General features: G+C 38.8%; 1 long non-coding RNA gene across 1 annotated transcript; it reads right to left on the reverse strand.

Moving 5' to 3' along the window:
• Positions 1–3,980: 3,980 nt before the first annotated feature.
• LOC131253885 (uncharacterized) lies at positions 3,981–58,573 on the reverse strand. Its single transcript, XR_009175330.1, has 2 exons — positions 58,296–58,573; positions 3,981–4,069 (listed from the first exon to the last, which is right to left on the reverse strand). It is a non-coding gene; the product is annotated as an uncharacterized LOC131253885 (long non-coding RNA).
• Between the last annotated feature and the right edge of the window lie 13,516 nt (positions 58,574–72,089).

Consider the following 72,089-nt stretch of genomic DNA (forward strand, 5'->3'; position numbering starts at 1 on the left):
AGCCATTTGGACAGGCCCGTGTTTATGTATTAAACATTGATGGATCAACCCGGATGTGCATTGGAGCTATTCGGATGTTGAACGGGAGTCCTTGGAAGGTGGGAACTGCTGTTATAACCATGATGAAGCTGTCCATTTCCTATGGACAACATTGAAGTAGCCTGGCCATTAGGACAGGCCGTGTTTATGCATTAACCTATAACCTAAACTCAATTCCCTAAAACTTAACCTATAACCTAACCTAAACCTAAACCTATAGCCTACACTTATAACCTAAACCTAAACCTGTAACCTTAACCTATAACCTAAAACCTAAATCTAAACCTAAAACGTAATTGCATTCTCAAATACCCAAACCTAAACCTAAACCTAAACCTAAACCTAAACTTATACCCTACAACATTAACCTAAACCTATAGTTATAACCTAAACCTATTCTCAAATCCCAAAACCTATAACCTAAACCTAAACCTTAACCTAAATCTAAACCCAAAACCTAAACTTAAACCTTAACCTATAACCTAAACCTTAACCTATAACAATAACCTATAACCTAAACCTATAAACTATAACCTAAACTCAATTCCCTAAACCTTAACCTATAACCTAACCTAAACCTAAACCTATAACCTACACTTATAACCTAAACCTAAACCTAAACCAAAACCTATAACCTTAACCTAAATGTAAAACCTAAACCTAAACTTATAACGTAAATGTATTTTCAAATCCCAAAACCTAAACCTAAACCTAAACCTAAACCTAAACCTATAACCTATAACATTAGTATAAACTTATAACCTACAACATTAACCTAAACCTATTCTCAAATCCCAAAACCTATAACCTAAACCTAAACCTAAACCTATAACCTAAACCTAAACCTTAACCTATAACCTAAACCTTAACCTATAACGTATAACCTATAACCTAAATCTATAACCTATAACCTAAACTCAATTCCCTAAACCTAAACCTATAACTTAACCTAAACCTAAACCTAAACCTAAACCTATAACCTACACTTATAACATAAACCTAAACCTATAACCTAAATATAAACCTAAACCTAAAACCTAAACCTAAACCTAAAACCTAAATGTATTCTCAAATCCCTAAACCTAAACCTACACCTAATCCTAATCTCAACTCCCTTACCTAAACCTAAACCTAAACTTGAAAACCCAAACCTAAACCCGATCCCGAATCCGAATCTGAATCCTTAAACTGTTAGCCTAGACTTAAACCTATAACATAAACCTAAACCTAAACCTATAACATAAACCTAAACCTAAACCTATAACCTAAACTTAATTCACTTAACTTAAACCTACACCTTAACCCAAACATATAACCCGAACCCAAACCCGAACCTGAACCCGAATTCCTAAACCTAAACCTAAACCTAAACCTAAATCTATTACCTAAACTTATTCTTAAATCCCTAAACCTATAACCTAAACCTATTCTCAAATCCCTAAACCTATAACCTAAACCTAAACCTAAACCTATAACCTATAATCTAAACCCAAACCTAAACCTATAACCTAAACCTAAACATAAACCTTGACCTATAACCTAAACCTATAACCTATAACCTAAAACTTAAACCCAAACCTAAACCCGATCCCGAACCCAAACCCAATTTTCTAAACCTAAACCTTAACCTATAGTCAATTCCCTAAAGCTATAACTTATAACCTAAACCTAAACCTAAACCTAAACCTATAACCTTAACCTAAACCTAAAACCTAAACCTAAACCTAAAACCTAAATGTATTCTCAAATCCCTAAACCTAAACCTACACCTAATCCTAATCTCAACTCCTTAACCTAAACCTAAACTTGAAAACCCAAACCTGATTTCCTAAACCTATACCTTAACCTATTCTCAATTTCCTAAACCTTAACTTATAACCTAACCTAAACCTAAACCTATAACCTACACTTATAACCTAAACCTAAACCTAAAACTTAAATGTATTCTCAAATCCTTAAACCTAAACCTACACCTAATCCTAATCTCAACTCCTTAACCTAAACCTAAACTTGAAAATCCAAACCTAAACCTGATCCCGAACCCGAACCCGATTTCCTAAACTTAAACCTTAACCTATTCTCAATTCCCTAAAGCTATAACCTATAACCTAAACTTAAACCTATAACCTAAACCTATAACCTTAACCTAAACCTAAAACCTAAATGTATTCTCAAATCCCTAAACCTAAACCTACACCTAATCCTAATCTCAACTCCTTAACATAAACCTAAACTTGAAAACCCAAACCTAAACCCGAACCCGAACCCAATTTCCTAAACCTAAACCTTAACCTATTCTCAATTCCCTAGACCTTAACCTATAACCTAACCTAAACCTAAACCTATAACCTACACTTATAACCTAAACCTAAACCTAAAACATAAACCTATAACCTTAACCTAAACCTAAACCTAAAACCTAAACCTGTAACCTTAACCTAAACCTAAACCTAAAATCTTAATATATTCTCAAATCCCTAAACCTAAACCTAAACCTATAACCTAAATGTATAACCTACAACATTAACATAAACTTATAACCTAGACCTATAACCTGCAACATTAACCTAAACCTATACTTATAACCGAAACCTATTCTCAAATCCCAAAACCTATAACCTAAACCTAAGCCTAAATCTTAACCTATAACCTAAACCTTAACCTGTAACCTATAACCTAAACCTATAACTTATAACCTAAACTCAATTCCCTAAACCTTAACCTATAACCTAACCTAAACCTAAACCTATAACTTATACTTATAACCTAAACCTAAACCTAAAACATAAATGTAATCTCAAATCCCTAAACCTAAACCTACACCTAAACCTATAACCTGCAACATTAGCATAAACTTATAACCAACAACATTAACCTAAACCTATACTTATAACCTAAATCTATTCTCAAATCCCAAAACCTATAACCTTAACCTAAACCTAAACCTAAACCTATAACCTAAACCTAAACCTTAACTTATAACCTAAACCTTAACCTATAACATATAACCTATAACATAAACCTATAACCTATAACCTATAACCTAAACTCAATTCCCTAAACCTTAACCTATAACCTAACCTAAACCTAAACCTATAACCTAAAACTAAACTTAAAACCTAAATGAATTCTCAAATTCCTAAACCTAAACCTACACCTAATCCTAATTTCAACTCCCTAACCTAAACTTAAACCAAAACTTGAAAATCCAAACCTAAACCCAATCCAATCCTGAACCTGAACTCGATTTCCTAAACCTAAACCTTAACATATTCTCAATTCTCCAAAGCTATAACCTATAACCTATTACCTAAAGCTAAACCTTAACCTATAACCTTAACCTAAACCAAAACCTATAACCTAAACCTTAACCTATAACCTATAACCTATAACCTAACCTTAACCTAAACCTATACCTAAAACCTATACCTAAACCTATACCTAAACCTATAACCTATAACCTATAACCTAAACCTAAACCTAAAACTTAAATGTATTCTCAAATCACTAAACTTAAACCTACACCTAATCCTAATCTCAACTCCCTAACCTAAGCCTAAACCTAAACTTGAAAACCCAAACCTAAACCCGATCTCGAACCCGAACCCAATTGATGTAATAATGTAGCCTAATCACATGACAACAAACAAGAAAATCTTACTTTGTTGGCAAGCATACTCGAACTTAAGCATCACAATGCATTTATTTCCATCTCTACTATCTCTTATAGTATAGATTATTTGAGATTTGGATTTATCTCATTTTTAGAGTCATGTCCTAACACAATATGATAATATTAATAGACAAGGTCTATCTGTCACCAACATTATTCCAAGACCCATATAACTTTTCCTTATAGGAAGTTGGGTAGGGCACATGTAGCTTGAATCTGTCAAAGGAGATAAGGATCACCTCTCATATGTTCTCTCTCTTTTCATTTATTTTTTTTCATAGGATTGTTTATTTTGTGGTGTCTGCTCACGTACAACATTTTATCATGTTAATATAATTATAAGTGGCCTAATCTCACCTTTCTAAAAACAACTAATAATAATTTCTACCTGATGAGAAATCACTAAGTACCATTAAACTCAACCCAAAAAGATAAATCAACATTTTCTTTCTTTCTTTCCTTTTCTTTTAACATACACTTACACACCAGAGTCGCTTACGGCCACAATGGGTACTTGAACTCATGACCTTATATTGAAATTATTTTGAATCTTCCATGAAGGGATGAGTAAGGACCTAGGTGTGTGTGCATAGTTGGCGATGTGTTCATCACACTGAATTTTGTGAGCCCCACCAGGAAATAGGCTATGAATAATTTTTTGTATTTTATTTATGATGTTAAACTTATATATACTTATGCGTGGATGAATGTGATGTGGATAAGATTGTTTGTATTTGGATGGATGGAGTTTATATTTGGATGAATGTAGTTTATGTTTGGATGGATTTACATAGTTTGGGTTTAGATGGATGTGAATGTGGTATACTAGGAAGAATATGATGAAATATATTGTGACACGTGTATATCAAGAATTTTGTGCTAGAATATTGAAAAAAAGAGACTTTTACCTACGAAATATTTCATAGGTAAAAGTCTCATCCACTTTTTTTACCTACGAATATTTTCGTAGGTAAAAGACTCATCCACGTTTTTACCTACAAAAATTTTCGTAGGGAAAAGTTTTGTAAATATTTTGATCGACGAAATAATTCGTCGGTAAAAGTTTTGTAAATATTTGTACCAACGAAAATTTTCACAGGTAAAAGTATCGCGAAATATTTTTACCTACGAAGAAAATTGTCGATAAAAGTTCTGTAAATATTTTTACCTATGAAACTTTTCATAGGTAAAAGTATCGTGAAATATTTTTACCCATGAACTAAATTGTCAGTAAAAGTTTTTTTACTTATTTTTTGCCGATGAAAAAATTAATTGGTAAAGGTTTTGTAAATATTTTTACCTACGAAAATAATCATCAGTAAAAGTTTTTTACCGTAGAAAAAATTCGTCGGTAAAAGTCTAATCTTTAGCGACGAATTTTTTTTTCGTCAGTAAAAATCTTTTTCGACATTGTTTTACCGACAAAAATTTTCATCGATAAAACTTTTTACCTACGAAAAAATCACTTTTAGTGACAAAAAATTTCATCGGTAAAAGTGGGTTTTCTTGTAGTGAATCCCCAGTGGAGTCGCCATTCTGTGAATGATGAAAATCGGTACCCACGCTGATTTGCATATTTTTTAATGGTGGGACCCGGTGACTAAGCTGATTTGTGGATGTTAGAGTCGCCACTAGCCAATTGATCTTAGAATCCTGCAGTCAGTTAGAACTCATGAAATACATAAGGTTGGAGAAATTCGAAGACTCTCCTACCTTAGATTGACTCCTGGTCTGCGATCCGGGATTCTGGTTAAGGGACCTTGGTTACAAAGATGGAAGTTATTAGGCACCCTCTCTGCCCGTACAAAGGTACGATCTTTACTTGGTGTGGTAAAACAATCTCAAGGGATGATTGATGCTGGGGTCGAGATGAGACTAGGCACACATGCAAATTTCTGATGTAGCAAGATCCGAGATTTCGGCAAGCCACAGAACATATGTCCAAGGGTGTGTCTAGAAGGTGGATGAAATGATGCTTATGCAAACAAGATAAGAAAAGTGGACTAGACTATTAGGAATTTCTGATATGATAGGATCTGATGTAAGACAAGTCATAAAGCATACATTCACTAGAAATCTAAAAGAGTAGGGGGGTTGAGAAGGGAATAAATGTCATGATGAATGCTTGTATATGAGATGAATGGATCTTTGGCTTAAACTTGAATAAGCTAAAACATGGATCGAACCATGACCAGACTGGACTAGGCTTAGGGGTTGGAAAGGTTAAGAGGAAGGGCTAGGGGGTAGCTAAACAATCAGAACTTGAAGGCTTGGGAGCTCCTTCCCTCCTTCTCTCTCTCTCTCTCCTTCTCTCTCTCTCTCTCCCTCTCTCTCTCTCTCTCCCTCTCTTGGTTGTTGGTGTGTTGTGTTGTTGTTAGAATGAGAATAGGAGATGACTATTTATAGCCTTCTCCAATGGTATTGTCGTAATTTTTGGAGCTGTGAACGGTGAAAGCTGACATGATAGCTTGTGAGTGGTTGAGGAGAGAGAAACGCCACGTGGCATACTCCTATTGGCTCTTAGGGTTAGTAAAAAGGTAAATAATATCGGCTGGAAGGGTAATTTCAGGACAAAGTTGACTTTCAGGCACAGAGATAGTTGTTGCTTGGAGGACACATGTGCCCCATGAGCGGAGGTACGGAAGTAATCGGATTACCTCCCGAGGTAGTCAAACTACCGCCTGGGCTTGGTCCAGGCTGGGGTTTGGTAGTGGGCCTTGTTTGTTGCACTGGCTTGTTCGATAGTCTTCTTTCAGGCTTTTGGGTTCGAATAAGTGGATTTCCATGCCGAATTGTGTGTATATTCTAATTCTGACTAGGTTTAGTTTCGGATTGAAATCTGGGTTAGGCTAGGTTTAGGGTCTAGGCTGAGGTTAAGCTGGGATTTAGAGGTTTGGATTAGGGTTTCACGGTTTGGATTAGGTTTGAGGGTTTAGATTAGGGTTTCGGGATGTGGATTAGGGTTTCGGGTTTGGATTAGGGTTTCAGGGTGTGGATTAAGGTTTCAAGGTTCGAATAGGATTATAGTTCTTGGACTGTCTTAGCCTTCTCAAGATATTAGCCTAGGTGTGGTGTCTACACCACCATTGAAACCTTATTGGCCCCACTGTGATATTTATTTATCATCCAACCTGTTCATAAGATTAAAAAAAAACATGGATGGAAGGGAAAACACAAATATAATATTGATCTAAAACTTCTATGGCCCTCAAGAGTTTTTCAATGGTAGATTTTTAATTTACACTATTTCCTATGGTGTGGTCCATTTAAGCTTTAGATGTGCTTTATTTTTGGGCTTAGGCCCTAAAGTTATCTGGAAAAATGTAAGGAAGGAGTGGATAAAATAGATAAATCATGGTGGACCCCAAAGAGTTTACTCAGTACATGCATATTGAGTTACTATGCAATTACGCAATCCGCTTCCATAATTGATTCGTTTCCTAGATTTCCTGCCAAAGCCTTTCGCATGAAGATCCTTAGTTGGAACCTATGTGGGGTCCACCGTGATGTTTGTGAGAAATTCAACCCATCCATCCGTTTTTGAGATCATGTTAGGACTTGGGGCAAAAAATGAACTAGATCCAGTACTCAAGTGTGCCAAAAATGTGAGCATTGAATGTCCATAGTTTAAATATTCATGGGGCCATAGAAGTTTTGAATTAAGATAATGTTTGTGTTTTTAGTTCATCTCAGCAAGAATGATCTTATGAAAGGTGAGGATGACATGTAAACATTAATGTCGACCTCAGGGAGGTTTTAACGGTAGGAATTTCCCTACCTACCTTTTGCTTTAGTGTGGCCCACTTGGGTCTTGGATCCTTTTTATTTTTGGTAGTAAGTCTCAAAATTATATCACAAAATGGATGGAAGGGAAAGATTTATCCCAAACATTGTGATGGGCCCCACCTTTCCAATGTAGGAACTTCGTGCAAAAGGCTTTCATGGGAAATCTGCTTCCAGCTAAACCGCTCCCTTTTAAGGCGGCAGAATTCGAAAGGACGCAGATTGCATCCTAGCCTACTGTATACAGTTAGCAATGGCACCATATGTTTGAGTTAACACTATGATGTATGGGTTTTATCCACACCGTCCATCCATTTTTTCATATAATTTTAGGGTACAAGACCAAAAATGAGGCAGATCCAAGGCTCAAGTGGACCACACCATTGGAAGCAACGGTGATAACAATTCTCACTGTTAAAACTTTTGTAGAGCCCACCGTCATGTTTCTTTTCTATCCAACATATTCATAAAGATAGATAGAATAGTAAGAAGATAAAATGCAAATATCAGCTCCATCTAAAGCTTCTGTGGGCCCCAAGAAGTTTTCATTAGTAAGAATTTAATCCCAATTGCGTAGTCCACTTGAAGCTTAATCCCGATTGTGTAGTCGACTTAAGCCTTGGATCCGCATCATTTTTAGGCTTATATCCTAAAATGATATGAAAAAAATGGATTGACGGTGTAGATATGACCCACACTTCATGGTGGCCACTCAAAACTCATGCACATTCCTAGCCGCGCGGGTGCCAAAGTCTTCCGCCTCTAAAAAATGAAAACTCATGCACATTCCCTCTCAATTTCCTTTTTCCATCTCCAACTCCGGTTAAAACCAGTTTATGTGTGTGAGAGAGATCAATTTCCATTTTCCCTCTCTAGATCTGATCAAAACCAGTTGCTGTGTGTGTGTGAGAGAGAGAAATAGGTGGATCCTTAATCACAAGATCAAAGTCATCAAGAGGAACATCCAACTTAACCAAACCATCTCCAAGTGAGTACCTTTTCCTTATCTCTTTTGAAATTTAGTTTTATCCTTTAAACATGATCATGATGATGTAAAGGGACCCACTGATGGATAGCCCACATTCCATCCATCCATAGGGTAAATCCACCTTGAATATACACATGACCCATACCCACAAATCTGTTCTCTTTCTTGAATTGTAATAGACTGTATCGGTTGCATTTTTCTCTATCATATGGGTTGTGGCTATCAAAGATATAATATCACCTCCTTATAGGGAAACATTTAATGATGTGTACATTGTTTATGAGCTCATGGACACTGATCTTCACCAAATTATTCATTCCAATCAAGCATTATCAAAGGAGAATTATCGGGTGATATTTAAGATTTTCATTGTAAATAGATTAAGAGCCAATGATAATTGTAAGTAGACTTACAAAAATTATAAATAGAATTGAGCAAGGCTTAATTAGATGATGATGATAAATCTCTACAATCATGAGAAAAGTTTCTGATTTTCAAGTTTCTGGTGGGGAAATATTGGATTTGGTCCTATCTGTGGTGAAAATCTAAACATACATATTTGGCGTTATGCATCTTTATTGGCATTAAACAAAGGTGAGTTGACTTGCACTAAGTTGAGAAGCTTGTATATGGATTTTATTCTTACACTAAATGCAACATTATTAATAGGAGATTATTTTGTGGAAGGTTGTTAAGAAGCCAGCTTTGTTTGAGAACCTTGCTTGTACCAAAGGCGTTGTGTGTTGTTTTTAATACATGAGGTTGGGAATAAGACAAATATTTTGGCTGGTGATTTAGAGTTCTATAATGGATTATGAAAGCTTATATGGAGTTCACTTTGGCTAAAAGTTGATTTGGCTAAACACTTGCCAATAAAAATAGTTTGCCAATATCGTGAAAATAAATTTCCAAAACTTTATAAATGCTTCATGGTTGCAAATTCACGTAAACTATAGAACCCATGAATTTAGTGACCTTTTTTTTTATGCTACTAGATTTTATAATGTCATTATACTAGAAGTTTGTAAACCGTGAAAGCCATCTCATTAAATGAATATTGTTGTTTCTATTTTTTTCAAACCCTCTTTTAATTCATTGATTAGTTTCAATAAGATTGTACATATTTTGTTGCAAAGGAAAAGAAAAGGGCTTGATTAGTTTTTGAGTTCTTCTAAGCTTCCTTATCATCCATGTATGGCAGTGCAAACCTTTACTAAACTATAACTCTAATTCGAACTTTATGTGCAATCTGATTAAGTGCATTAATAGCTAATACTATTTTATTTCTTTGTAGGATAACATTGTTGTATTTATGGGCCCTTGTGCTATGATTCTTGTTCTCATCATCATTAGACTCTCATGTATGGGAATCATGTATCCCTTTAACACATGCCCATTTTTTTACAAAGCTATGATTTTTGTTGTTTCTATTGACTTGAATTGGAATACTTTTTTATATTATTTCCTCGTCCACTTTTATTATTTGCTTGCAATTAGTTTCATTTTAATAATTAGCTTTATTTTTAAAAAGTGTGCTCTTTTCAAAAAAAAAAATGCAAATGAAGTTTCTATTTAAGCTTAACAATTCTTCCTAATTTTGAATTGTAAGGTTTTGTTGGTTGCACATTTTTTTATTAGATGAAAGAAACACAAAGAAAATTATTGCTATTTATTATTATTATTATTATTATTTTGCAAGAAATTTTTTGACAGCTTTAGGCCATCTATAATTTTCTAAAATATTGAAATCCAAGATGCTCCATAACTGTCCTTTTAACGTCCATATTTAATGACGGTCCATGACTGTCCTTCTTTACAGATGGTCCATAATCGTCCTTTTTAAAAGATGTTAAATGCACACTAATGACGGCCACAGACCATCAGTGTTCTAGATAGTTTGTAACCATCTAACATCAGAGACAGTCCATAATAGTCCTTTTATTGTTCATCTTTAATAACGGTCCATGACCGTTCTTCTTTACAGACGGTCCATAGCCGTCCTTTTAACGTCCATCTTTAATGACGGTCCATGACTGTCCTTTAACTAATATGATGCAACAAAATAGGATAGCCCATGCAACGGTTCAAAATCATTATTTATTGAGATTTGAGACAGTTTTCAACTGTCCTTTTTTCACTGTTTTGACATAGTGTGTGAATTACTTATATCGATTTGTGCACTACTACCCAAACACATGGAATACGCATTGACCAAGAGTGTCTTTACTCAGAGCCCATTATGTCGATGATATAATAATTGAATTACTTGTTATGATACATTCAACACCACCTGCATCAAAGAGAATATAAACTGAATCATGGGAGCTTTGAAATTCCAAGACACATGCCCAAGCCTTTACAGTAAATAACACAAAGTTAATAAAATAAGGAGGAGAGTAGCAATGGCTAACTCAACAAAGAGGAGAGTGGCACTGATCAACTCAATAAAGATGAGAGTAGTAATGGATAACTCAATAAAGAGGAGAGTGGCAATGATGAACTTAACAATAAGGAGCGTGGCAATGACCAACTCAATAAAGAGAAGAGTAGCAAGGGCTAACTCAACAAATTGATAAAGGCAAGGGCAATGCTTGTATCCATCGCCCCACATAAATAAAGATACAAACATTTAAGCTTGGGCCTTAACCATCATTCCCAAAGGGTAAATAATCATTGGTAGTAAATAGAAAATTACAAGGGGAGAATCATAATAGCATGATAACAGGGCATATAAAAGGTGGAATAAAATATAGAATGAAAAGAAAAAGTTTTTTAAGGATCTAGTATACCAAGAGACTATGATCTCCCTTATAACATAGACTAGAAGATTTGCGAATGGGAGGGTTCGTCCTTTTAATGAGTTCTTTTTTGTTTTTAATCGAACATACTTTTTCTCAAAATGATAGCAATTATCAATTAATTAACACAGCATGAGAATAATTAAAAAATGAAAAGAAAAAGTTTTTTAAGGATAAACACTGACAAACAAAAGAAAAAAGAGAAAATCCCTAATAAGCGAATATGACATAGATTGTGAGGTTCCAAACTAGGGTCTTCCTTGGTCCAACGACTTGGGCGTAGATGAAGGAATTAGATTACAAGCTAAGCGAAGTCAGTCCCGAGTAGTAACATAGATGAACTAGATTATACTACTCCTAAGCTAAAGTCAGTACAATGTAGCAACATACATAGATCATAATACACTAAGAGCTAAGTTATGGTAGGCTAATAACTAAATTGGGATAAGCAGTATTGTGCTGCAGAGTTATGTCCTATTTAGTGAATGAGGGCACAAAGCTCTTCGATATTCTTATTATTTATAGAAATCTTAAGCGATAGTTGGAGAGAGATCTTCTTAGCCACTTATCACGTTTGCTGATGTGAAAATAATCATATAAGCCCGTAAATAATCGTGGCCTATTCTACAAGGCCACATGTGTTAATTGTTTATCGTGGGTTAGCAATTGGTTGTCTCCATGTCACGAGTCCATTACGTAGGCAAGATTTCTTCATAGGACATCATGTGTAGATGTTCTTTATTCCTTCTTTCGCTCAAATGTGCGTTATGCCTCGTGAAAATTGACCAAATTGGCATTGCCTTCATGTTTCTTCATAGCTCCATGATTGAGATTGAGACCGTAAGGGCTTTTTTATATGACCCTATGGTGCATCAGTGGAGTCTCTCACTAGCCATGAACGTATTTTGGTCGTTACCCGCTATCGGCGATGAGGCTAACAAGGGGAGTAATCGACTTTGTTATGTGAGTAATATATGTGACATGTGTCCTATGACAATAGCAAACATGACTTAACCCTTTAGGCTACTCATTTTTGGATTTTGATCAAATTAAAATGTCAAAGAGGTCAAAAAGATATTCCATTTGCCTCTTATTGAGATCTTGCTACTACGTGGCATCATCTATACTACTAAATTTGACATGGTCAGATTAGATATAAATATATAATGCTCCCACATCTTTGTATTCTCTTCCATAGCCTTTATCTCAAGAATTTCACTAGCAATATTATCTGAATTTAATAAGGATATGATGGAATCACTATACATATCTTCCTATAACCCGAATAGAATCAATATAATTTTCATCTACATGCCTTTTGACTCCTTCTAGCTTCCCTCTCTTCTTAGAGAGAGTTTTCATTCTTGAAATGCTTGGTATTACTTTCATTATTTGATTTCCATTCAACTAGCTCTATGGGTAATGTAAAAACTCCAACATCGGTGGTCAAAATGTCTCCCTCTTTAGTCATTCCTCTAATTGAGCTACTGAAATACCTCTTCTACAACTAGGTGCTTTTCTCTTCTAATACTTCTACATATGGTTCAAATTTAGTTATCGGCTTATCCTTTATTATGACTTATTCCTTAAATCTTTCTGCTCTTTCCCCTTTCCATCTTAAGAAGGGGAAACTTTCCTTTAGGATTCTGGCTAACTCAACTAGTTATTATGGGCATCTAACAAGAAACCTAACACATGGCCTACGCTATATAATAGGTGGTTGAATTGGTATAATTGGATTGAAGCCCAATTTGGGAGCATTTCTAATAAATTTGAAATAACTTGATTGATGATAAAAAGAAAAGAAAAGAAATTCCAACCATTTAAATAATGATCTCAAACCTAGAATGGAGTTTTGGACTCAAACTCGAACTCAAACACCCTAAAAACGTGACTTACTATAAATAGTAAACTTATGATTTATAGACAACCTCCATTCCTACTAGACTTTATGTTTTCAGCTAAAAATAGTAATTGTCCAATTTGGCCCAACCACATTCTTATCTTAACTTTTATACACCCTTTTCATATTAGGCACGACTCCTACAACTCAAAGGATCAAGTATACTCCAAGTACTAAAACTTATTATTTATAGTAAAAATGAAAATAAATGGGACTTTTGATCGACAATATGATGGAATATTGCAAATCTAGCATTGGCAACCAAATATATACTCTTCAAATCATATATAATAATTTGAAAAACTCATCCCAGTTTGTGAGATACGACTGATTTAAGGTCCTGATGGTCTAGATTGTTTCCACCTCCGATCGGGCCTTCTCTGGTACATATTTACCATTAAAGTGTCTGTGACCCGCTCTACATCAGTCCCCTCCACTTTAAAAGAACTTGACCTAAAATTCTCGTTTAGCTTCGGTTCATGATACTTGGTCAGGTCTAAAATGTTGAAAGTATGCAAGATCTCTATTTTATCTGGAAGATCAACAATGTAAGTATTGCCATTGATATTTTGAAGGATCGATACCAGTCCAATCTTCTTGTTCTTCAACTTGTTGTAGGTCTCGGTAAAAAATTTCTCCTTGTGTAGATGTGCCTTAACATGGTCACCCACCTCGAACACCTTTTGCCACTGATGCTTGTCAGCTTGCTCTTCATACTTGTCATTTAAAACTTACAATTTTGCTTGCACATCCACATGAATGCCCATGATTTGGTCCACCATATGTTTTGCTGCAATGCTCATGCCCGAGAACGTGGGCAAAGGGACTAAGTCAAGTGTGTGTCGAGGCACTCGCCATAAACAATCTGGAACGGGAACTTTCCTATCAAGTGGTTCATCATATTGTTGAATGCAAACTCTACTTTTGACAAGAACAAATCTCATTCTTTTGATTTGTCACATGAAATATATCGGAGGAAGTTTCACAATGTGCGATTCACAACTTAAATTTGCCCACGATCTATGGGTGGTAGGAACTACTGAAGTAAAGTTGTGTACCGAAGTAATTCCATAAGGTCCACTAAAAGTAGCTAATGAACTTTGTGTCACAATTAGAAGTAATGGTCTTGGAAACCCCTTGTAGCTGCATGACGTCTCTGAAGAATAGATTCATCATGTGTGTTGCATCGATGGTCTTCTTGCATGGGATAAAGTATGTTATATTTGAGAAATGATCTACCACCATGAACATTGAATTTATGTCGCGCTGTGTTTATGGGAGACCAAGAATGAAATCTATATAAGTCCTCCCAAGGGCCATCAGGCACATGTAACAGAGTGTAGAGGCTTATATTTTGAGATTGCTGATTGCTTGCCTTTAAGTGCAAAGGTTCGTAAGGAATATCCTGTAAATACAGGGTCGATCCCACAGGGAGTTGATTTATGAGAAGGAAAAAAATAAATGCAAAATTAACTAAATAATGGAAACTAAAAAAATGGAATGATTTTGAAGGTTTTGAATGTATGAAATTCAATTAATTTGAAAACAATACCTAAGTTTCAAAGTTCCACACATATGTTAATGTTCCATAAGTCAGGATGACTTTAATAACACAACTAGGATCTGAACACAACAGTCAGCCTAATCGGAAAATAAAATAGTTTAAATATTTCAATAAATGATAAAAAAGATTAGAGAATCATGGATTAACATCATTGATATATATTCCTAAGCGCCAGTGATTTTAAGCATTTAATATCCATGAGATAATGAATTAAGAAATGTAGTAGGTTAAGAACATCTCCCATCTAGGAAATCTAACAAATCCAAGTTAAGCCTATCCATTAATATAGATCTCACATGATGGAAGCATATGGATCTCACATGAGGATCAAAAAATCTAAACCTAAATAACTGATAACATGCATGCACCATTCTTCTCAGCATTAAAGCAATCAATCATCATAACTATGAAAACATTAAACCAATGTGCTTCCCTTCTAAGTTGGGCTAGAGAGAACTTAGAAAAACATAATTAAATTGTAAAATAGAAAAGTAACAAGAAAGAAATAAATGCAAATAGAAAAGGTCTAAAAAAAAAAAAAATTTATAAAACTTTAATAAAATAAAAAATTCTTTAAAAACCATAAATCTTACTCTTGAATGCTTTAAATAATACTTAGGAATGCCTTGAGAAGCCCTATTTATAAGTAGGAAACTCTAACTTCCGCACTTAGTTGGAAAACTCTAGAAACCACCTTAAATTTACGCAGTTTGCTAAAATAGACTTCACTCTGCGCAGTTTTCCAAAATAGAATTCACTCTGTGTAATTTTACAAAATGACCCAGAGTTTCAGAATATGATTTTTCAAGACAATTTTAGGATTCCTTTTTTTCACTTCAAATCTTGGATTTTATTCATTCCTCACTTGGTTTTCTTAGATTTTTAGCATGTGAATTCTTCAATCTTGGTCTCCTAAGATCCATCCCTTGCCTTGGTGATTCTTGAGCATAAAATCCATGTTTTTTGCACCCTTTTCAATCGAAGCTCTTAAATTCACCTTGCAACACAAACATGAGTAAAATAGAACATTAAACTGATTCATGTTCATAAAACCAAGATATAAATGAGGAATATTATGTAATATTTGAGTCTCAACAACTGCCCCCTTAGAATTCTGACAAACTTGACAACATTGTACTATTTTACCCACGTCACGTACCAATTACAGTCAGTAATACCGTTTCTCAACAAGAGCATACATCATGTCTCACCTAAGGTCTTTATCAAGGCCACCTCCAAGCAGCTCATGAATAATCTGCTTTATCAGAGAACTTTGGGAGATGCACAGTTAATTCCCTTTGAAGAGGAAACTATCTTCATATGTATGTCACTAGGATGACCCTCTTAGAACCTCATCTATGTTAGTGCACTTATTTTTTCACTCGATTTGTCAATCACGTGAGTCATTGTGTCATGTAGTCGGTTGAGTATTTGGAAAATGAAAACCGAAGACACAAGTGAAGTTAATGCATCAAGGAAGCAACAATAGGTAATGAGGTGCCTTGGTGACCCTAGCCCTTAACCCAAAACAACTCATAGACCTCTAGATGATCTTGACCTAATAGTAATACCTAATTGATCATCCCTTAACCTTAGGAGACCAAGAAAGATATGATAAACAAGGCTAAAAGAGGTGCGAATCTCTTGTGCAAAAGATAGTCCAAAATAGTAGAATTCAATTGATGTTTGATGGCATCAAGTTGCCATCGAACAGCATTCGATGACATCGAAGGCCTGCTCGATGACATCTATCGGGAGTTAGGAATGTCCAGTAACCAAGCTGAATTTTTCTTTGAAATTCTCGATAGCATCGAGATCCCTTCGATGACATCGAAACTTATGATTGGATGACATTAAAGGTCAGTTTGATGACATTGAAGATGTTCCAGATATGTCTAGCAAGAAAATACCATATATTGTCTGAATTGTTCGATAGCATCGGAGAACCCTTCGATCGCATCGATAGAGTCATTTTCTGCTCTCTTTTTTTTTACCATTTGAGCTCAAACTGTTTATAAAGGGTATTTAGTTCTTGGGCTTCATAATGAGTTTTTGGAGCAATAGAAGGTAGGGTGATTTCATATTCATATCCCTCATCCCTAGCCTCTATTCTGTTGTGTTCTAAGCAGTATTCCTTAAGATTTTCACTCATATGAGGATTCTAACCTCTACATTGAAGATGTGCTTAAACTCTTCCATTTCCTAGAGATTGGACTTGAGCAATCTTGGTAAACCATTGTCCAAATCATTTAGGAGACCCATATAGGTGAATCCCTTAGGAAAAACAACTTCTCATTAGTTGTAGGAGATTCAAGTAACTTCCTATCACCTTGGTCACCTCGGAGGAGCATCACATGCAAGGCGATTGATCATGGAGCTGAAGCCTTGACAAAGCAATGACATCATGATCGGAGGAGCATCGGGGAGCTGATTGAAGCACAAGAGAGTCGAGATCAAGCAACCTAAAGATGTGTTACAAAAGGGGCTTAATCCGACAAGTAAGTTATCATTTTAGGAGTTTAAGTTTAGTCTATTTCTTTATGTAGGATTAAGGTTAAGAGTTTGTAAACCCAAAATCAACTAGGTTCTTATGTAGAACTTTGGCCTTTGTGTAGGGCCTAAATCTGTGGTTCTTGTATAGGACCAATGTTATTGGTTATCCTATGGAAAAGCCAACTTAAGTCACTTGCGAGAGCCTCTGACAGGAGAATACTTATCAAGTTCCTGTGTAGGACCTTAGCTCGGGAGTAAAGCCTAAATTATTAGGTTCTTGTATAGGACCTTGGCTCGGGAGTAGAGCCTAAATTATCGAGTTTGGGAGTAGGACCCTTGCTCTTGTGTAGGGTATAAAGTTTTAAGTCCTTGTATAGGGCTATAAATGTTAGAGGTAAACCTAATTTAAAACCTCCAATAGTGAAATCCGGTAAACTCATAGGTTGAGTGCATTCGCTAGGAGTGGAATAGGTAAGCAGCTGAACCACTAAATATGATTGCGTTTGAGATCATCATTTGTACACTTGTTTAGATATGTTTATGTGTTTGAATTCTTAACTATGTATGCATGATTAGATGAATGCTTAGTGTTGAGAGTTAGCACATCCCACACATAAATATACACTATATTAATATAGACTAGTTGCTCATTTTCATATCATTTGTACTCTATGTGATTAGACTCTCTATTGGCTTGGAAGCCTTAGAGTTATATTGGCTTGCTTAGTTTAATTGTTAATTAGTTTAAGTTAGGTAATTAAGGATTTTGGAAGATATAATTTTTTAATAGGCCCCCTATAGGACATAGCCTTCATTCCTTAGCTCCGCTAAGCTTTCACATGTCATGCATAATAGTAAAAACTGTAATTTCAATCTATGCATCCTTGAAGTCCTCATCCTTGGTATACAGCTCCTCGAGACAATGAAAGCCAACCACTATATTGCTCATCATAACATGTAGTGATGCACGACGTCTAAGTGCATTAGTAATCTTGTTTTATTGCCCTAACCTATTTTTTATAACAAATATCAATTCCTATAAAAGTGACCCATCTAGCATGCACATGGTTCACATTACCCTGACTATTAATAAACTTTAAGGGTTGATGGTTAGTGTAAAGAACAAACTCTCTTTGAATCAGATAATGCAGTCAATGTCGCAACGCTTGAACCACTGCATACAGCTCAAGCTCTTATGTCGACCATTTCTTTTAAGCTTCACTGATCTTCTCTATGCAGAAGGCTATTAGCCTACCTTCCTGTGATAAGACTCCTCGAATTCTGACATATGAGGCATCACACTTAACCTCAAACAACTACTCGAAACAGGGAAGAATAAAAACTGGTGTTGTGAATAATCGATGCTTGATTTCAGCAAAGCTCTTGTCATCCTTATCGGTCCACTGAAACGGGCCCTTTTTCATGCAATTTGTAATGGGTGTGACTATAGTGCTAAAATTCCACACAAATCGATGATAGAATGTTGCCAACTCCTAGATACTCCTCACTTCATGAGTGTTTGTTAGAATTGGCCATTTCCTGATTGCTTGCACCTTTTCATCGTCCACATGAATGCCCATGGACATCACAACAAATCCTAAGAATAGCAGACTATCCATTAAAAAACTGTACTTCTTGAAGTTGAGGTCCAACTTGTTAACTGCCAAGACATGTAGCACATGCTTAAGATGTTATATGTGCACCATCTCACCCTGGCTATATATAAGGATATCATAAAAATAATACCACAAACCGGCCATTGAACAACTTCAACACTTAATTCATTAGATGTATAAAAGTGCTTGATACATTCGCTAGACCGAAGGGCATGACCAGACACTTATATAACCCTTCCTTACTCTTGAATGTCATTTTCTACTAATCATTGAGCCAAATATGAATCTGATGGTGCCAGCTCCTTAGATCGAGTTTAGAGAATACCTTGACACCTTCTAACATATCAAGGATATCGTTCAACTGCAGTATCGGGAAATGATATTTAATGGTAATCTTATTAACTGCCTGGTTATCGACACACATGCACCGGCTCCTGTCTTTCTTCAGCATTAATAAAGTTGGCATGACTCATGGGCTCATGCTCTCTCTTAAAAGATTCTTATGGATCAATTACTCCACCTACCAAGTATCTCACACTCTTTCTGACTCATCTGATAGTGAGGGCAGTTGGGCAAGCTAGCCCCGGGGATGAGATTTATGTGGTGTTGGATGTCTCGCATGGGGGGGACAATCCATTGGGTAACTCTTTAGGCTAGATTTCTTTAAATTCATTCAACAATGACATTAAACTTGGAGAAATGTCTAAGGGCTCCAATTCTATGTCCTTTACCACCATAGTGTATTTCTCATTGGTTTCCTTAGATTCGTCCACAAAATCCTGAATGGTCAGGAAGGGGCTCCCACCCACTTGAGAAGATTCAGAGTAGTTCTCTTGTGCCATAGGGGCAATGATAATCTTTTGACCATACGTCCTTGATGAAGATGTAAACATTGTCTCGTCCTTAGTGGGTCATATCACCATCCGATTGCCATGATTGACCAAGCAATATATGACATGCTTCCAGGTCTAACATATCACAAAGTACTTGATCTTTATAATTTCTACTAATTGAAAACTAAACATTACATTGTTTAATTACCTTGGTCTTGTTCACCATTTTTATCTAACTAATTAAGTAAGGGGAAGAATGCTTTGTCTTATGTGTCCACGACTTGTCTACCATCACCTTCGAGACATTTTTCTCACTACTACCACCATTTATGATTACATCATAGACCTTGCTGTTGATGGTACACCGCATATGAAGTGCCACTACGGGTGCACCTCCTTCCTTGGAGAGTACAAAAATTGCCTTACGACTAAGGATTCACCACGATCCTCGGTCAATCATTCTTCATCATCAGCTCATTCTTCAGTGGCTTGTTTATCCACATCAAATCCAAGGCCTTCTTCCATTGGCTCACCTTCAAGGCCCCTTCATTAATGGTTAAGTGGGCTAGGGGGGAGCTTTAGTGTCGTTTTTTAATCCGGAAGGTCGGGATCAATCAAGCATTGCCTATGGAGGGAATCTGAATCCCGCCTTCTGAGAATTTACCTTCTCCACAAGAGAAATCCCACCTTCCGCGCAACAACTCCGTGTAAGAGAGAATCATGAGAGAAAGTCAGGGTTTTTGCTTTTCACGCAATAGCTCCGTGCCAGAGAGATCCTGTGCAAGAACAAAAATAGAGAGAAAGTCGGGGTTTGAGCCTTCTGAGCAACAGCTCTGTGTAAGAGAGATCCCGCGTAAGAGCAGAAGCGCAAGAGATCGTTAGGATTTTTGCCTTCTGCGCAAGAGCTCTTGCAACACACAAATCTACTCCGTAAGTGACCTCCGCGTGAGCATCCGCCATGCAATTAGGTTTTAATTCCGGCAGGACAATTGCAAGGGACGATAAGATCTTGTGGTCGGAAGCTATGTTTGGGCTGCGACAAATCCACTCCGTTTCATTGCTTTCTAATGTTGTTGGAAGCCACTAGTACTGGTACGAAGATCGTTGCAGATAGGGGCGCCCATGAGCGGACCTCCAACTAGAAGCCCTACTTCAAATCTGAAATCCCTCTTTATCGGGAACATCCCATTCAGCTGTAGCTTTGAGGTGTTTGGAAGATCTTTCTGAAATTCGATAAGCTAACGGAGGTCTTCATCCCTCATTTCCCAAGGACGGGTAAATCCATGGGATATGCCTTCGTCAGATTCATGTATGACGATGATGCGCGAGCCACCAAGGGGGTATTAGACGATAAGAAGATCGATGGTAGAGCTGTCAAGATTAACAATGCTCGCCCTAAAAAAGCCCTTAGGCTGAATTCTTCAGCATGTCCTCCTCCATGGGAGACTAAGATCTCAACAGAACTTTTGAGGGTCACAGTCGCTCCTGGGAAAGCCCTCCCTTCTCGCAGGGGTTGGGAGATTTCCCCTACTCCTCCACTCCAGCTTGATGCGGTAGTAGGACGGTCACTGCGGATCCTTCCGAGGTAAACTGTAAGCTCTATGAGCTGGAATTAGGTCTTGTGGGATATTCTGATGAGTCTCCCATCACCATAATCTGACTCTTAGACGGCTTCCGCTCCTCTCGATTCAAGGCAACTACCATTGATGTGACCAGGATCTCAAAATCCCATTTCCTCATTGTCTTTAAAACCAGATAGGAACTCTCGGACTTCATAGCCGATGATCCCTTTTGGCGAGCATTGGGTCTGGTAGCATTATCCCCATGGTCCCCGAACTCTCTACTAGACTCCAAAGATGTTTGGATTAGATTGTTCAGGATCCCATCCCACATCTGGGTCGAATCTGTGATTCTTGATCCGAGGAGTCTCTTCGGTCAGGTGCTCCAGATGGATACCTGTGCCAGATAAAGAATTTTCCAAGTGTTTACTAGAGTGAAAGTTAGAATGTCGAAGGATGTCAATCTGAGATCTCTTCTCTCCTTGGTGGTTGTGGGAAGATCATATGCAATTCAGGCAGAAAGAGAAGCAGCCCTCTCAATAGTCTCCTCGCCGCCAACGTAATATTCTTGAGAGAGGGCCCTAGGCTCGGAGGGTAGCTCTAAAGATTGGATTTCATGTAGCTTCAACACAGACCGAGCGGATGTAAATCATCCTTCAGCTGTAGACAGTCCTGCCGAGCCCTTGAATCCCCCATCTGATATCAGTCTACATGTTCGATAAAATGCGGTGGTCTCTTTAGACCCAATTTTCATTCCTATGCCTATTCCCCCAGACTCCAAGCTAGTCCCAATAGCTAAAAGCCCCCTCTCAGATGCATGTCGATCCCCAGAAGCTCCCCCAATAGATCCTCCTTTGGAGTCAACAGAAAGATGCAGCGCCCTGGATCAACATCTCCCATCCCCAAACCACTCTGCTTTTCTTCCATGTTACATGCTACTGTTCCTCCTGTGCTATATACTCCCCCTGTTCAGATGCTAAGGACTGCCACATCCCTAATGCTAGCCAACTCTCAGGTTCTCTCCCCTATCCAGGCCCATGCGAGTGTAGGACGACAATCTATGAATCGTGTCTTACATCACTGCTCAAGCAAGGCTGTCATTTTCCTCCCCTGTTTTAGGGTCTAGCCAGAGAACTAAGAGCAGGGAAACATCCTTTCTTCTGGATCAGATAGAAACTCCCCAACTTCATAACTGGGAGTTAGAGAATCTCCAGAGGCTGTCATGCCAGTATTGGACCCCTTCACCTCAGTTAGCCTCGCTGGAAACTTGCCACCCCCCCCCCCCCCCCCATATAAAGGCCTATCTAATGGTTGTGTCTCAGTCTATAGGAAATTGGATCTCTCCATAGACTTATCTTCTTATCGGTTATCCCTTAAAGAGGCCAGTCAAAAGAACTACAACCTCCTCATGGACGAGGGGCAGTCGAATGTGTCCTTTAGTATCATCCCTTCTCATGACCAGCGGGATGCCACAGCTGGGGTCCTTCTAAATCATGGGATTGGTGTTGTTTCCCCTTTGGGTGTTGATATCCCTCGATGTTCTCCCGGGGACTTTGCACCTTTATCTGGGGAGGTAGACCCACTATCCTGGGCTAGCCCGAAGGTCCTTGGGATAGAGGCTATGGTTGTCTTCCCCTTAGCTCATTAGGAGGAGAAAAGCAGGATAAGAAGACTGAAAGGAAGGGCTGTCAATTCTGGAAATGTCTCCGATGGATAGTCTCCTCATTTGGAACACCTGTGGAGTGGTAAATGCGGCCACCATTCGCTCTATAAAGTGGCTTATTCGGGATCATAATCCCTCTATTGTAGCCATCCTAGAACCTATGGCTAGGGATAGGAAAAGGGTGGCCATAGGGATAAAACTTGGCTTCCATTCCTCTATTTCCAACGATGAAGCAGGTGAAAAGATTTGGATCTTTCACAAGAAGGTTATTTCCATTTCAGTTATTGGTTTGACTAATAAGATGGTCTCCTTGGATGTCTCTTCCCAGATGCATCCTTCCTCTATCAGGCTCTCTTTTGTGTATGCTAAATGTTATAGGTTAAGCAAGGGGTTCCTCTGGAGTCACATGGAATCTTTGACGTCTAGTATGTCAGGCCCATGGGCGGTCGCATGGGATTTTAACACCGTCATTGACTACTCTGAGAGGCTGGGCAGTAGGACTAAAGACACGACCAATAGTATAGAATTTAAGGAAGCCATCGACAAGGCCAGTTTGATAGATGCAGGCTTCAGTGGCAGTAGGTTCACTTGGAGCAACAATCATTCCAGTCCCTCACGGGTCTGGGCTAGGTTGGATAGGGTCCTTTGTAACGGCAACTGGCTTAATCATTTTCCTGGGTTTCTAGTGACGCACCTCCCCAAGTCGAACTCGGACCATGCCCTGCTACTAATATCCTTCTTGTCCTTGCTCCGGCTTTCCCTAAGCCTTTCTGTTTCCAAAGAATGTGGTTCTTGCATGAATCCTTCTCCCAAGTCGTTGCAAAGGCATGGAACATGAAGATGGACATCTAACCCATTCTAAATCTCATGCTGAAAATAAAGAAGGTTAAGATCAGTCTCAAGGCTTAGAATAGGGATGTCTTCGGCAATGTCTTCCAGAATCTGAAAATGGTCGAGCAGGAGATTGTTCAGTTGGAGGCCCATGCCCAATCCTCCCCCTCTGCGGTCATCTCGGCAGAGTTTGCTTCTACCAATCAGCGGCTAGCCCAGATGGAGCTAGCTGAAGAAATTTTCTGAAAATAAAAGGCCTGGAACAATTGGTTGAAGGAAGGAGATAGAAATACGAAGTTCTTTCATCTTTCTGCATTAGATAGGGTGAGGAGATCTAGGATCCAGAGCATTCAGCTGGACTCATGTGCTACTGTTTCTGATCAGGCTTCCATAAAGAGAGAAGTAATATCATTCCTCCAAGCCCTCTTGTCCTCTAACTCGCCCCCTGCTGGCAACGAATTGTTGGAATGTATTCCCACCTTATTTCCTCGGAGGACAACACCCATCTACTAAGTACCCCCTCTCTTAAAGAGGTGAAATCTGCTATTTTAGATCAGCCTGTGGATGGGGCGCCCAGTCCTGACGGCATGTTAAGGGCATTCTTTTCGAGGTGCTAGCCTATAGTTGGCAGCGACATCCACAGAGTTGTTGTGGATTTCTTCCAGGGGGGAGCACTCCCTTGGGCGTTCACATTCACACTAGTTTGTTTGATCCTGAAGATCCTAGGAGTGAAAAACTTAAAGGACTTTTCCCTATCAACCTTTGCTACCTCGTTTATAAGATCTTTGCTAAAGTTATCACCAATAGGCTGAGCTCCCTCCTCCCAAAGCTGATCTCCCTGGAGCAAGGTACTTTTGTCAAAGGTCGTTCTATTGCAGAAAACATCGCTCTCGGGCAAGAGATCTTTAGAGACCTAGATAGGAAAGTCAGTGGTGGAAATTTGGTCCTGAAGATTGACATGGAAAAGGCTTACGATAGGGTTGAATGGTGCTTCCTATCGTAAGTATTGATCAAATTTGTCTTCGCCTCCTCCTGGGTGCAGATGGTAGAACGTTGTTGTAATAATAGCTGGTTCTCAGTCCTGATCAATGGGGAAAGTTGTGGCTTCTTCAAGTCCACGAGAGGCCAAAGGCAACGCGACCCACTCTCCCCTAGTCTTTTTACCCTCTCAGCTGAAGTGTTCAGTAGAGGTATCTCCAGGCTAGCGGTGTCAGGATTGTGTTATCCATTCAAGTTGAAGTGCACATGTACTCCAATTTCCCACCTCCTATACGCAGACGACATCGTTCTCTTCTTGTACGGGTCTCGCTCTTCGCTCCTGGCGGTGCGTAACTTCATCTCTAAGTACCAGGGTGTCTCGGGACAAAAAGTTAACCATAACAAGAGCTTGTTCTTCTGTTCATCCAAGCTTTCAGGGGCTAGGTGCAGAACCATTAAAAGAACTATAGGGATCAATAAAGCAGCAGGCGATTTCTCCTACCTGGGGGTTCCCGTCAGCAAAGGTAGGACTCTTAGCAGCCACTTTAAACCAATTCTAGACAAGATTCTGGTCAAGATCCAAGGTTGGAGTGTGAGATTGTTGTCCTAGGCTGGTAGATTAACGTTGATTGCCCATGTTCTGGGCAGGATTCCTGTCCATACCATGGCTACTATGGTTATCCCTGCCAAAGTTCTTAACATAATGGACAGGTCCTTTGCTGATTTTTTCTAGGGTTAGCGGGATGGGAGGAAGAAACTCCACTGGGTTAAACGGAACTCTTATGTCACTTCCTAAGGCTGAGGGACGGTTGGGAATCCAAAAATTCCAAGACGTGATGAGAGCATTTCACATGATGCTGGCATGGGGTACCTATTTCAATCAGTCCGGGATTTTGTGGAGAGACTTTGTTCGATCCAAATACATGGCTGGTGGGAGGCATCCCAACCCATCCTCCACATCTGCAAATGTCTCTCCCCCATGGAAAAGAGTGAAGGGGCTATTACCTATCCTGGATAGGTCCGTCCAGTGGGAGGTTAATCGTGTCTCCTACAACATGTGAACCTATAACTGGTCTGGCCTAGGGCCCCTCTCCGATCTCCCTTCCCTTTAAGTTCCTTCCAGCCCGAGGGACCGATGTGTGGCTAATTTCATTAGGGAGGGGGGCCTCAGGCCGGATGCTCTGTTTACCCTCCCAAACTGGCTTGCGGGCCACATCCATCAAGGAGGATTTTATTGCTCGAGTGGGGAGGATCGGTACTTTTGGCCCCTGGATCCCTCAGGTGGCTTCACGGTGAAATCAACCTAGGAAATTGGATGGGCGAGTGAGCCCAAGAAAGACTGGGCCTCATGGGTTTGGCACCCATTGGTCCCGCCTAAGATTTCTATTTTCTTACGGAGGCTCCTCCAGAGGGCTGTCCCAGTTGACGACCACATCTAGCACAAAGGGCTCCTCCTGGCTTCTAAATGCATCTGCTGTGAGTGGGGTCTAAATCCCACTTTTCACACCAAAACGCTAGACCATCTCTTCATGAACGACCTTCTTGCAGTGAAGGTTTGGGAGCACCTCACAGCCTCGCTTGTGGTGCCTTTGTTCAGCCACCATTCAGTCTGAGATCACCTAATCTGGTGGTAGTGCATGCCCCTCCCCAAGTTCAACAAAGCAAACTGTATGTGCCTCTCCCCTATGTTCTTTCATTGGGAGTTGTGGAGGGCCAGGAACGAGGCCAGATTCGACGCTCGCGCGATTTCCCTCCCCAGCATCATCAGCAGGGCCTCCTGGTGGAGTGAAAAGCTAAGTCTAGCTCATCCCTCTCCCTAGTCGTCTCCCCCTGCAGCAGCTCAAATTCCTAACCGCACGCATTCATCCCCAAATTTCGTGGTGGTTTGATGGATCAGGCCCAAGGAGGGCTACTTTAAACTCAATGTGGATGGGTTGGCCCTCCCCAACCCAGGGCCTATAGGAGGCGAGGTCATTTGCAGGGATATCAATGGTAACATGATCTTCGCCTTCACATCCAGTTATGGTGCTGCTACCAATAACAAAGTTGAGATTCGGGCCTTCCATGAAGGTTTGTTTTGGTGCCTCTCCCTCGGGTTAAATAAAGTGCACATTGAGTCTGATTCTAAATGGTTGATTGACTCCATTGACGACATCTCTAATCCCTCTTGGATCTGGAGGTATTGGGTGGAGAGAATTAGGAATCTTAGAAGGAGAGGTTCTTTTATGTTAGCTCTTATTCCGAGAAAGGCGAATGGCCCAGCTGATGGTCTCGCTAAGGAGAGAAGTGTTAAGCAAGCGACTAGTCTCTTTTGTTCCTTTTCCGATTTCCCCCATCTGGTCAAGGGGTGATTATTTCTAGAAAAAGTGGGTTTGGGCTTAATTCAGAAGGTCCATTAATGTGATTTTTATATAGATATGATAGAGGGGCCTACCCCTTTTTTGTCTGTGGTCCCCCTCGAAATGTCTCTCTCTGTTTTCCTTTGATATAAATGAAATGCTCCTTAAAAAGAAAAAAAAAGTGGGCTACGAGGCGTTCAGGGAAGCTGTTTAATAAGTGGTCCGGTTAGCTATAATGGTAACAATTATTCAGCCTTGGCCGATCATAAGGATTTGGAATCCTGCTCGAATACGTTGTTGTGGGCACTATACATTGAGGCCTAAATGGACCGCTCTTACATGGGACCCATCATGGTAGGCCGAGTCGAAGGATAAGGCCGAGTAGGGACTCTTACAAGCTGCATTTTCACACTACCCTCCAACTAAACCGCTACATTCATGGTCTTAATCTGTTGCATATGAACTCTGTCCAGAATTGTCTATCATAAGCCACCTATGAACCATGCTACCTTCTGTAATTCGGTCTTTGCCAAATCATTTCATGTTGCCAACTGTTAAAATTCTTCGACGTAATTTGTGATGATCTGATTCCCTTGCCGACAATTTTGGTATTGTTGGAACAACACCTATTGGTAATCACTAGGGAGGAATTGTGATCAAAGAAGGGATCTCATTCGTGGCTATGATCAGATAGGCACCTTGTTCTATCGGGCACGTAAGAGTTGTAATTTCTCTCTCCATGCAAAAGCACCATATTTCAACTCGAACATAACCAACTTTCATTTCTTATATTTCAGCACGTCTATGTAATTAAAATATCACTATACTTCGGCTAACCAATCAAGGAAGTCTTCTATATGCAATAAACCATTAAAACTAGGAAGTTAGGCCTGACCTTGATAGTCTCTTTTACCACAATCTAGTCAATCATATCCATGGACCAGATATTAGGCAATGATACTATTGACATCCTCGTCGCTAGAGCCGTACTCATCTGTGATAGCCGTATGATTTACCTCTGGAAGCACTCTACAGAAATCGGGGTTATGCCGTACAGTGATCATAAGCGGCTAATCATTGCCTTAGGCTCAGGGCAGAATTAGTGCATCCATAATACGGTCAAGAATTGATTGCAGCGCTTGCATAGTCAACTGAATATTCCAATGGAAAACTTCCATAATTTCTGATAAATAACCAATCCCTAGATCACTGCCCACATCATTTTGGTCCATTCAGTTGTTAGTTGTGCATCAACCCACGAGGAATCCTCCCTCTGATACCAGTTGATGCAGGAAGGGACATGATGAGGTTGATTACCATTTTTCTTAGGGGATATCTACTCCAAATCCATGGAGCTCTCTGGGCTTCTTTGAGCTTCCTTGAATCTATGAGGGATAAAAGTAGAAATAAATTCTAATAAATTTGAAAACTTGATTGATGATAAAAGACTCGAATTTATGACCCTTTAAATCATGAGCTCAAACCTATAATGGAAACATGACTTACTATAAATAGTAAACATACTATTTATAGACTGCCTCCATTTCTACTTAGACTTTATGGTTTTTAGCCAAAAATAGTATCCAATTTGGCCCAACAATGCTATTCTCCTAACTTTTCTAAGCACTTTTCATGTCAGGCACCACTCATGCAACTCAGAGGACACTAAAAGAAATAGTGCTTTTATCGACGAAATTTTTACCAACGAAAAAATTTTCGTTGGTAAAAGTAGTGTTTTCCCGATGAAATTTTTTCCGTTGGTAAAACTATACTTTTACCAACGAAATTTTTTTCGTCGGTAATAATGTTTTTATCGATGAAAATTTTCATCTACAAAACTATTTTAATTTTTAAGATAGAAAATTTTCGCACCGTACTGAAAATTTCGCAGTACGAGTTTTACCGACGAAAATTTTCATCGGTAAAAGTGTTATTTTTTCACTTCAAAAATTTTTAGGCAGAGTTTTACCAACGAACTAAAACCATCGGGAATAATGTTCTGACCGACGAAAATGTTCATCGGTAAAAGTGTTATGATTTTCAGTTAGAAAATTTTCACCCTGAGTTTTACCGATGAACTAAAACCATTAGAAATAATGTTTTTACCAACGAAAATTTTTATCGGTAAAAGTGGTATATTTGTAAGATAGAAAATTTTTCACTAAGTGTTTTATCGACGAATATTTGCGTCAATAAAAAGCATAAAAACACTTTTACCGACAAAAATTTTCATCGGTAAAAGTGTTGTATTTTTAGCTTAGAAAATTTTCCCGCTGCTTTGAAAATTTTCGCACTAAGTTTTACTGACGAACTATAACCGTCGGGAATAATGTTTTTACCGATGAAAAGTTTCGTTGGTATAAGTGGTATATTTGTAAGATAGAAAATTTTCCACTAAGAGTTTTACTGACAAATATTTTCGTCGGTAAAAAGCACAAAAAACACTTTTACCAACGAAAATTTTCGTCGATAAAAGTGTTGTATTTTTAACTTAGAAGATTTTCCCACTGCCTGGAAAATTTTTGCATTGAGCTTTACCGACGAACTAAAACCGTCGGGAATAATGTTTTTACTGAAGAAACTTTTCGTCTGTAAAAGCGGTATATTTGTAAGATGAAAAATTTTCCACTAAGAGTTTTACCAACAAATATTTTCATCGGTAAAAAGCACAAAAACTCTTATGTTTTTAAGATAGAAAATTTTCGCGCTGAGTTTTACCGAGGAACTAAAACCGTCAAGAATAATCTTTTTACTAACGAAAAGTTTCATCGGTAAAAGTGTTATATTTTTTAGATTGAAAATTTTCACGGTGAAAGTGGTTTTGGTTTAGGTATAGGTTTAGGTTTAGGGATTTGAGAATACATTTAAGTTTTAGGTTTCGGTTTAGGTTTTACGTTTAGGTTAAGGTTACAGGTTTAGGTTATAAGTGTAGACTATAGGTTTAGGTTTAGATTAGGTTATAGGTTAAGGTTTAGGGAATTGAGAATAGGTTAAGGTTTAAGTTTAGGAAATCGGTTTCGGGGTTGGGTTTAGGTTTGGGTTTTCAAGTTTAGGTTTAGGTTAAGGAGTTGAGATTAGGATTAGGTGTAGGTTTAGGTTTAGGGATTTGAGAATACATTTAGGTTTTAGGTTTACGTTTAGGTTTTAGGTTATAGGTTTAGGTTTAGGTTTAGGTTTAGGTTATAGGATATAGGTTATATTTTTAGGGAATTGAGAATAGGTTAAGGTTTAGGTTTATGAAATCAGGTTCGGGTTCGGGATCGGGTTTAGGTTTGGGTTTTCAAGTTTAAGGTTTAGGTTTAGGTTAGGGAGTTAAGATTAGGATTAGGTGTAGGTTTAGGTTTAGGGCTTTGAGAATACATTTAGGTTATAGGTTTAGGTTTAGGTTATAGGTTTAGGTTTAGGTTATAAGTATAGGTTATAGGTTTAGGTTTAGGTTCGGTTATAGGTTAAGGTTTAGGGAATTGAGTTTAGGTTATAGGTTATAGGTTACAGGTTTTTGTTATAGGTTATAGGTTGTAGGTTAAGGTTTAGGTTTTAGGTTAAGGTTTAGGTTTAGGTTATAGGTTTAGGTTTAGGTTATACGTTTTGGGATTTGAGAATAGGTTTAGGTTATAAGTATAGATTTAGGTTAATGTTGTAGGTTAAAGGTTTAGGTTATAAGTTTATGTTAATGTTGTAGGTTATAGGTTTAGGTTTAGGTTTCGGGATTTGAGAATACATTTAAGTTTTAGGTTTAGGTTTAGGTTTTACATTTAGGTTAAGCTTACAAGTTTAGGTTATAAGTGTAGGTTATAGGTTTAGGTTATAGGTTAAAGTTTAGGGTTAAGGTTTAGGTTTAGGAAATCGGTTTCGAGTTCGGGTTCAGGTTTAGGTTTGGGTTTTCAAGTTTAGGTTTAGGTTTAGGTTAGGGAGTTGAGATTAGGATTAGGTGTAGGTTTAGGTTTAGGGATTTGAGAATACATTTAGGTTTTAGGTTTATATTTAGGTTTTAGGTTATAAGTTTAGGTTATAGGTTTAGGTTTAGGTTTTAGGTTTAGGTTAAGGTTAGATTATAGGTTATAAGTTTAGGTTATAGGTTATAGGTTAAGGTTTAGGTTATAGGTTTTGGTTTAGGTTTAGGTTAAGGTTTAGGTTAAGGTTTAGGTTTAAGTTATAGGTTTAGGTTAAGGTTTAGGTTTATGTTATAGATTTAGGTTTAGGTTATAGGTTTTGGGATTTGAGAATAGGTTTAGGTTATAAGAATAGGTTTAGGTTTTAAGTATAGGTTTTAGGTATTAGTTTTAAGTGTAGGTTTACGTTTAGGGTTATACTAGGGTCTGCTCCAACAATTTCAAGCAAATACATAAACACGGTCTGTCCAAATGGCCAGGCGACTCCAATGTTGTCCATAGGAAATGGACAGCTTCATCATGGTCATAACAGTAGTTCCCACCTTCTAGGGACCCCCGCTCAACATCCAGATAGCTCCGATGCACATCCGAGTCTGCTCCATTAATTTCGAGCAAATACATAAACACGACCATCCAAATGGCTAGGCCACTCTAATACTGTCCATAGGAAATGAACAGCTTCATCATGGTCATAACACCAGTTCCCACCTTCCAGGGATTCCTGCTCAATATTCGGATTGCTTCGACGCACATCCAGGTTTGCTCCATCAATTTCGAGCTAATACATTTAAAAACAATATAAAAGGTGAGTAAAGCAAGAAACATCCATATGAAGATGCTGAGGGGAATTACTAGTGTATCTATATTCCTTCTATGTACTAGGTTGATTTTGAGTTGATTATGACTAAAACTTTGATATTACATTATATATAATGAGGGTTGCATTACTAGTGTATCTATATTCCTTCAAAGCGATCACTTGTACAGTTATAGATCACCAAATGGTAGGCCAATACTTGTAAAATTCGCTGGTCCTAGGGACAATGGACAAGTAGAATCCGGCCATCAGGAATTCCCTTTTGACTAGGGACAATGGGCAAGTAGATATGTTCTGAAAGGGTTTCTTCTACTTAAATTAAGAATAGAATTCAGATATGCCGTATTCTTGTTTTAAAATGATTGGCTTAAAGACAGAGGTTTGATTTCTAATTTGATTTGATTTGTAATTTTGTAGTACTCACTACTTTTAAATCTTAATTAGTATTTCTATTTTTATTTCTTAATATTAATTGTACAAAAAATCTTTCCACTTGTTCTTTTGGTAAGGGCCAGTTTGGAAACACTTCCTAATAAGGACGTTTCTAAAAAGGGGATTTCAAGCCTACTTTTTCAGTTGACTGATTGCTTTTTGGCAAGTCAGCATTTTAGCACCTATTTTCTTGAGTAGGAGATGAGATGGGGGCTCGCAGAGTGCATCTGTCAACTGCTGTTTGGATTAAAATGGAATTTAGGCCTCAAAACCCCTTTGAGGGTGCATCCAAACGTGTCATACCTATAGAATCCGTAGTAAGATTTTAGCCTTTTGATATGAGGTTATATATCAATGATCTAGACCTTCTATATGATAGGCGTCACCAGAAATTGTGGATCATCATCATCTAAGCCTTTTCCCAACTAATTGGGGTTAGCTACATGAATCATGTTCTGCCATTCCACTTTATCAAGGGCTATATCTTCAGTTAGACCACAGGTCAGTAAGATTTTTCTTACTACGTCCACCCATGCCTTTTGGGCCTTCCCTTTGCCATTTTAGAACATTCAATTTGCACCAACTCACTCCTAACTAACATAGTTCTTAGTCTCCATTGCACATGACCAAACCATCTTCAATCTACTTTCCCTCATCTTATTATCTATTGGTGTTATTCCTAAGTTCTTCAAATGCATTAATTTATAATTCTATCATTTCTCATCTCGCCACTCATCCATGTAAGTCAATAAAGATCATGTGGAGATCCTCCTCTCACTGTATTAGTCCATCACTTATCCTTGGAAAATAGCTTCGGTTGTGTAGACCTCCCTAACATGAAACTAAACTGATTTTCTAATACATTCATCTCATGCCTTTAATTGTGGACCCAAAAAATAAAAACTCTTAGACCTGAATATTTCAACCCTTTTGATCGCTTGACTCTTTTTGTTTGAATATGGAGGACTTCCTTTAATTTTTAAATAATCAAAGAGTTTTCTAGGGGCACCTTTTTTGGGTAAAAGGTGGGAGCATACCACCTATAATATTATAGAAATGAAAGCAGCATTTGCAACTAGACAAGCAGGCCCTAACAAAAAAACAAAAGGGCACCATAGGTATCTTGATATAGAGAGATGTACATGATCTACAACCACAGAAAATAAAACAAAACAAACCCATAGCAAAATTGCCAAACACTAGCCCACAACACACTACCTAATCCCAACCAGCAGTTTCTCCAGCAAAAATCCTACCTGCGGAATGAACCCTCAAAACTCAAACATCTAGACAAAGATTGAAAATGACCATAGTAATGTAATGATTGAAAATCAAGCATGGAAATTGCTAGTTGATGGATAAAGAAATTTATAATTATTGTGTTTTTCAATTGATTAGGGTGGAAATCTCAAACCTAAACAAGCACATCAATGTATGTAAGGGATAATTTGATATTAATTTTTTTTAAAGTGCCATTATTACAATTTTAACACCGATGAAAACATAACAATGTTAACCCAAATGCAAATGTTTTCAGAAGATAGATAATACACACACACACACACACACACACACACACACACACACACACACGCACGCACGCACGCACAACTTTTTATTAGATTATTATGATGTATTATGATAATTCTCAGGTCTAAACAAACTCTAAGGGCCCCTTTCGTGCACTATCAAAACCCATGTTTGGAGAAGAAAACCTCATTTTTATGGGAAACAAGGATTAATTGGCAGTCATAGGAAAACCCACTTGAAAACATAGTTTTCAAGATCAGTTTTCAAGATCAACTGATGAAATAGGAATTAAAATGCCACCCATCCGAAAATCAACCAGATTGGTTTTCACCTACTAAATGAAAACACTGATTTTGCTTTTGCAAGTTGCATCCAAACAGCACTAAGGAAGATTAAAAATTATATGATCATTTACCATAGGATGATGGGACATAGATAGTATACTCAGATTTTCAGTTTGTAAAAGTGGGGCCAAGGTCCTGTGATCTAGACCGTTGAAATGGTAGCACCAAAAGCCTCTTAATTAAGAATCTAGCCAATTTAATCTTTGGCCCTTTTATCGGTTGAAGCGGACCATTGCTCAAATTTCTCTGTTAACATCCTATTTACAATCTGCCAACAGATGGTTATGATTGTCAAATGAATGAGAATTATAGTGCATGACCCATCAAAAGGTAGTGCCAATAGAGAAGTGCTTTGGATGCACTGAAACATGGGCACCCACTTGTATAAATATGTCCATATCTCATGTCGAGGATAACACTGTCTAAGACCTCTAAAGCCATTTGCTTCATTCATCATTTCAGGTCTGAACAGGCCGGCCAACAGAGATGACATGTAATACAAATCAAGAAACACACTCATATTCAAAAGTCCTCAATCAGCATTCTAAAATAGGGATGAGATCTGTCAGCAGACTGATTCAAACAAATGCATAAATCAGAATACTCAACAGTAATTATGAACAGTCACTATCCCACAATGCAGTATGAATCAAACTTTCTATTATCAAAAAAGGTTGTACGCAACAAACCCATTGAATTACTAATTGAACTACCAATATGGCTGGATCCATTACAGCATGTGATTAGAAATGTGATTAAGGTACCATAATCCCCAATTTTAAAACCCCCAGATTTGAAATGTGATTAGGGTACTGTAAGCCCCGTATCCTAGATCGTACCGTTCCATAGACTTTCACGGTCTTCTCGGTCAAATTTCGACAAGCTTCGACCCTTAACCAGTATTTGCGCACGACCCTGAGTCACACATCGTCAACTTGAATTGACTCAAACTGAGACTTGTACCCTTGTAACTGCACCGTTGCCGCGGTTCCGATGCCGCATCTCATGCGCCGATCCGATACTCTGGTCAGGAGATGTGAGCCAGCGTTCGGTGCGAGGAAAAAGCCATGCATGCAAATTTCAAGAGAATCTCTACAATATGTCACATCAATCAATCAACCAATCAATCCCATCATGTCAAGTACATGTCAAGTACACATCACCTCTCACCCTTCCCCAAGCAACCCCTAAAGTCAAAAATTTCTTACAAACCCATACCTTTCTTACACCATTTACCACAAAAGTCAAAAAGTCTCTTACACATCCATCACCACCACATCCATCACCCATCCCTCTCTCTTTACAACCCTCTCTCTCTTTTCTCAACTCATTTTTTCCCAAGCAAGAGAAAGCCTCACACGTCCAAGCCATTTCTACATTCCATGAGAACTTTGTGTGTGGCCCACTTCCTCCCCTCTCATCTCCCATCTCAACCATCCAAACTCTATCTCCTTTGTTAGGATCGAAGCTAAGGAGCAAAGGAAGTTAAGGGAGCAAGAAGAAGGTGGTGAGTGATCTTAGATCTCCACTTATTTATTTATTTTGTGATTTAAGGGCCCACTTGTGGTGGGACCCACCTTGATGTAGGCTTTGTATCAAAGAGGGGCCCATAGTGGCGGGGCCCCTCCACCCTCTCTGTTCTCTTTCTCTTTCTCTTTCTCTCTCTCGATTGTTTTTTTTATGTATGATGGCCTATGGCCCACTTGATGCATGATCCACGCCATCCATTGATGTGGACCCCACTGTTTTCATGGCTGGTACGTGCCATGGGCAAAACACCAAAAATCAAGCTAATCCAAAACAAGTGAGCCATGTGGGACCCACCTTGATGAAGTGTCCATCCACACCATTCGTCCAGGGGCACTGGACGCAAATGAAGGAGGGTGTGGTTGACATTGAAGTGTCAACTGTCAGGGGGCGTGCTAACAGTGGAGTGTTCTGACCACAAGAGCTTGAAGTACCTCTTCCCGCGGTCTGAGTTGAACATGAGGCAGAGGCGCTAGATGGAGCTCCTGAAGGACTATGATTTCGATCTCCAGTACCACCTAGGAAAAGTGAATGTGATGGTAGATGCCCTCAGTCGTCAATCATGCAACCTGCTGGTGCATATGATGATTCAGGAGTGGCGGATGCTTGAGGATATAGCAGAGTATGACTTCGAGTTTGGTTTGTAGTCTTCTATGGTACAGTTATCGAGCCTATCAATTCAACCCTCTCTTGTTGCGAGGGTAATCAAGGCTCAGCAGAAAGACGAGTCATTACAGGATTACCGAGCAGAGGCAGCATCTAAGAGTCAGGCAGATTGACAGATTGGTTCTGACGATGGACTTCACTTCAGAGGCCGATTATGTGTCTCGGATATTCCTAAGTTACGTAGAGATCTTATGACTGAGGCACATCGATCGTGATTTTCTATCCACCCTGGCTCGACAAAGATGTATAGTGACATAAGATGACAGTATTTTTGGGTGGGGATAAAGTGCCAGATCGCCAGTTTTGTGGCCGAGTGTGACATGTGTCAGTGTGTCAAGGTCGATCATCAGAAATCCCCTGGTCTATTGTAGCCATTGAGTGTTCCAATGTGAAAGTGGGAGCACGTGTCGACATATTTCATTATGAGCTTGTCGAGGACTCAGCGCGGTCATGACACCATCTAGGTTGTCATTGATCGTCTGACGAAGTCGGTGCATTTTCTTCCGATTCGTGCGACTTGTCCTTTAGACCGACTTGCAAGATTATTCACCGAGGATATTATGAAACTACATAGCGTTCCAATCTCGATCGTTTCTAACCAAGACTCAAGGTTCACGTCTCAGTTTTAAGGGAGCTTCTACAGAGCGATGGGGACTGATTTGAAGCTCAGCACTGCGTACCATCCAAAGACCGATGGCCGGACTGAGATGGTCAACCAGATCCTTAAGAATATGTTTCGGGCCTGCGTGATTGATTCGGGGGTAGCTGGGATGAGCATCTGTGATTGGCTGAGGTCGCATACAACAATAGCTATCAGGCGACCATCGACATAGCTCCTTTTGAGGCACTATATGGCAAACCATGCAGATCACCGAGTTGTTGGACCGAGGTTGGGGAGCACCGTCTCCTAGGTCCCAAGCTTGTGCAGGAGACATCAGAGGCTATCGATATCATCAAGTAGAGGATGCGCACCGCTCAGAGTCGACAGAAGAGTTTTGCTGATCGTCGACGACGTCCCTTGGAGTTTGATGTATAGGACCATGTGTATCTCAAGGTCTCACCCATGAAGGGCGTAATTCGATTTGGAGCGAAGGGCAAGTTTACCTCGAAATTCATAGGATCTTTTGAGATCACTGGGCGCATTGGTGCCGTGGCCTATCGGCTTGCCTTGCCATCTCAGTTGTCTACCGTTCATAATGTTTTTTATGTCTCTATGTTGAGGAAGTGTGGGTCAGACATCGTTCCTGTTATTAATTGACAATCGTTAGAGGTTCATAAGGATGCTTCCCATATTGAGCAGCCGGTCTGTATCCTTGATCGAAAAGAGTAGGTCCTCCGGACCAAGGTCATTTCGTTGGTGAAGGTTCAGTGGGGTCACCATTCTGTTGAGGAGGTTTCTTGGGAGCGCGAGGCTGAGATTCGAGAGCGCTATCCCCATCTCTTTGATGATTGATCATGTATTATATTTTGTATGTTATCTCTGATTTTATATAGTGATGTTATGTTTCTTCTCCCTCATGAGTCATGACTAGTTGCGATGATTGTGTAAATTTCAAGAATGAAATTTTTATTAGGAGGGGAGAGCTGTAAGCCCCGTATCCTAGACTGTACCATGCTGTAGACTTTCGCTGTCTTTCCGGTCAAATTTCGGCAACCTTCGACCCTTAACTGGTATTTGCGCATGATCTTGAGTCACACGCTGTCAACCTGAATTGATTCAAACCGAGACTTTTACCCTTGCGACCACACCGTCGCCGCAGTTCCGATGCCGCGTCTCGTGCACCGATCCAATACTTTGGCCAGGAGATGTGGGCCAGCGTTTGGTGTAAGAAAAATGCCGCGGGTGTAAATTTTGAGAGAATCTCTACAATATGTCACATCAATCAATCAATCAATCTATCCCGTCATGTCAAGTACATGTCAAGTACACATCACCTCTCACCCTTCCCCAAGCAACCCCTAAAGTCAAAAGTTTCTTACAAACTCATACCTTTCTTACACCATTTACCACAAAAGTCAAAAAGTTTCTTACACATCCATCACTCATCCCTCTCTCTTTACAACCCTCTCTTTTCTCAACTCATTTTTTCCCAAGCAAGAGAAAGCCTCACATGTCCAAGCCATTTCTACATTCCATGAGAACTTTGTGTGTGGCCCACTTCCTCCCCTCTCATCTCCCATCTCAACCATCCAAACTCCATCTCCTCCGTTAGGATCAAAGCTAAGGAGCAAAGGAAGCCAAGGGAGCAAGAAGAAGGCGATGGGTGATCTTAGATCTCCACTTATTTATTTGTTTTATGATTTAAGGGCCCACTTGTGGTGGGACCCACCTTGATGTAGGCTTTGTATCAAAGAGGGGCCATAGTGGCGGGGCCCCTCCACCTTCTCCGTTCTCTCTCTCTCTCTCTCTCTCTCCCCCCCCCCATTATTTTTTTATGTATGATGGCCTATGGCCCACTTGATGCATGATCCACGCCATCAATTGATGTGGACCCCACTGTTTTCATGGCTGGTACGTGCCATGGGCAAAACACCAAAAATCAGGCTAATCCAAAATAGGTGGGCCATGTGTGACCCACCGTGATGAAGTGTTCATCCACACGGTCCATCTAGGGGAGCTAGCCGCAAATGAAGGAGGGTGTGGCTGACATTGAAGTGTCAACTGTTAGGGCGCGTGCTAACAGTGGAGTGTGCTAACAGTAGGGTCCATAGGACCCATCCACATCCTCCACCCTGTTAATGGACCACAACTTGATGTGTGTTTCATCCAAACTATCCACCACCTCTAACAGTGGGGCCACATCTAGGTGGGGCCCTCCTCCCAAATCCATAGCTCACTGGCAGACTGAATGGAGGTACCTCATTTCAATGGTGGGCCCCCATAGCTCACGTGGTAGACTATGTGAAAGATACCTCATTTCAATGCTGAGGTCTTGGCATCCATCCCTAGTGGCGGTGGCAACAGTGAAGTGTCAGCAGGCGTGGGGTCCATGGGACCCACCTATGCTGTCCATCCATTTGGTGGGCCACACCGTGGTGTGTGTGAGGTCTCTACCATCCCTGGACAGTGGGACCCACCCCATGTGTGGGGCCCTCCCTTGATGAATACGCATGTCCAGGCTGTCCATGGCCTGGACGTTGCATAATATTTAATATAATATTAATATATTATATTATATTATATTAATATATGATATAATATATTATATATTATATTATAATATTATATGATATCATATAGTAGCTGAGAAGGGTGGGCCCTATGTGGGACCCACCTATGTTCCCTTTTTAAGGCATAAAGCTGCACAGCAGCAACTACTTTATAATATATAATTTATATATATATGTGAATATATAAAGCTGCACAATAGCGGCTATGTTTATATTATATAATATATGTATTATATACATGCATGTGGGTGGGCCCTATGTTGGACCCACCTCTGCCTTCCTAAGCAGTTGTGGCTATAATGTACAACAACTATATGGCTGTTGTGTACGTCTAACGTGGGACGTGGACCACACTATCATGATACATGTGTTATATCCACCATTCAATAGGATGGGACGGTGGGACCCACCAGCAGGAGAACGGATTGGATGGGGTACCTCATACCAGCTGCATGGCCGGTGCGTCAACATCAGCAAGTTCTGTAGCCCCCATGATGCATATGTTTATGTACACCGTTCACTATTTGGACGGTGGGACCCATCATGCATGATGCATGTGTTGTATCCATACCATCCAACCATTTTGAGATATCATTTATGGTATGAGGTAAAGAATAGTTCAATATTAAAATTCAAATGGGCCCCCGCCATCGAAATAGTGGACAATGACATCCACCGTTCAAACTCCTAAGGACCACGGTAGTTTCCAATTAAGTTAATAATTATTTTCATTTCATCTATCTCTTTGATAACTTATGAATATGTCGGTTCTCAAATACATAAGGGTGGGCCCGATTTGATATACATTGGGCCCATTTGACTAAGCCCAATGTGATGTACTTGGGGCCCAGTTGGTTAGGCCGATGTGATATACGAGGCCCGTCGTTGAGGCCCACCTTAATATATATGAGGCCCATATGATTAGACCCATCTTGATATAGTTATGGCCCATCTATTAAGGCCCACCTGATATACATAAGGCCCATGTTATGCGGCCCATTGACTGTAGCTAAGGCCTATGGGTCGAGGCCCAATTGGATGTACACAAGTTCATTACAATGTGTGACTCTACCATGGTTGGTGTATTGATGTTTATGACGGTCGTGCCTTGGGAACAATGTTGGTTTGATGTCCACATTGTAAGAATAATGTTAGTTACATGTCCGCATTATAATTTTCCCTAGGGCCCATTGTTAGGACCACACTTGTAGGCCGTCTAGGTCCATCTTCGTTATAAATAGCATCTATCACCATATAACATGTTTAGTATAGTTCCATGATTCATGACCATACGTATCATATGTATGCTTGATATGAGAAGTGACTGATCATAGCATATGCCTTCGGGAAGATTGTTTAGGGGCTCTCGGATAGGCGGTGTTGCCCTACATGAGCGCATGATATGCGCAGGATTGTTGCATGACTGGATAGTGTGATTCATGCATTTCACATTGTGTGACATGGTTACTGTATACCCTAGCGACATCAAGGCTATAGCCTTCATAGGCGTATCGTGGATGGCAAGATTGGATACTGAAAATCTTGATCTACATAGGGTGCTATAATATCCCTGGGTGAAAGTCCCTAAACCCTTATGATACCAGGAGGTTTCTCCAACGTCTAGACCAAGTGGATACATGAGCGCCGAGTGTCGATTACTAAAAGGCTGCGCTTTCCACTGTGTCGTGGTCGGTTGGAAGGGGGTGCGGCCTTACCCACCCGAGAGGAGGGGGCAAAGCTAGGCTAAGTTTGACTAGCTCGAGGAATGGGTCCGCTATCGATGAGCCGAGCCCGATATTGGTAGGCGGATAGTGAGATCTCTTCCACTCACCTTATTGTGCGCGATGGGGTGGCAATCTGGTTTGGAGTGTACTAGACCTCAGTGATATTCCAGATTTAAACTGTATCGACATGTGGACTCAGATGAGGATTTGTATGCTTGAGTTGCATCTTGCATCGCATGGCCTAAGTATAGCCGATATCATTCATGCCCTGCATCGAATACGCTTGGTACGGCTAATGATATTCATAGATTCATCTGCATATTCCGCATTACTCTGATACTGCATAATTGTATTACTACCTTGTGCACACACTTACACCATCCTCTAAGCTTTCCATAAGTTTATGAATGATCGTTGCATGCAAGTGTCATTAGAACGCAGCAGCGCTGAGGCAGGAGCACATAGCAGATCATCTTGGAGCTTTTGTCCATTATCATTGTATTTCCCTTTATGCTCATTGTATTTATAAAGTTTTTTTATCATAGTGGAAATGTAATGGAGTTTTTGGTTATTGTTTATGGGTTATGCCTTTGGTTATGCTTATTATAAATCAAACTGATGTTGAAAATCCTCCTCATAGCATCCCAAGATCGAAACCTGGCGAATGAGCGCTGGGAGCCGAGAATGGGGTACTGCGGAGGCTGTCGACACTGGATTCAGCGATCGAGAATTTTATGAGCCCGGTTTCTGAGTTTGGGGCGTGACAGGTACCATAATCCCCAAATTCGAAGTGGGAGTTGGGTACCCAAATCCCCAATTTCAAAACCACCAAATTCAATTTGGGATTAGGGTACCAAAATTCCCAAATTCAAAATGGGATTAGGGCCCACCTTCATTTTTTCGGTGTGTGCTTGGGTCATGGGTTAGGGTTTTTACCTTTCGAGGTGAGAGGAAGAGAACGAGAGGAGGGTTTGAGTTGGAGCCCCAATCCGGTTTTCAAGCTTTGAGGAGACAGATTGAGAGAGTTGAGCTAAGAGATCTCCAATCTGGTTTTCGAGCTCCGAGGAGAGAGAGAGAGAGAGAGAGAGAGAGAGAGAGAGAGAGAGAGAGAGAAAGAGGTTGCGAGAGAGACTAAGAGAGGACAGGGTGGAGAGATCAGAGAGAGAGGAAGAGAGAGATAGAGAGCGAGAGGAGGGAGAGGGTGCGAGACAGAGAGAGAAAGAGAGAGAGAGAGAGAGAGAGAGAGAGAGAGAGAGAGGCGCGGCTTAGATACAGGTTGAGTAGTGAGTTGGCTTCTGAAGTGACGTCACCAAGTTCTATGGGCCCCACTATGATGTATGTGTTGTATCCACACCGTCCATCCATTTTGAGATATTATTTTAGGGCATGAGCTAAATAATGAGGCGGATAAAAAGATGTAGTGGACCTCACCACAGAAAACAGTGAGGAGAGTGATTCCCACCGTTGAAACTATCCTAAGGCCCACCATAATTTTTATTTGAAATCCAGCCTATTCAAAAGTTAAAAAAGAGATGAAATAAGGTAAAACACAAGTATCCGCTTGATCTAAAACTTTCATGGCCTTTAGAAGTCTTTAATGGTGGGTGTCACTGTCCCCACTGTCTTCTATGTTGGGGTCCATTGGAGCTTTGGATTTATCTTTGGATATTGCCCTAAAATTATCTCTCCAAATGTATGGAAGGTGTGGATATAAAACATACATTATAGTGGGGCCTAAAAATGAGAGGTATATAAATATTAGGTGGACCACACTACATGAAAACAATAGTGATTGGATATCCATCACTAAGATCCTCGTACACTGTACTGTTTATTTGGCATCCAATCTGTTTATTAGGTCATACAGGCCTAGATAAAGGGGAAAAACAAAAATCATCTCAATCCAAAACTTTTATGGCCCCCAGAATGTTTTAAATGGTTGATGCTCATTCAACACTATTTCTTGTAATGTGGTCCATTTTAGATTATGATATGCCTCATTTTTGGTCTCATGCCATAAGATGATCTTTAAAAATAAATGGACGACATGGATTAAATACATACATCATGGTGGGCCCACATAGCACCAACCACCAGCCATTGGATGGTGTAGGGGGAGTAGTCAATCCATTCCCCTTATTTGTGGTGTGGTCCATTTAATCTTTGGATATGATTCATTTTTTGGATAATTCTATAAAATGATCTCAAAAAATGGATGAACGGTGTGGGTTAATCCCAAATTTTCGGTAAATCCAAAACTCAAGTGGACCATGCGACACAAATCAGTGTGGAATAATGATTTCCACTATTGATACCTTCCTTGGGCCCATAGCAATGTTTATTTGTCATCCAGCATGTTCATAATATCAAAAAGATATGAATGAAGGAAAAACACAAACATTAGCTTGATCCAAAACTTCTATGATCCGAGAAAAGCATTGAATGGTATGAAGAATGTCAATCCATGACTTGGGTGGGCCAAGAGCTTAAAAATAAAGTCAATCCATGACTTGGGTAGGCCACACCACATAATATAGTGGAGAGGGGTTTCTGTAAAACTTTCATAATCATATATTGGGCCTGCCTAAATGTGATTCACATATCTAACCCACTCACTATGTGTGTCTCACTTGGATGAGGGGTCAGACCTAGTTTTAGCCGCATTCAAAACTCATGTGAGCCCCACCAAGTACTTTTATATTTTTTTAGATGTCTTCACATAGTTTTAGATGGTATGGCCCACCCGAGTTTCGTATATGGATGATTTTTGAGATATCTTATAAGCTAAAGGGGACACATCAAATGCACGGTGTTGATGTTTGACACACATCATGATGGGCACCACAAAACCTACTAACATTAATTCTTAGGTTCTCATGGTGTCAATAAGTTAGGTCACAATTTTGACCAGAATATTTGACCCATTTTACATGTCTGGTCCATTCACTCTATTTTACTGATCATTACCCTCAATTTGATATACAAGTGACCTATTGTTATCCAAACCGTTCATTTATTTACATGGCTAAAAGCAAGCCATAATGCAAAATCATGCCAATCAAGTGATTCTAAGCACCCGATCAATAACATAAAGTGGACAATTAAGATTGGTTGATGAAATAAAATAAGTCCAATCATCATATCGAAATATCTAGTTGACACACTTTCTATTTCTCAGGAATCTAAAGTAACACTTTGATTTGATGATTTTAACCTTGTGATTTACAACTCTTAAATGACATATGGTTAAAACAAATTAGCCGCATTTAAAGAGTCAAGATTAATCGATTGGTATAATTCTTATACCATGGCTTGCTCCTAGTTGTATAACTGAAGCACTTTTCATCTAGATTGGCAATAGGTCACGTAGTATGCTGTTTAAAAGGTTTGGTTGCCATGCTAACTTTAGGTTAGCAAAATTCTTAGAATAATAATTCTTACTTAGTTATAAAGTTAAATTAATTTATTATACAAAAAATAAATAAAATTTCTTTTTTAAAAAAAATGAAGTATTTAGATCATAAGTTATTTAAATTATTTATGCACTACAAGAAATAGCGCTTTTACCGATGAAATTTTTGCCGATCCAAAATGATATGAATTCATCTTTAGGTGGCATGAAAATAGGATCTAAGTATGATATTTGAATTGATAATAGATATTTAGATTAGTATGAGATAAATATTGGACAACTTAAATAGAAGTCACCTGCAATGTGACTCAGTTCGAGTCATGCCCATCATTAGAAAATAATCATCGGTAAAGTGTCTTTTAGCGATGAAATACAAAAATCGTCGGAAAAAATCGGCGTTTTTGAAATTTTTTGATTAAAATAAAATAAAATTTGAAATGGACCACATTACAGGAAATAGTGTTGAATGAACGTTAACCATTAAAAACATTTTGGGGGCCATAAAAATTTTGGATCGAGATGATTTTTGTTTTTCCCCTTCATCTAGGCATGTATGACCTAATAAACAGATTGGATGTCAAATAAATAGTAAAGTGGGCCTTACGAGGATTTTAATGATGGATATCCAATCACTATTGTTTTCATGTGGTGTGGTCCACTTGATATTTATATACTCTCATTTTTGGGCCCCACCATGATGTATGTTTTATATCCACACCTTCCATCCATTTGGAGAGATCATTTTAGGGCAATATCGAAAGAACGAGTTAAATCCAAAGCTCCAGTGGATCGCAGCACAAAAAGCAGTGGGACAATGATGGCCACCATTAAAAATTTTAAAGGCAACAAAAGTTTTATATTAAGATGATATTTGTGTTTTCCCTTATTTAATGTATTTTTTAACTTTTGAATAGGTTGGATTTCAAATAAACATTATGGTGGGCCTTAGGATAGTTTCAACGGTGGGAATCACTCTCCCACTGTTTTCTGTGGTGGGGTCCACTACCGCTTTTTGTCTTCATGCCTTCACTATATCTTAAAATGTATGGATGGTGTGGATACAGCACATACATCATAATGGGCCCACAGAACTTGGTGACGTTACTTCAGTAGCCAACTCACTACTCAACCTGTTAGTATCTAATCCGTGTGATTGGACCCTAAGAAGTTTTTAATGGTGTCCATGGACCCCACGACTATCAATGGAATGGGCCAAGGTGGGGCCAATACCTATATACGCTGTGAGGCCCAATATCCCACGTGACATTGGCCCACCATAGAGTTTATTTGTCATCCAAGCCGTTGATTTGGTCACATAGGGAGAACAATAAGATCAGTTTGATAAAAAAAATTAAGTGGGCTCCACATAAAAAATGGTGAGCATGAAACTATTTTGAAACATGGCCTTAAAAAATATGTGTTCTATCTAAGCCATCCATCTATTTTGAAATATTGTTATAGGGCATGAAACTAAAAATCAGCTAGATAGAAGGCTAAAGTGGACCACACGGTAGGAAACACGGAGATTAAATCACATGTGCTTCCTATGGTGTGGTCCACTTGGGAATTCAATATACTTTATTTTTGGGATTAGGAACTAAAATATTTTAGTAAAATTAATGAACAGAATGGATTAAGCAAATACATCATGGTGGGCCCCATAAAGCCCCTGAGAGGACCGTCCATGGCCCTATGCCCAAATTGGGCGTGCGCTCAAAACAGAGCCGCGCTCAAATCTTCCCCTCATTTCTCTCTCTCTCTCTCTCTCTCTCTCTCTCACTCATTCCATTCCTTATTTCATTCTCTCATATTCCTCTCTCTCTCTCTCTCTCTCTCTCTCTCCGTTCCCACCGTCAGTGCCCTCGCCGTCTCCCTCTCCCTCTCTCGAGCTCCCGTGCCCTCACTCCTCCTTCAACAGCATTGGATCTTCAACAACACTGCCTCCATCGATTCTCCCTCGCTGTCACACCCCAAACCCGGAGATCAGACTCACAGGAATCCCGATCGCCGAATTAGGTGCCGACAGCCTTCGTAGTACTCCATTCTCGGCTCTCAGTGCTCATACGCCAGATTCTGATCCTGGGATCCTACAAGGAGGATTTTCCAACGTACATTTATCTCGTAAGAAGCATAACCACAAGTTTACCCAGATCACAAAGACAACATCATCATCAAATATCCACTAATATAATCATTTGAATACAATGCTAAAAGGGAACTACAAATGTCGAAAATCAAAGCTCCAAAGGTCCGCTGCATGCTCCAAGCTCATCGCTGTTGCAACCTAACGCCGCCTGCACGCATCTATTGTGCATAAGCGTATAGAAAGCTTAGTGGGTGGTGAGAGTGTGTGCATAAGGTAAGTGCCAAGCACACAAAGACAATGTAATAATCATATAATGTCGAAAATACTGGCAAGATTATGAATTATCAGAGTAGGCAGAAATACTGACAAGATCATAAATCATACGATATCAGAGTAAGCAGAAATATACTAATAAGATTATGAGTGCCATCAGCCGTACTAAGGCTATACGATGCAAGGAATGAATGCTAACGGCCATATTAGTGCAGAAACCTGGCAACCCAAAATGCTAAATGCTACGGGTATAATGTAATATGCAGTGTAAATGAAATGACTAAGCTGGAGTGAAGTCGAGATGATAGTACGTAGTATCGCAGGCTAAGGGGTCTACCACAAGGGACTTCTATCCAAACCAGTCTCATACCTAAATTTGGATAGTCAGACTCAATGTGGTAAACTCTTGACCTCAAGTTAGTAGCGTGCGCCAACCAAAATCTTGGTCATTGCGAAGGTACACGTAACAAATAGTTGTGCACCATCAACCCGAGTGGATAGTGAATGAATAAATGAAGGAATGAGTATGCAACTCCTGCTCAATAACTCCACATATCAGTACAGTTCATCTCTGGGATCATCACCGGGGTCTAGTACACCTACATGTAAACTGCCGCCTACTGACGCGCGACCATGCAAGTGGAAGAGACCTCACTATCCGCCTGGCTAGTAGTCAGCTAATATCTACCCGGCATGTCGATAGTGGACCCATTCACAAACTGGTCAAATTCAACCTAACTATGCCCCCTGCTCTCGGGCAGGTAAGGCCACACCCCCTCCCAACCGACCACGACACAGTGAGAGACGCAGCCTCCTGGTTGTTGGCACTCGAGCGCTCATGTATCTACTTGGTCTCGACGTTAGGGCGTCTCCTGGCCTCGGAGGTTTAGGGACTTTCACCCATGGACATCCAAAGTGCCCAAATGCTCGAACCAAACATTTCTGGTGTCCCATCTAGTCATCCATGACATGCCTGTGGAGGTCACAACCCTGATGTCGCTAGGGTGTATAGTAATCACGTTTACACAATGCAAGATACATGAGTCATGTAGTCTAATCATGCATCAATCTTGTGCAGATCGTGCGCTCATGTGGGATAACTCCACCTATCAAGGAGCCCCATAAATCATCTGCACTATGACGTATGCAATGATTAGTCACATCTCATAATAAACATGCAAATGATGTGTATGGACATGTATCATGATGCTATGTTGTCATATACTAATAATCGATATCAATAACCGGCATTAATATTTGGCCTCGACAATGTGGACATTTAACCAACATTGCCCCCAAGGAATAGCCCTCATAAAGCCTAACATATAGTGGACCCATGGCCTCACATAAGAGCCTAATATTCAACACCATGGGTCTCACTTAAGAGCTTAATACACATCACGATGGGCCTCTCACATGGGCCTAATATACATCACAATGGGCTTCATCGCCTGGCCCTCAAATGCACCACAATGGGCCTCATCACATAGGCCTCATATACATCACATTAGGCCTTAAACACGAGCTAAATACACATCAAAATAGCCTCAAATATGGGCTGCATATACATCGCATTGGGCCTCAAACGTGGGCCGAATGCACATCACAATGGGCCTCAAATATGGGCTGCATATACATCACATTGGGCCTCAAACATGGGGCGAATGCACATCACAATGGGCCTCAAATATGGGCTACATATAACTCACATTGGGCCCCAAACATGGGGCGAATGCACATTATAATGCGCCTCAAATACGGGCCGCATATAACTCACATTGGGCCTCGTCAATTGGCCTCGACAATCGGGATCGGCCTCGACAAATAGGAATCAGAATCAGCCTCGATAATCGGAATCGGCAATCCACCATAAAAATTGAAATCAGCAATCGGCCACAACAATTAAAATCGGTAATCGGCCATGATAATCGACCTCGATCGATAATCAGAATCGGCAACAATCGGAATCGATCAATAATTGGCCTCGATAATCAGAATCAGCCTATATAATTGGCCTCGACAATCAGAATCGGCCTATACAATCGGCCTCGATAATCAGCTTGGACAATCAGAATCGGTCTATACAATCAGCCTCGACAAATTGAAATTAGCCTCGATACTCGGCCTTGACAATCGAAATCAGCCTCGATAATCGGCCTCAACAATCATAATCGGCCTATACAATTGGCCTCGATAAATCGGAATCAGCTTTGATACTTGGCCTCGACAATCAGAATCGACCTATATAATTAACCTCGACAATCAGAATCGGCCTATACAATCGACCTCGACAAATCAGAACCAGCCTCAATACTCAGTCTTGACAATCGGAATCGGCCTATATAATCGGCCTCAACAATCGGAATCGGCCTTGATAATCGATGTTAACAATCGAAATCGGCCTATACAATCAGCCTCGACAAATCGAAATTGGCCTCGATACTTGACCTCGATAATCGAAATTGGCCTCGATACTCGGCCTCGACAATTGGAATCGGCCTCGATAATCAGCCTCGACAATCGGAATCGGCCTATACAATCGTCCTCGACAAATCGAAATCGGCCTCGATACTTGGCCTCGACAATCGGAATCGGCCTATACAATCAGCCTTGACAATCAAATTAGCCTTGATAATTGGTCTAACAAGGCCTAAGGAAGGTCATAATGTAGACATTAAACCCTCATTGCCCATCAATGTGACCATTTAACCATCATTGCTCCTAAAAAGAGACCTTCATAGGGCCAAATACATATATAGTGGGCCCATGACCTCACATAAGGACCATATACACATCAAGTGGGCCACATATACATCACATTGGGCCTCACTAAAGATGACAAACACATCACAGTGAGCCTTTGCACGTGGGCCATATATACATCAATGTGGGCTTTACTCATGGGCTTCATGTACATCAAAGTGGGCTGCATGACAAGGACAGCTCAGATCAAACACGTACATCACGTGAAGGTCACATGAATGGACAGTGGGAGCTTGGATTACATCTAAAATCATTTCAATAGTAGCAAGTGCAACATGCGTATCAATGTACACTATCATATGGGTACATGGCTCACTAATGTGATCAGCACTATCTAAACATGGTCCATGTACATCAACACTGTCCGAACATTGTCCAGCACCGTCTAAACATTACCAGCACTGTCCAAACTCTCTGGACGGTGTGGATAATAATACACATATCAAGGTGGTCCACCATCCAGATGCTGGACACGTGGACAAAGCACATACATCATATCAGGGCCCCACCATCCCTTGCTGGACAGTGGTGGATAGCATGCATATAACAGGTGCGTCCAGCACCGATGGACGATGTAAGAATACACCTACCTCATGTGGAACCCACAAAGCTGCTAACGTTAAACAGCAATTAAGTGGGTGGTAGGGCCCACAGATAGATAGTTTGGATATACATTACATGGGCCCCATGTCCACATGGATGGCAGGGATGAGACACGTACATCATCATGGTGGCTCCCACGTGCTGAGCTACAGCATGTCAGCAAGACGGTCCCGCACAGATGGACCACGTGGCTATAAAACATACATCATAGAAGTCCCCACGCATGGGGTGTGGATCCAAAACATACATCAAGGTGGGGGTCCCATCGTCCAGTCGCCTAGATGGTGTGGATCAAACCCACACATCATGGTGGCCCACCCAACACACGTCAAATGGACGGTGTGGATACACATACATCAGGGTGTGCTGCACCTACCACCATCCAAATATGGATGGTGGGATAAGATACTTACATCAAGGTAGGTCCCAAGTGGGGCCACCACCCATACATATATATAATAATATATTATCATGTATATATAATATAATAATATATTATCATGTATATAATATAATAATATATATCAGACCATCCATGCTCTGGACGTCCCTGATGGACGGTTTGGATATGGTGGGACCCACCGTCCTTCTTGTTGGATGGTGAGGTGTGCCACACGTGCAGATCAAGGTGGGTCCCACAGCCCTCAGGCCGAGTGACAAATAACATTGCAGTGGGCCTGGGGATTTTAAAAATGGCATCATCATCACTATTATTGCTATGGTGTAGCCCACATGAACTTTGGATCTTAGATGATTTAGAGATGGACGGTATGGATTCAACACACATATACCAAGATGGGGTCCACGGAGTTGCTGAAGTCAAATAGCAGCTAAGGCTGCACCATCCCAAATAGGTCCAACACCGTCCAGATGATCTGAACGGTGTGGATGAAACTAATACATCATAGTGGGGGCACCACAACACCTTCTCACGGTGTTCAGCACCGTCCAAAGCATTGGACAGTGTGGATGGAAGATATGTATCACGGTTGGGTTCACAGAAGGGTGGGTTGCCCCACACTAAATCAAGGTGGACCCCATGTCCAATGCATGGACGGGGTGGATTTAGAATACATACATCAGCGTGTGGTCCATGCGGCTACATGACGTGGATCAAGTGGGCCACACCCATCACAAAAGAGAGAGAGAGATAGAGAAAAAGAGAGAGATCGGTGGAGATGGGAGGAGCTCCACCACTATGAGCTCCTCCATGTTACAAGGCATACATCATGATGGGTCCCACCATATGTGGGCCCTTAAATCATCAAAATCACATAAATTAAATCATAAATACACCCACCGTAGGATGTTCTTCTTCCTTCTTCCACCAACGCATTCTAGAGCTTCAAGGGAACAAGATTCAACGGTTAAGATTGATTTTGGAGGGTGGGATCGGGTGGTAGGGAGTGGGCCATGCCAAGCTTCTCTCATGGAGCTCTCATGGACATCCACCTCTCATGGGGGTTGCTTGAAAAAATGGAGAGAGAGAGAATGAGAGAGAGAGAGAGGTGATGGGAGAGAGGGATGGTGAGTGATGGAGTGATGTGTACTTGACATGTAAGGGGGAGAGTTGACTTTAGGGATGGGTGTTGGTACTTGGGGATGGGATGTTGTACTTGATATGTGAGGTGATTGATGGAACATTTCTCTTAGGTTTTGCAAAGCGTAGCATTTTCCTCTAACTGAATGTGGGCCCACATCTCCCGGCCTGGGTATTGCCTCGGCAAGCGAGATGCGGCGTTGGAACCGCGGCAACGACGCGGTCGCAAGGATAGAAGTTTTGAGTTGAGCTAACTCTAATATACGGAACACGACTCAGGATCACATGTAAACGTCGATAATAGATCACGAGTTGCCGAGATTCGACTAGGAGGATCGCAGAAGCCTACGAAACGGTATGGTCTAGGATACGGGTCTTACACTCGCCCTCACTGCCCCTAACATTGAGGCTTCTTCTGCTTCAAAGGTTCCCTCTCCCTTACATTTTTAGGTTTTGTTGATGTTCTTATTACTGTGACTTGAATCTGAGATTAAATGTTTTTTTAATTATTATGTAAAAGCTTTGTACAAACAATGAATGCATGTTTGGATTTGTCAGATCCATAGGACCATATCTCATTCCAAGTGATGCAATTGATAGGCAGTCAGATCTTGGTATAGGCCAAGTTTTAAACAGGCACCGAGCAACAAAATGGTCGGCCCATTATTTGAACGATCTGGATCGACATGGCACTATTGTGTAAAAGAAAGTGGTGATCGCGCCCTATAGCACATGGATTAGTGTCATCACGGGTCACCTTCAATTGAAATCACATATTGTGTTTGTGGCGAATTTCACAATGTTTGATGATTCTAATTGCATATATTGATTAAATGCAATTTATTTTTCTCTTTTGATGATTCTCGTTGCATATATTGATTAAATGCAATTTATTTTTCTCATTTTCTTCATTAAGATTTTCTAATTTTATATTAATTTGTTCTGCTCTGAATGCTGGATTAGCGTAATCATGTTTGCAATTCAATTCACTTTTGCATCCAAATGTTGCCATTTGATTAATGTGCATGTGTTTTTGGGATTTGTATATTGATTTTTATTTTTATTTTTGGTTGGGGTTAATATCTTATGCTTCTTATTGCATTGGAGTTGTTAAGGGTGGTTGTGCTTGCAACAAATATCAAGAATTTTGGAATGTATGAGCTCCTGAAGCCCCAGCTAGTTATATTTCGAACTCGAAAGCTCCACCTAGATCCATCATTTTTACATGGTTAGTGGGCCTAGACTGTATTTTGATGATAGATTGTGATCTTGGTTAATGGGTGTTGTTTGCGTCTAAGGGATGTTGAAGACACTAGCCATCTGTTAATCCACTGTCTACTTGAGGCAGCAATATGGTGATGGTGCTTCAACAGTTGAAGGTGGCTTCGTCGATGCTGCATTAATTAATTAGATAGTTGTGGTTGGAAGCATGAGATCATTTGGAATCTCTGTTTTGTGGCTATCTTCTGGGCCATTTGGAAAGAAACGAAAAAACCGCACTTTAGTCAATTGTCCTCAGCCACAATCTATTGAGTTAAATGTCTCGTTTGCTGCCCTTTCCTTCATTTAAATGGATGATGTTTCTCTCTGTTGGTCAGAGATTATTGTAATGTCTTAGCTTTTAATTTATTTCTCTACCTAGTTTTAAAACTAATGAGTTCTTCGTACTCATTTCATTTAGCATCTATTGGTATCATTAGATTTTGCCTCCATCAGCCCATGCAGTAACATCTACTACATCACAGTTTCTGTTTAAATGGTTGTTTCAGTATGAACATGAGCACAAACAATGGTCAGCCGCTATCTCTTTGGGACTGATATCAAGTTGTTTACATGCAACGAATTCAAGACAAATTCCAAATCATCATGGACTTCTTGAGGTACATACTGGTTCATGCATACATACAAATGCTAACATCATTGTTGTCATTATCATTGACATCACCTGAATGTGTATGGTCGCTTGACTTGTTCTTAATATTCTAAGCCCTCAGTAATGTGAACAGTTTAATTTGAAAGTTTTTTGTTCAAGTACATATTCAGTCAGGCCCACTCATTGCAGAGGCATACGGCCCAATCAAATCACTAGGGACCTATCACAAGGCAATCCACTCTCTTGGACCCTTTGAATATGTACCATTAAAAACTTCTTGGGGCCACTAGAACATTTATTTGCCATGCGACCTGTTTATAAAGTCACAAGGACTTAAATGCAGGGACCACACAAATATTAGCTTGATCCAATAATTTTGTGGCCCACATGGAGTTTTTAATGGTGTTTGGATGAGATCATGCCCTAAAATGAGCTGTCAAAACTGATGGACCATGAGGATGTAAGGCACTCTCTCTTAAATCCTCAAAAATTGAAAATTCCACTTCAAACCTTGTACATGGTCAAATTACCCTTTCCAGCTTCAATCCTGAATAAAATGAGAAGAACTCTGATACTCCTATGGATGTTTTTTAGGCCATGAAAATAATGAAACATAGGTGGTATCATCAAACCAAACACATATACATGTAGATCAAGCTATCACCATTCATGTCATTCCCCTCAATATCTTCCTATGGATGTTTCTTGCTTTACTTACCTTTTATGTTGTTTTTAAGTTGCTAGATATAATAATACCTTGTTCCGGTTTTGTCGAATTCTTTATTATACGATGATTGCTGCATAACACATGTTTATGTTGTGGAGGTAATATGAATACTGGTAAGTATATTTAGTTCTTTTCATTGTATTATGTTTATGGGAATGAAGGAAGAAATTAGTTATGGAGGTAGTATGAATACTGGTGAGATGATTGCTGCATTACATGTCCTTATAATACCCTTTATTATTGTGACTTATTAGTTTATAGTTGCGACTTATGATTGTGATTTGTAAGTTAGATAATTAGTTACCCATTTGATGGAGCAGACCCAAATCTGCATCGGAGCTATCTAGATGTTGAGTGGGGATCCCTCAAAGGTGGGAACCGCTGTTATGACCATGATGAAGCTATCCATTTTCTATGGACAACATTGGAATGGCCTGGCCATTAGGACATGCCGTGTTTATGTATTAGCTCGAATTTGTTAGAGCAGAACCGGATGTGCATTGGAGCTATCCAGATGTTGAGTGGAGGTCTCTGAAAGGTGGGAACTGCTGTTATGACCATGATAAAGCTGTCCATTTCTTATGGACAGCATTGGAATGGCCTGGTGATTTGGACAGGCCGTGTTTATGTATTAGCTCGAATTTGTAGGAGCAGGCCCATGTTTATGAAAATCTTCATTTATGCTCGAGTTAATTTTATGTAATTTGAAAGGAGCTTAACCGTAACTTACAACTTAAACCTTAACCTAAACCTATAACCTAAACCCAAACCTAAATGTATAACCTTAACCTAAACCTATAACATAAACCTATAACCTATAACCTAAACCCAAACTTAAACCTTTAACCTAAACCTATTCTCAAATTCCTAAACCTATAACCTAAACTTAATTCACTTAACTTAAACCTACACCTAAATCCAAACATATAACATGAACCTGAATTCCTAAACTTAAACCTAAACCTAAACCTATAACCTATAACCTAAAACTTAAACCTAAACCTAAAACCTAAATGTATTCTCAAATCCATAAACTTAAACCAACACCTAATCCTAATCTCAACTCCCTAACCTAAACCTAAACCTAAACTTGAAAACCCAAACTTAAACTCGATCCCGAACCCGAATCTGAATCCCTAAACCCTTAGCCTAAACCTAAACCTATAACCTAAACTTAAACCGACACCTAAACCTAAACATATAACCTAAACCCAAACCCGAATTCCTAAACCTAAACCTAAACATAAACCTATAACCTTAACCTTAACTTATAACTTTAACCGATAACCTTAACCTAAACCTAAACTCAATTCCCTAAACCTTAACCTATAACCTAAGCTAAACCTAAACCTATAACCTACACTTATAACCTAAACCTAAACCTATGACCTAAACCTAAACCTATGACCTTAACCTAAACCAAAATGTATAACCTAAACCTTAACATGTACCTATAACATATAACCTAAAGTTATAACTTATAACCTAACCATAACCTAAACCTAAAACCTAAACCTAATCCTATAACCTAAAACCTAAACCTAAACCTAAAACCTAAATGTATTCTCAAAACCCTAAACCTAAACCTACACCTAATCCTAATCTCAATTCCCTAACCTAAACCTAAACCTAAACTTTAAAACCCAAGCCTAAACCTGAACCCGATTTCCTAAACCTATAACCTAAAACCTAAACCTATAACCTTAACCTAAACTTAAAACCTAAACCTAAACCTAAACCTAAAACCTAAAAGTATTCTCAAATCCCTAAGCCTAAACCTACACCTAATCCTAATCTCAACTCCTTAACCTAAACCTAAACTTGAATATCCAAACCTAAACCCGAACCCGAACCCGAACCCGATTTACTAAACCTAAACCTTAACCTATTCTCAATTCCCTAAAGCTATAACCTATAACCTAAACCTAAACCTATAACCTACAACATTAACATAAACCTATAACCAAACCTATAACCTACAACATTAACCTAAACTTATACCTATAACCTAAACCTATTCTCAAATCCGAAAACCTATAACCTAAACTCAATTCCCTAAACCTTAACCTATAACCTAACATAAACCTAAACCTATAACCTATACTTATAACCTAAACCTGTAACCTTAACCTAAACGTAAAATCTAAACCTAAACCTAAAACCTAAATGTATTCTCAAATCCTTAAACCTAAACCTATAACCTACAACATTAACAAAAACTTATAACCTAAACTTATAACCTACAACATTAACCTAAACCTATACTTATAACCTAAACTTATTCTCAAATCCCAAAACCTATAACCTAAATGTAAACCTTAACCTAAACCTAAACCTTAACATATAGCCTATAACTTATAACCTAAACCTATAACATATAACATAAACTCAATTCCCTAAACCTTAACCAATAACCTAACCTAAACCTAAACCTATAACCTACACTTATAACCTGAACATAAACCTATAACTTAAACCTATAACCTTAACCTAAACGTAAAACCTAAACCTAAACCTAAAACCTAAATGTATTCTCAAATCCCTAAACCTAAACTTAAACCTATAACCTAAACCTATAACCTACAACATTAACATAAACTTATAACCTAAACCTATAACCTACAACATTAACCTAAACCAATACTTATAACTTAAACCTATTCTTAAATCCCAAAACCTATAACCTAAACCTAAACCTATAACATAAACCTAAACCTTAACTTATAACCTAAACCTTAACCTATAACATATAACCTATAACCTAAACCTATAACCTACAACCTAAACTCAATTCCCTAAACCTTAACCTATAACCTAACCTAAACCTAAACCTATAACCTACACTTATAACCCAAACCTATACCTATAACCTAAACCTAAACCTATAACCTAAACATAAACCTAAAACTTAAACCTAAACCTAAAACCTAAATGTATTCTCAAATCCCTAAACCTAAACCTACACCTAATCCTAATCTCAACTCCCTAACCTAAACCTAAACCTAAACTTGAAAACCAAAACCTAAACCCAATCCCGAACCCGAACCCAACTTCCTAAACCTAAACGTTAACCTACTCTCAATTCCCTAAAGCTATAACCTATAACCTAAACCTAAACCTTAACCTAAACCTATAACCTAAAACTTAACCTAAACCTAAACCTAAACCTATAATCTTAACCTAAACCAAAACCTATAACCTAAACCTTAACTTATAACCTAAACTTATAACCTATAACCTAAATGTAAAACCTAAACCTACACCTAAACTTATAACCTAAAACCTAAACCTAAACCTAAAACCTAAATGTATTCTCAAATCCCTAAACCTAAACCTACACCCAACCCTAATCTCAACTCCCTAACCTAAACCTAAACCTAAACTTGAAAACCAAAACCTAAACCCGTTCCCGAACCCGATTGATGTAATAATGTAGCCCAATCACATGGCAACAAACAAGAAAATCTTACTTTGTTGGCAAGCATACTTGAACTCAAGCATCATAATGCATATATTTCCATCTCCACTATCTCTTATAACATAGATTATTTGAGATTTGGATTTATCTCATTTTTAGAGTCATGTCCTAACACAATATAATAATATTAATAGACAAGTTGGATTTGTCACCAACATTATTCCAAGACCTATATAACTTCTCCTTACAGGAAGTTGGGTAGGGCATATGCAGCTTGAATCCATCAAAGGAGATAAGGATCACCTCTCATATGTTCTCTCTCTTTTCATTTGTTTTTTTCTATAGGATTGTTTATTTTGTAGTGTCTGCTCACGTACAACATTTTATCATGTTAATATAATTATAAGTAGCCTAATCTCACCCTTCTAAAAACAACTAATAATAATTTCTACCTGATGAGAAATCACCAAGTACCATTAGGCTCAACCTAAAAGATAAATTAGCATTTTCTTTCTTTCTTTTTCTTTTAACACACACTCACAAACTAGAGTTGCTTACGGCCACAATAGGTACTTGAACTCGTGACCTTGTATTGAAACTATTTTGAATCTACCATGAAGGCATGAGTAAGGACCTAGGTGTGTGTGCACAGTCGGCGATGTGCTCACCACACTGAATTTTGTAAGCCCCACCAGGAAATAGGCTATGAATAATTTTTTGTATTTTATTTATGATGTTAAACTTATATGTATTTATGCGTGGATGAATGTGATGTGGATAATATTTTTTATGTTTGAATGGATGTAGTTTATGTTTGGATGAATGTAGTTTATGTTTGAATGGATTTACGTAGTTTGGGTTTGAAATGGCCTAGCTATATGTCCTGGGGGGGGGGGGGGGGGGGGTGAATAGGACAATGCCAAAATAAAACTTTAACAGTGGAATAAAGAAAGATAGATAGCCAAATAAACTAAATCAAATCACAATGCTGAAATAAAAGCAACCTTATTAAATAAGTATTGAGAGGTTGATACGAATTCAATTCTAAGGACAACCTTACTCCATAAAAACCAAGGGTTTATGGCAGGATAACCTTATTTCTAGAACGTCCTTTGTAGCAAAAACTTAAACCGGAGAGGAATAAATAAATAGCAAGGAATTGAAATAAATTGCAAGAATTTAAAACTAAATTATTACAACATTCCCACTGTGCTTGAAATGTAAATTTTACAACATTCACATCCACACATACATTCCACAAATCTGAATGAAAAGAGATATAAAACTTAAGCAAGCATTCAAACCATAAGACAAAGAGTTATAGTGGTTTGCCTGTGTGTACACCAACTGTTTAACAACAACCACACAGCGCTACTCCACTCCTAATATCCTCACACAGGGGATATCAGCAATCACTATCAGAGATAGGTTTTCCAGGTTCACCAAAAACCTTCACAATTGTGTTTTTCTCTGTGGGCTTACACAATTAAAAAATCCCTCTTCTAAGTTTTCCTGGCTCTCCTCAGATAATTAATACAATGAGATTTTTCTGGCAAATCCCAAAAGAAAAACCAAACGAAAGTAAATTACATAAACATAAAATACCTGACTTTCTCCTTTGTTGTAGTAGCCCAAAAGAACTAAGCTGGAGTGAGATTTAAATGTCAAAGTTCAATGTCCAATACTCACTTTATAATAGTTCTAGGTTCTAATAGATTTTAAATTAAACCAAATTGGACGTAGCTCTATTTGATTTTGATTCCAAGAAGACGGAATACAACAATTCCACTTTTCAAATAAGATTGGAATACAGGAACAAAATCAAATAAGGAAAGCTAAAGAAAGAGAATATTAAATATGTACACTTAGCTTAAAATGGAGCATAGACTTATCTCTTAGAAGGCCGAATTAAATTAGCTTCAATTTCATGTTTTATTCTAAGATCCGTGCTCCATTTATAAGTGAACAAATCACGTCTTCGACTGGTCTAAAGAACTCTATGACTAGTCATAGAACCAACAAATATTTGAAAATTTGGGCGCAATAAGATCTGACAATTTCACGACTGGTCGTAGGTGGTCTACGACTGGTCATAGGTCCCCTTCGACTGGTCGTAGGTTTCACACTACTAGTCGAAGATAGCCAATCTTCAATGCTGTACATTGAATCGTAGCTCTACAACAGGTCAAAGAAATAGTCGACACTGTTCATACGACTAGTCGAACAAACCCTAAGACTAGTCAAAGGCAAACAGAAAATATCCGAATTTTGCAACAACCCTACGATTGATCTAGGAAATTCTTAGACAGGTTGAAGCAGTGCTAGGACTAGTCGAACAAAGTCCAGGACTTGTCTTAGAACAGCCTAAACTCACATATTTAAACATATGAATTATGTATCCAGAATGACCTACTCTAAAGGTCAACTTAAGGTTAGTCATACCTCAATAGTGAAGTAAGGACATTGAAACTTAGAGACAAGAAACCTTTAAAAGTAGCAAGGCTTGAAGTCTTGATGGAGCTCAAACTTGAAGGCTTCTTGAGATCTTGAGATTGAACTTGAAAGCTTCTTGAGATTCTTGACTTGTGAACAGTGCTTGTCAAACAAAGTTGATCTTGAGTAGAGTATTGTTCTTCACAGATGCAAGCTTCATAACAGTGTCTTTTGTACCAAAAATTTGACAACAAAAAGGGTTATAAACTATAGCACTTACAATCTCCGCCTTTGTCAAATTAGTGACAAAACACACTTCCAAGATATGTTACATAACACAGAATATCTAATTAAAGAATGATGCACCAATTGTTATCAACCGGCATATACTAACATGATCCTGCAAACCTGTAAATCAATATTTAACATAACATACAGTCCACTTCTGCACATACTACTCCCCCTGAGTAGCATACAATGTTACTCCCTCCTCATAACATAATCATTAGACACATCACATCCATATCCATTCTCCCCTTTTTTGTCACAATAGGACAAAGGAAGCATAGAAAAGATGGCTGAGGAGAAATAAGGAAAAAGATATATGAGTGGAAACAAGACAAGATATGATTAACTAACATAAACAGCCCACATAATTCATATACAGAGTTAAGTCAAAAATAGCTACAGTCTCAAAACCAGTTAAGCTAACACAAGAGTAAAAAAGTTATAACAAACCAGCTAACTTAAAAGATCTAATTAGAACCAGATGAAGGAGCAGGGATGGACGGATCAAGTTAATGCATGCCCTTATTCAAGGGCCTAAGATATTTGCGCATATACTTGAATTGTAAATCATGGGCAACAGACATGTTTTCTATCTTAACATTCGTATTCTCAACTTTATCTTCCAATGCACGTAAATGTGCATCAAACTCATAAGGCTCATAATCTGGATCATTTCCAGAATCAGATTTAAGTTCTTCAAATATATTATCCATATTGATATCATCAGGAGGAAGATCATTAGCTTCTTCCTCACGTTTAGCTTCAGTTTGCCACTACCAACACCTTGACCAGGAAGGAAATCAAGCTTTATCTTATTGATATTAGAATTTTTAAATATCAGATGATGGATAGGAGCCTCTCCAACCGGCATATTGACTAGCATATGCGTAGCCAACACAGTCATCAAATAACCAAAAGGAATGTCACTGTGACTAGGATGGAGTCGAAACTGAATAATGGAGTGACAAATCAAGGATGGTAGACAAATATGAGCACCGCTAGCAACAGCATGAAGAACACGGACCATGAAGGAAGTTAATTCAGATTTATTACCCAATCGAGGATACAAGTTAGACACAAAGATTTTGTGAAGAACTCTGTATTTGGGTAACAGATATTTTGAAGGAAGCGCATTCCCTTTATGAGTCCATTGAACATCCAAATTGCATAAATCTTTAGTGAGCATACGTTTTTCAAATACAGAGGGTTTTTCAGATAAGTTATGGATAGGAATGCCCTCACCATTTACAGGAATTTTCATAAGATCTGAAATCAAATGACGATCAACATCAAATGGTCCTTCTCTAGTAGCTATATCAAAAGATAAATTTTCCAATAAAAAATCACATATGCATGCAAACATGGACTGGGCAATGGACTGGTATGCTGGCCCACCCCAATGTAATAAGTTATCCCAACCTACAGCTTGGAGCATAGGAAGGATCTCAAATGGAGCAACATGATTAATGTCAACAGGATGTTCAACAATAACATTACGTAATCTGATGTCCCAAACATAGGATGGATCATCCTCGGGAGCCCGAAGATGACGCTTAGAAATAGGGGCTGATCTAGCAGAAGAAGAAAGACCACGGGATGTTATTTTTCTACCTCTAGATGCCATTTACAATAAGGATTTCAAGAGAAAAGAGAGTTGCAAAGGGTTGAGAAGTGGGTTTTCTTAAATTAAATTTTACCCAAGAAAAACTCCAAATCTCAACGAAATTTGAAAATAGATAACTTCAAGAGTCAAATAGAAGAAATCTAAACACAAATCTACAAGAAAAATGCAAATGGAGTACTAACCTTAAAGATTTTGAAGAATGGGTTCGACTAGTTGTGCGTTGGCTCGAAGGGGAGAGAAGAAATGTAGCAGATGAACCATTTCTCCAAATTATAAGAGATTTACACGATTCACGACTGGTCATGAATGTACATGACCGGTTGCAGCACGACTGGTTGTGTAGATTCACAACTGGTCGAGTACTGGCCAGAAAAACTGATTTCCAGCATTATATTCAAAAATTTGAAAACAAATCAAGCAATTATATACACTATGATACAAATAGGCATAAATAATCACTTTAAAATGCACATGTCAAGATCAAATTTCATTTTGTTAAACCTGCTTTTGTCAAGCGGTTTAGTGAAAGTGCCAGCATGTTGATTTTCGGTAGGGATATATTCCAAAGATATTCTACTAATTCTCGAATATAATGAAATCTAATGTCAATGTGCTTAGTACGAGAATGCTGAATTGGATTTTTTAAAATATTTATGGCACTGGAATTATCACAATATAATAACATAGAATCTTGTTTAATTCCATAATCACTTAGCATACGTTTCATCCAAACTAGTTGTGTACACGCATTACCAGTTGCGATATATTCAGCTTCAGCTGTTGAAAGTGATATAAAACTTTGTTTCTTACTAAACTAAGAAACTAAATAGTTTCCAATATAAAAGCAACCACCACTGGTTGGTTTTCTATTATCAAGATTACCAGCCCAGTCAGCATCCGAGTACCCAGCTAATTGAACACTAGTCTCATGTGGATACCAGAGACCGAGATTAATAGTACTTGTGACATATCGCATAATCCGCTTAATAGCAATTAAGTGCGACTCTTTAGAATCAGACTGATATTTAGCGTAAATACCAACACTTAGAGCAATATCGGGTCTACTAGCAGTTAAACACAGTAAACTACCAATCATACTCCGATATAATTTTGGATCCACATTTTTACCTTTAGAATCTTTTGAGAGTTTCATTGTTGTACTCATAAGAGTATCAAAGTTCTTACCATTCTCAAATACAAATCTCTTAATCAAATTCATAGCATATTTAGATTGAGAAATGAACATTTCATCAGGTTTTTGTTTTACCTGCAACCCAAGGAAATAATTCAATTCTCCAACCATGCTCATTTCAAACTAAGATTTCATCAAATCTGCAAACTCAATAGTCATGTCAGTAAAGGTAGATCCATAAATGATATCATCAACATAAATCTATACTATTAGAATGTGATCATTATGTTTTTTAATAAACAGAGTCTTATCAACACATCCCATTTGAAAATTATGGCTTAATAGAAATTTTGTTAGTTTCTCGTACCATGCCCTATGAGCTTGTTTTAAACCGTAGAGTGCCTTTTTAAGGCGATACACATGATCAGCATTTTTGGAGTCTTCAAAATCCATCGGTTGTTCAACATAGACTTCCTCATGCAGGTCACCATTTAGAAAAGCACTTTTCAGATCCATTTAGTAAATCTTAAACTTTCTAAAACACGCAATGGATATAAAAAGTCTAATTGATTCAAGACGTGCTACTGGTGCGAAGGTTTCATCAAAATCAATGCCTTCAATTTGAGTGTAACCTTGTACCACTAGCCTAGCCTTGTTTCTAATTATATTGCCATGCTCATCAGACTTATTTTTGAAAATCCATTTGGTTCCAATGATGTGTTTATCTTTAAGTCTAGGCACGAGATACCAAACATCATTTCTCACAAATTGGTTAAGTTCTTCTTACATTGCAACAATCCAGTTTTCATCAGCAAGAGCTTCTTTTACATTAGATGGTTTTATCTGGGATATAAAACATACGTAATTACATATATCCTCAAGTTGTTTACAAGTATGAACACTAGTGAGAGGGTTTTCAAGAATCTGTATGGTTGGATGATCTTTAATAGTCCTCAGTTCAGAATCAGTCTGATTAGATGAAGTATCAGATTTATCAATTACTAGTACTTCATCATTATCTGAACTTGAGACTGGTGTGTTTAAGTGATCATCAATGACTACATTGATAGACTCCTGAATCACACCGGTCCTTTTGTTCAGAACCCTATAAGATCGACTGTTTAAAGAGTATCCTAAAAAGATCCCTTCATCACTTTTCGTATTAAACTTTCCCAGATATTCACGATCTCATAAAATATAGCACTTGCTGCCAAAAACTCGAAAGTATTTGACAGTAGGCTTTTTATCGAACCACAATTCCTAAGCCGTTTTATTATTACCTTTACTAGTGTAAACCCGGTTAATGATATAGCAAGCTGTATTGACTACTTCAGCCCAAAGATTCTTAGAGAGCTTCATACTATTCAACATGACATTAGTCATTTCTTGAAGTACTCTATTTTTCCTTTCAACTATACCATTTTGTTGTGGAGTTTTGGGCGCTGAGAATTCATGTAATATTCCCTGATTGCTACAGAACTTCTCAAAATTGCTATTCTCAAATTTAGATCCATGATCACTACGAATCTTACTGACTTGAGAACCTTTTTTAGTTTGAATCCTTTTGAGAATCTTTTTCACTTCTTCAAGGGTTTCTGTTTTATCCCTTAAGAAGACAACCCATGTAAATCTGGTAAAGTCATCTACTATTACTAAGATATATCTTTTGCCACCTCGCCTTTCCGTCTTGGTAGGTCCTACAAGATCCATATGGAGAAGCTCGAGTGGTCTTGATGTCGTATTGGAATTCACCTTTTTGTGTGAGTTCCTCATTTATTTGCCAATCTGGCATTCACCATATATTTTATCTAACTTTTGTAGTTTGAGTAGACCTCTTATAAGTTCTCGTTTGCTCAATCTATAGAGATTTGGATAGTGTACATGTCCAAGACGTTTGTGCCACAAATCAATCTTGTCTGTATGGACCATGTAACATGATTGATTAGATGAGCTGGATTCACTAATAATATAGCAGTTTTCAGATGTTCTACGTCCAATTAGTATTACTGAACCCTTGTTGTTTAGAATGTCACAGCTTTGATTAAAAAACCGAACACTATGGTTATTATCACAAATTTGTGATATACTTAGAAGATTATGTTTCAGTCCTTCAACATATAAAATATTTTTAAACAAAGGAAGGTTATAGAGTTGAACCGTACCTTGGCCCATAATCTTGCAATTGCTTCCATCACCAAAAGTAATTGACCCATCAGTCATATCTTTAAGATCGGTGAATAAGGCCTTGTCACCTGTCATATGCCTGGAGCATCCACTATTTAGGTACCACTTTGAATGGCTTATTGCTTTGAAAGCGGTGTGGGTAACTAAGCAAGCAACTATAGGAACCCATTTCAGAACAGTTTTGGGTTTAAGAGTATAGTTAGTCTTCTTCTGACTGTTGTTATAAGAAGACCTATTGAGTTAGATTTTAAGAGCTCCTTGAGTAAATCCACTATCTTTTCAGATAGTAGGTTTCTATTCTGATTTTTGAAGTTGACATAGCTGCCTTTAGGTTTTTGAAAAGCTTTTGTATTTTTAAAAAAACCCTGACCAGTATTTTTCCCTTTTGAGTAAGAGGACTCTCCTTTCACAAATTTAGGAGAAGTATACTTTTGTTTAGGAGGAACATTTTTATCATTGCCCAACACGAATCTGTCACCACATTTTTTAGATCCAGATAAAAGTTTTTCTAACTTTGGATCTCCTTGGGCATACCTCCATGTATCCTTTAAACTCAGAAGAGAAGATACTTCATTTTTAAGTCTCTCACTTTTAGATTTCAGATTTTCAATCAGGGAGGTTTTGAATTCTAAATCACATTTTAATTTTTCAAAACAATCTGAAATTTGAAATTTTTCTAAAACAAGAGATTCAAAACATTCTTTGAGTTTAAAAAACTTTTCTTTTTAAAGTTTAAGTTTGACAGCAATTTTATCACTTTCCTTGTATAGAGTATTATAAGCATCTTGAAGATCATCTTCATTTTCATAATCACTATTCAGATTTTCTTCGCTAGTTGAATCATCATGATCTAAAAAAGTGAATTTAGCTAGAGTCATAAAGGCTTTAACTTCACTGCCCGACTAGGTTTCAGAATCTTCTGATTCAGAAGAAGCTTCAGAATCAGATGATTCATCCCAAGTAGCCAACATACCCTTCTTTTTGGGTTTATCCTTTTTAGGACACTTGTTTGCTAAATGCCCATATTCTTGGCAATTGTAACATTGACTATCTTTCAAAGACTTCCAAGTTTTAGATTTGGGTTTTGATCTTTTCTTATCATTTGATTTTTGAAAATCAACCCTCTTTTTACTCTTGAAAATCTTATAAAACTTTTTCGCTAAAAGAGCTATATCATCTTCAGAATCAGAGTTGTCTTTAGAAGATTTAAGAGCGATAGATTTACTTTTAGGAGCTTTAAAATTTAACTCATATGTTTGTAAAGAACCAATTAGTTCTTCTACCCTCATATTGTCCGTATCACGAAGTTCCTGGATCGCGGTTACCTTAGAGTCGAACCGTTCAGGAAGTGAGCATAGTATCTTTGCACACACTTTACTTTCTGGGATTTTATCGCCAATACCTGACATTGAGTTTACAATGTCATTTAATCTAGTGTAAAAATCCATAAACATTTCATTTTCCTTCATATGAATTTCTTCAAATTTGGTTGTGGGGAGTTGGACTTTAGATTTTTTGACAATTGTAGTACCCTCGTGTGTCATTTCTAATATATCCCAGGCTTGCTTTGCAGTATCATAGGAAATGATTCTTTTGAACTCATCCAGTGATAGTACGCAAGTGATTGCATTTAGTGCTTTTGCATTGGCACTACTCTCATTTTTCTAAAGGGTGGTCCATGAGAAATATGGTGTTACTCTCATTGATTTTAAGCCATCAATACCAGTCACTTCAGTGGTAGGTGGGTTCCATTCAGTCACTGTGGCTTGCCATACACTCTCATCCATTGATTTAAGGAAGATCCTCATCCTGGCTTTCCAATACGCATAGTTGGAGCCATGAAAGGGTGGAGGCCTAGTGACTGATAGGCTATCAAAATTTGACATCTTATATATAGCTTAGATGTTAGCTCAGGAATTAAATCCAAATAAAAAGCAATAAGAGCGAGCTATTAGGCTCTGATACCACTTGAAATGGCCTAGCTATATGTCCTAAAGGGGAGGGTGAATAGGACAATGCCAAAATAAAACTTTAACAGCGGAATAAAGAAAGATAGATAGCCAAATAAACTAAATCAAATCACAATGCTGAAATAAAAGCAACCTTACCAAACAAGTATTGAGAGGTTAATACGAATTCAGTTCTAAGGACAACCTTACACCATAAAAACCAAGGGTTTATGGCAGGACAACCTTATTTCTAAAACGTCTTTGTATCAAAAACTCAAACTGAAGAGGAATAAATAAATAGCAAGGAATTGAAATAAATTGCAGGAATTTAAAACTAAATTATTACAACATTCACATCCACACATACATTCCACAAATCAAAATGAAAAGAGATATAAAACTTAAGCAAGCATTTAAACCATAAGACAAAGAGTTATAGTGGTTCGTCTGTGTGTACACCAACTGTTCAACAACAGGCACACAGCGCTACTCCACTCCTAATATACTCACACAGGGGATATTAGCGTTCACTATCAAAGATAGGTTTTCCAGGTTCGCCAAAAACCTTCACAATTGTGTTTTTCTCTGTGGGCTTACACAATTAAAAAACCCCTCTTCTGAGTTTTCCTAGCTCTCCTCAGATAACCAATACAATGAGATCTTTCTGGCAAATTCCAAAAGAAAAACCAAATGAAAGTAAATTACATAAACATAAAAAACCTGACTTTCTCCTTCATTGTAGCGGCCCAGAAGAACCAAGTTGGAGTAGAGATTTGAATGTCAAAGTTCAATGTCCAATACTCACTTTATAATGGTTTTAGGTTCTAATAGATTTTAAATTAAACCAAATTAGGCGTAGCTCTATTTGATTTTGATTCCAAGAAGACAGAATACAGCAGTTCCACTTTTCAAATAAGATTGGAATATAGGAACAAAATCAAATAAGGAAAGCTAAAGAAAGAGAATATTAAATATGCACACTTAGCTTAAAATGGAGCACAGAGTTATCTCTCAGAAGGCTAAATTAAATTAACTTTAATTTCATGTTTTATTTTGAGATTCGTGCTCTATTTATAGGTGAACAAATCACATCTTCGACTAGTCTAAAGAACTCTACGACTGGTCGTAGAACCAACAGATATTTGAAACTTCGGGGGCGATAAGATCTGACGGTTTCATGACTGGTTATAGGTGGTCTACAACTGGTCATAGGTCCCCTTCGACTGGTCGTAGGTTTCACATGACTAGTCGAAGATAGCTAATCTTCAACGATGTACATTGAGTCGTAGCTCTACGACAGGTCGAAGAAATAGTCGACACTGTTCATACGACTAGTCGAACAAACCCTAAGACTAGTCGAAGCCAAACAGAAAATATCTGAATTTTGTAACAACCTTACGACTGATCTAGGAAATTCTTAGACAGGTTGAAGCAGTGCTAGGACTAGTCGAACAGAGTCCAGAACTAGTCTTAGAACAGCCTAAACTCACATATATAAAACATATGAATTATGTATGCAGAATGACCTACTCTAAAGGTCAACCTAAGGTTAGTCATACCTCAATAGTGAAGTAAGGACATTGAAACTTAGAGACAAGAGACCTTTGAAAGTAGCAAGGCTTGAAGTCTTGATGGAGCTCAAACTTGCAAGCTTCTTGAGATCTTAACGTTGAACTTGAAAGCTTCTTGAGATTCTTGACTTGTGAACAGTGTTTGTCAAACAAAGTTGATCTTGAGCAGAGCATTGTTCTTCACAGATGCAAGCTTCATAACAGTGTCTTTTGCACCACAAATTTGACAACAAAAAGGGCTATAAACTATAGCACTTACGGGGTTTAGATGGATGTGAATATGAATATGATGAAATATATTATATAACAAGTGTATATCAGGAAGAATATGATGAAATATATTGTAACAGATGCATATCAGGAATTTTGTGCTGGAATATTGGAAAAAAAAAAAAACAGAGACTTTACATACGAAATATTTCGCAGGTAAAAGTCTCATCCATGTTTTTTACCTACAAAAATTTTCTTAGGTAAAAGTCTCCTCTACGTTTTTTAGCTATGAAAATGTTCGTAAGTAAAAGTATAGTGAAATATTTTACCAACAAAACAAATTGTCGGTAAAAACTAAGAAACAAATTGTCGGCAAAAGTTTTTTACTTAGTTTTTACCGACGAACATATTCGTCGGTAAAAGTTTTGTAAATATTTTTACCTACAAAACTTTTCGTAGGGAAAAGTTTTTTACTTATTTTTTACCAATGAAACTATTCGTCGGTAAAAGTTTTTTAAATATTTTTACCTACGAAAAAACTCGTCGGTAAAAGTTTTCTAAATATTTTTACCTATGAAAAAACTCGTCGGTAAAAGTTTTTAATTATTTTTTACCGACGAAACAATTCGTCAGTAAAAGTTTTCTAAATATTTTTACCTACAAAAAAAAATCATTGGTAAAAGTGTTTTACTTATTTTTTACCAACGAAAAAATTCGTCGGTAAAAGTTTTTTACTTATTTTTTACAGACAAAAAAATTCGTCGGTAAAAATCATCCCATTGCCAACAATGCAAATTTTTGTCAGTAAAGGCCTTTTCCCTCAGGCTTTTACCGAAGAATTTACCGATGAAAATTTTTGTCGATAAAACTTTTTCCCCACGAAAAGATAACTTTTAGCGACAAAAATTTTGGTTGGTAAAAGTGGGTTTTCTTGTAGTGGGATGAAAGTTATACTCGAACTAAAACTAATTATTTATAGTAAAAATAAAAATAAATAAGACTTTTGACCATTAATACAATGGAATCTTGCAAATCCAACCTGGGCAATCAGGTGCGCAGGTTGGTTGGCTTAAATAATTTCTCCTAGCTAAAATTATATATAATATGTCCAAAAACTGATTCTAATTTATGAGATACAAAGATCTAAGGTCCTGACCGTCCGAATCATTTTCACTTCCGATATGGGCTCCTGGGTCCATCTTTGACATGAAAGTGTGTATGACCCGCTCTACATTATTTGGCGACCCCTCACTAAGTGGAAAACCCCTGGCAGGAAATTTTTTGCTCTCGGTGTTGGTTGACTCTGACCGGTAGTGCCATGTTTCATGGTAACATTGACTGAACTGAAGATACTGCAAGAGCTATACCATAGAATAGAAAATATAATTGACGGTGAAATCCTGACCCTTCAACTGATGGCATGCAATCGGATGGTTAAATTGATGGCAAGTGTTGATGCAAAAATCTGGTTCACCCTCGCCGAGCTCCGAGCACTCACTCCGAGCCCTATAAGCCACCACAAGAGAAGGACAAAGGAGACCCTAGCTAGAGCAGGGGACCCTCCGATGCCAAAGTTAGGCTAGGAATCTAGGTCTAAGTAGTGTGGGTAGGTTTTGGGTGAGAGATATTGCATACCTTCCAATGTAGATGTGACTCTTATCTATAGTAAAGATAGGACAGTGTGGTCCATAATTCCAGGCACAATTTCATCCATTACACGAGATGTCAGGGAGTAATGGATGCCGACAGTTACGTAAGAATCACGTCGTGGGTGGTTACTCCTATCATGTGTTACTGGGAGAGAATTCGTACCTAACTGATCTGACCGATCCGAGCTGGCCGAGGCCGAGCCGAGCTGACCTGCAAAGGCCGACCTGACTTGCCGAGGCCGAGCTTACCTGTCGAGGCTGAGCTGACCTGATCGAGGCCGAGTTGAGCTGTCGAGGCCGAGCTGGTTTTGGCCGACATCTCTACCTTGTCTATTAAGGAGCTCATTAGTCATGATCGGCGTTGGCAAACCTCATGTCTCGCTGAGATGTCCGAGTCGACCTTTTCTCTTCAGTCAGTCCATTTTTACCCATAACAGTAAGCCCCTACTTTCAAGCTCGCGTTGCGAGCTTGGAAAGTAAGTTGGTTTTGCTGAAGTCAAACATTTTAGCCGAGTAGCAGCGTTGGAGTGAGCTCTTCTTTCTCAGTTGATTTTGTCATTTGCTTTTGTTGAACATGTGGGTTAGCTGCAATGACCCCTTCATGAGAAGCCGAGAAGTTTACTTAGGAGGATCATTTTCTCTTGCACTAAGAGATCTTCATTGTAGATCACGCGATCCGAGTAGCGTTACCAATTAGTGGTCTGACCTCTTCTTTAAGAGTTGGACGACTGGTGAGGACTGTTTTTCCCTTACACTAAGAGAAGTCCTCAATAGTTCGTGTAGCTCAGATTATAAAAAAAGAGATTTTCTTCCCAATTTGGAGAAACTCTTCCATAGTAGAATTCATAATAGATGACTTTTTTCCCTTTTAAAAAGGGAGGTCACCCTTGTCGAGTAGGTCAATCAGTCAACGCGCACCTGGTCGAAGGGCCTCTTGAGTCCCTGGGAGTAGTAAACCTTCATGCATTTAGCATCCCATGGGTAGCCCCCCATGTCTTCCAGTCGATACGTCGCTCAATATTTGATGTCGAGGTTGGAATTGGCCGATGAGCCTTATTGTTGAGGTTAGCTGCTGAGGCCGAGCTGACATGTTCAGGCTGAGCTGACCTAATCGAGGCCAAGCTAAGCTGACCGAGGTTGAGCAGAGCTGCCGAAGCCGAGTGGACTTGTTGAGACCGAGTTGAGTTGAC

This window comes from Magnolia sinica, chromosome 8, assembly GCF_029962835.1.
Source record: "Magnolia sinica isolate HGM2019 chromosome 8, MsV1, whole genome shotgun sequence".
Taxonomy (NCBI): Eukaryota; Viridiplantae; Streptophyta; class Magnoliopsida; order Magnoliales; family Magnoliaceae; genus Magnolia; species Magnolia sinica.